The sequence below is a fragment of the Mesoplodon bidens genome (assembly GCF_964165515.1).
Source record: "Mesoplodon bidens genome assembly, chromosome: 1".
Lineage (NCBI taxonomy): Eukaryota > Metazoa > Chordata > Mammalia > Artiodactyla > Ziphiidae > Mesoplodon > Mesoplodon bidens.
The window spans coordinates 78845964-78918052 of NC_138176.1; the positions used below are offsets into that span (position 1 = coordinate 78845964).

The 72089-nt window shown below is 38.3% G+C and overlaps 2 protein-coding genes across 2 annotated transcripts; one reads left to right on the forward strand and one right to left on the reverse strand.

Moving 5' to 3' along the window:
- Positions 1 to 7800: 7800 nt before the first annotated feature.
- On the reverse strand, positions 7801 to 8183 carry LOC308618355 (small integral membrane protein 7-like). The gene has a single exon (XM_081236079.1). It carries the CDS (start codon positions 8166 to 8168, stop codon positions 7944 to 7946), a length of 225 nt encoding a protein of 74 aa, XP_081092205.1. The 5' UTR covers positions 8169 to 8183; the 3' UTR covers positions 7801 to 7943.
- A 9864-nt stretch (positions 8184 to 18047) lies between these two features.
- On the forward strand, positions 18048 to 58513 carry FAM241A (family with sequence similarity 241 member A). The gene is made up of 2 exons (XM_081244355.1): positions 18048 to 18385; positions 53131 to 58513. The coding sequence occupies exons 1-2, from the start codon at positions 18221 to 18223 to the stop codon at positions 53374 to 53376; spliced, it is 411 nt and encodes a 136-aa protein (XP_081100481.1). The 5' UTR covers positions 18048 to 18220; the 3' UTR covers positions 53377 to 58513.
- The last annotated feature ends 13576 nt before the right edge of the window (positions 58514 to 72089 follow it).

Sequence of the window (72089 nt, forward strand, 5' to 3'; positions counted from 1 at the left end):
AGTATGAGCCCCTCACCCCCGCTAGACTGAGGCAAGTAACTTACCCTTTCTAAATGTCATTAATAAAATGTGGAGCCTAGACAAGCTTTAAGAGAACTTCTAATTCTAAAAGTCTATGAATCATTTTACAGCACTGATTATTGCATTATTCAGTGATGTCCTCAAAGCCTCTAAAAGTTGACCTTAACACTAAGTGGCTCCTGGACATTTTAAGTTCACATACCTGCTTTCTAGAATATTGCTAATTTACTTCTTGATGTTAACTTATCAGCTGTAATGGTAGTGGCTGACAGCATGCCTGCATATAGCAGTTCTTCCCTCTTCTAAATTTGCTATTTCAGATGTATACTGTTAAGGAAGTTAGGTAACTAAGTAATCTCCCTCTCTTCTGAAATACAAAGCACTTCGTTTGTAATTCCTTATGACACTTTCCTCATTCTACACTGCTTTATTCTTAGTTGTGTAAATGCTTTATAGGGCTTATTAAGGTTTAACCACCTGAGAATAAGAAGTCTCAATATTCTTTGTGCCCCTTCACATAAATCATTCCATACACAACCACCTTGCATACAGAATTTAAACAATATATAGGTGTCTTTTTGCACCAAGATTGTTAGAATGTGAATAGATTGTGAATAAACAGACTCTGAGTAAGGACCCAAGCAGCATTTTTTTCTGAGTAGAGGAACTATAATGCTCAGGAGTCTTTCAGAAGGTCTTTTGTTTGGTTCTTTATTCTCAACTGTGTTCTCAACAGATAAGGTTATTAAGAGGCAGAAATAGAAAACAACAAGACATGATTAAAGCAAGAAAAACTGAAGACATTCAAGTACAACTTGAGAAAAGAGGTAACTATCAAAGAAAATAAATACAGGCAGCTCGTACTTTTGCATATAATAGATTTCTGAAGAGCTATATGAGAGTAAACTGTGTACATTCTCAGAAAACAAATACCGTATGCTAACACATATATATGGAATCTAAAAAAAAAAATGGTTCTGAAGAACCTAGGGGCAGGACAGGAATAAAGACGCAGATGTAGAGAACGGACTTCAGGACACAGGGAGGGAGAAGGGTAAGCTGGGAAGAAGTGAGAGAGTAGCATGGATTTACATATACTACCAAATGTAAAATAGATAGCCAGTGGGAAGCAGCCGTATAGCACAGGGAGATCAGCTCCGTGCTTTGTGACCACCTAGAGGGGTGGAATAGGGAGGCTGGGAGGGAGACGCAAGAGGGAGGGGATATGGGGATATATGTATATGGATAGCTGAGTCACTTTGTTATACAGCAGAAACTAACACAACATTGTAAAGCAATTATACTCCAATAAAGGTGTTAAAATAAAACAAAACTGTACATTCTCAGAAGGCTAAAGACTATAAAAAATGTAGGTACATCTGATTGGTGCAGTTTGAAAATATATGTCATGCAATTTGAAAATACATGTCTAGCAATTTGTATCAACACTTTATTTTTACCTTCCCTGATAAATGAATCTCACAGATAAACTGAACACGCTAAAGCTAGTGTAATGTTAATGCCAAAATTGTGCCATTAGGGACATGCCAGATGATTTTTACCTTTGCCCAATTGCAACTAAGTTTATGAGGCCTATACCTCTTACGTTTCAACAGAACTTTTATATTTCTAGAACACTGCCTCATATCTATAAAAATGTTATGTCAAGATTCACTGTTGTTCAGAAAAAGGTGACAATGGGGCCAAAACTGAGCTATTGGTCCACTTCCTCTAATGGCTCAGAATAATCATTCTCAGCTGCTGAATATAACAGTACCCATTTTATTTATGAGTGTCAATTAATGATGTGGAAATTACAAGTTGGACAAAGTCTCAGAAATTATGACTAAAGGACTATCTACAATTTTAATATTTAGGAAGACAGAATCATAGAATTTTGATTTTGTTTTTTAGTTTTTAATAGATACTGTGTCTAATGGGTTGCAGAAGTAGAAAGGAGCTGGTTAGTATACACAGAAGGCCTAAAATTTGCATCTCCAGGGTCTTCCATATCTCTATTCCCTACCTGAATTCTGTCCTACATGAACTCTGAAAAAGGGTTTAGTAATCAGGGACTTACTGCTCCCTCTCTATTCTGATTAAAGTTTGGCAAACATCTTTTTGCTCTTAGTTTACTTACTACAAGATGGGAATTTTCCAAAGATATTTTTAATAGGAAACTAAACAGAGCAGGATGCTCCAAAATAAGCACAGAAACAGAATAACCCTTACAGGATAAGGACTTTCAACCCAAACCTAATAAAAATTTAGATACAGCTGAATCAGCTCAAACATTGATTAGGTACCTCCTACATACCTAGCAGTTTGTAAAGCACAAAGGATAACAGTGGATTTTCCTTCTGGAAACTTATATTCCAGTTGGAGAGACAAACATAGGAATTACTATCAATATAATGTGGTAAATGCTAGGATAGACATATGCATATTTTACTGGTTTGCTAACAGCCTTGATGGAATACTTCATTTAAATCTGCTAATTTTTCTCCTCAGTCTTTTTTTTTTTTAGTGAATTACCATTTTATACCCATCATATTGGCAAAACAAATTTTTTTTATACAGCAGGTTCTTATTAGTCATCAATTTTATACACATCAGTGTATACATGTCAATCCCAATTGCCCAATTCATCCCCCCCCACCACCACCACCCCACCGCTTTCCCCCATTGGTGCCCATACGTTTGTTCTCCACATCTGTGTCTCAATTTCTGCCCTGCAAACCGGTTCACCTGTACCATTTTTCTAGGTTCCACATATATGTGTTAATATATAATATTTGTTTTTCTCTTTCTGACTTACTTCACTCTGTATGACAGTCTCTAGATCCATCCACGTCTCAACAAATGATTCAATTTCGTTCCTTTTTATGGCTGAGTAACATTCCATGGTATATATGTATCACATCTTCTTTATCCATTCATCTGTCAATGGACATTTAGGTTGCTTCCATGACCTGGCTATTGTAAATAGTGCTGCAATGAACATTTGGGTGCATGTGTCTTTCTGAATTATGGTTTTCTCTGGGTATATGCCCAGTAGTGGGATTGCTGGATCATATGGCAATTTTATTTTTAGTTTTTTAAGGAACCTCCATACTGTTCTCCATAGTGGCTGTATCATGTACATTCCCACGAACAGTGCAAGAGGGTTCCCTTTTCTCCACACCCTCTCCGGCATTTGTTGTTTGTAGATATTCTGATGATGCCCATTCTAACTGGTGTGAGGTAATACCTCATTGTTTTGATTTGCATTTCTCTAATAATTAGTGATGTTGAGCAGCTTTTCATGTGCTTCTTGGCGATCTGTATGTCTTCTTTGGAGAAATGTCTATTAGGTCTTCTGCCCATTTTTGGTTTGGGTTGTCTGTTTTTTTAATATTGAGCTGCATGAGCTGTTTTTATATTTTGGAGATTAATCTTTGTCTGTTGATTCGTTTCCAAATATTTTCTCCAATTCTGAGAGTTGTCTTTTCATCTTGTTTATGGTTTCCTTTGCTATGCAAAAGCTTTTAAGTTTCATTAGGTCCCATTTTTTATTTCTGTTTTTATTTCCATTACTCTATGAGGTGGATCAAAAAAGATCTTGCTGTGATTTATGTCAAAGAGTGTTCTTCCTATACTTTCCTCTGAGAGTTTTATAGTGTCCGGTCTTACATTTAGGTCTCTAATCTATTTTGAGTTTATTTTTGTGTGTGGTGTTAGGGAGTGTTCTAATTTCATTCTTTTACATGTAGCTGTCCAGTTTCCGCAGCACCACTTACTGAAGAGACTGTCTTTTCTCCATTGTATATCTTTGTCTACTTTGTCATAGATCAGCTGACCATAGGTGCGTGGGTTTATCTCTGGGGTATCTATCTTGTTCCATTGATCTATGTTTCTGTTTTTGTGCCATATTGTCTTGATTACTGTAGCTTTGTAGTATAGTCTGAAGACAGGGAGTCTGATTCCTCCAGATCCGTTTTTCTCCCTCAAGACTGCTTTGGCTATTCGGGGTCTTTTGTGTCTCCATACAAATTTTAAGATTTTCTGTTCTAGTTCCATAAAAAATGCCATTGGTAATTTTATAGGGATTGCACTGAATCTGTAGATTGCTTTGGGTGGTATAGTCATTTTCACAATATTGATTCTTCCAATCCAAGAACATGGTATATCTCTCCATCTGTTGGTATCATCTTTAATTTCTTTCATCAGTGTCTTATAGTTTTCTGCATACAGGTCTTTTGTCTCCCTAGGTAGGTTTATTCCTAGGTATTTTATTCTTTTTGTTGTAATGGTAAATGGGAGTGTTTCCTTAATTTAACTTTCAGATTTTTCATCATTAGTGTATAGGAATGCAAGAGATTTATGTGCATTAATTTTGTATCCTGCAACTTTACCAAATTCATTGATTAGCTCTAGTAGTTTTCTGGTGGCATCTTTAGGATTCTCTATGTATAGTATCATGTCATCTGCAAACAGTGACAGTTTTACGTTTTCTTTTCCAATTTGTATTCCTTTTATTTATTTTTCTTCTCTGATTGCCATGGCTAAGACTTCCAAAACTATGTTGCATAATAGTGCTAAGAGTGGACATCCTTGTCTTTTTCCTGATCTTAGAGGAAATGCTCTCAGTTTTTCACCATTGAGAATGATATTTGCTGTGGGTTTGTCGTATATGACTTTATTATGTTGAGGTAGTTTCCCTCTATGCCCACTTTCTGGAGAGTTTTTATCATAAATGAGTGTTGAATTTTGTCAAAAGCTTTTTCTTAATCTATTGAGATGATCATATGGTTTTTCCTCTTCGACTTGTTTATATGGTGTATCACATTGATTGATTTGCATATACTGAAGAATCCTTGCATCCCTGGGATAAATATCACTGGATTATAGTGTATGATCCTTTTAATGTGTTGTTGGATTCTGTTTGCTAGTGTTTTGTTGAGGATTTTTGCATCTATGTTCATCAGTGATATTGGTCTCTCATTTTCTTTTTTTGTAGTATCTTTCTCTGGTTTTGGTATCAGGGTCGTGGTGGCCTCATAGAATGAGTGTGGGAGTGTTCCTTCCTCTGCAATTTTTGGAAGAGTTTGAGAAGGATGGGTGTTAACTCTTCTCTAAATGTCTTATAGAATTAACCTGTGAAGCCATCTAATCCTGGGCTTTTGTTTGTTGGAAGATTTTTAATCATAGTCTCAATTTCAGTGCTTGTGATTGGTGTGTTTATATTTTCTATTTCTTCCTGGTTCAGTCTTGGAAGGTTGTGCTTTTCTAAGAATTTGTCCATTTCTTTGAGGTTGTCCATTTTATTGGCATAGAGTTGCTTGTAGTAGTCTCTTAGGATGCTTTGTATTTCTGCAGTGTCTGTTGTAACTTCTCCTTTTTCATTTCTAATTTTATTGATTTGAGTCCTCTCCCTCTTTTTCTTGATGAGTCTGGCTAATGGTTTATCAATTTTGTTTATCTTCTCAAAGAACCAGCTTTTAGTTTTACTGATCTTTGCTACTGTTTTCTTTGTTTCTATTTCATTTATTTCTGCTCTGATCTTTATGATTTCTTTCCTTCTGCTAACTTTGTGTTTTGTTTATTCTTCTTTGTCTAGTTCTTTTAGGTGTAAGGTTAGATTTTTTATTTGAGATTTTTCTTGTTTCTTGAGGTAGGCTTGTAGAGCTATAAACTTCCCTCTCAGAACTGCTTTTCCTGCATCCCATAGGTTTTGGATTGTCGTGTTTTCACTGGCATTTGTCTCTAGGTATTTTTTGATTTCTTCAGTGATCTCTTGGTTATTTAGTAACGTATTGTTTAGCCTCCATGTGTTTCTGTTTTTTACGTTTTTTTCCCTGTAATTCATTTCTAATCTCATAGCATTGTGGCCAGAAAAGATGCTTGATATGATTTCAATTTTCTTAAATTTACTGAGGCTTGATTTGTAACCCAAGATGTGATCTATCTTGGAGAACGTTCGGTGTGCACTTGAGAAGAAAGTGTAATCTGTTGTTTTTGGATGGAATGTCCCATAAATATCAATTCAATCTATCAGGTCTATTGTGTCATTTAAAGCTTGTGTTTCCTTATTAATTTTCTGTTTGGATGATCTGTCCATTGGCGTAAGTGAGGTGTTAAAGTCCCCCACTATTACTTTGTTACTGTCGATTTCCTCTTTTATAGCTGTTAGCAGTTGCCTTATGTATTGAGGTGCTCCTATGTTGGGTGCATTATATTTATAATTGTTATTTCTTCTTCTTGGATTGCTCCCTTGATCATTATGCAGCGTCCTTCCTTGTCTCTTGTAACATTCTTTATTTTAAAGTCTATTTTATCTGATATGAGTATTGCTACTCCAGCTTTCTTTTGATTTCCATTTGCATGGAATATCTTTTTCCATCCCCTCACTTTCAGTCTGAATGTGTCCCTCGGTCTGAAGTGGGTCTCTTGTAGACGGCATATAGATGGGTCTTGTTTTTGTATCCATTCAGCAAGTCTCTGTCTTTTGGCTGGAGCATTTAATCCATTCACGTTTAAGGTAATTATTGATACGTATGTTCCTATGACCATTTTCTTAATTGTTTTGGGTTTATTTTTGTAGGTCCTTTTCTTCTCTTGTGTTTCCCACTTAGAGAAGTTCCATTAGCATTTGTTGTAGGGCTGGTTTGGTGGTGCTGAATTCTCAGCTTTTGCTTGTCTGTAAAGCTTTTGATTTCTCCATAGAATCTGAATGAGATCCTTGCTGGTAGAGTGATCTTGGTTGTAAGTTCTTCCCCTTCATCACTTTAAGTATATCATACCACTCCCTTCTGGCTTGTAGAGCTTCTGCTGAGAAATCAGCTGTTAACCTTATGGGAGTTCCCTTGTATGTTTTTCTGTTTTGTTTTTTTTCTTTTTTAGAAATGAGCTTTATTTTCAATGCTCTTTAGTTCTAAGAGCCTGCATATTTATTTTTTCCTCCCACCAGGTTACCTGCAAGTTAGGATTTCAAAAACCACAACAAACAAATCAAACACCTGTAGGATCCAGGCACTGACCACCCAAGTGTCATGTTGGCGATTATACCAGGCCTCCCTTTCAAAGAAACTTCTATGCAAAATGCTATATTTCCTCCAGTGAGGCTTGTTTTCCAACCTTGAAATCATCCACTTGAAAAGCAGACCCCCAAAACCAAGCTGTCAGAACTGGGTCCCAATATCACCACATAAATCACTCTCATTCTACAAACTATACAATTAATGGTCCCAAAAGTTACTTTAATAGAGGGCTTCAAGGCAAGGCAAAGTTTCTCATAAAACTCCCATCCATCCTGCCAACTGCTCTGCACCTGTCTTCCACAGGAACCCATGACACGTCACCCTTCAAGTCCAGGGGACAACCTCAGCAGCATGGAGTGGCCAAGCAGAGCCCATTAGGATGGGGAAGGAATTTGGACACAGACCCAACAACAATGAACTTGTTCATTCCTCACAAATGCAGTCCAATAAGAGGCTGCATCAAACTTAAAGCCAACCTTTCTGTTTCAGATCCCTGGATACAAAAGATATTTTAAAATCTGTATAATTTGAACCAAAAAAGGATGGTTATTAAAAGTAAACCAAGAAATACCCAGAAATGGGTTTCCAGTGAAAGTTTGGTAGAAGAGGGATTCTAATCTGATTAAACAATCTAGACACCACAGCCCCTCACATAAAGACTCTTCAAACTCTTTTAAGTAGACAGCATTTCAAGGCAGAGATCAAAGTGAAAATATCTTTGAAAAGAAAACAGTGACGTGGCTGGGAAACTGTGTTCATCTTTGCGAACATTTTTTCCACCCACCACAAGCTTGGACTTTCTGGGAAGGTCACTGGTTTTCTGGTCAGAAACATTCTTGAAGTCATCAGGAATGGAGGAAGAGACACTCTGAGAAGGTGTGTTTCCAGTTCTGTACCTGGAGCTCAGGAGCCAAAGAGCACAATCATGCAGAACATCATGAAGACATTCCACAGGGCGATGAAGATTCGAAAATATCTGAGGCTCAGCAAGAACTCCCGGATGTTGTCACCTGTGCTGGGCTCCCTCGACTCCTCCCCAAAGTCTTGCATGTCCTTTTTCAGCTTAAAGTTGAGCACCGCCCCAGCGTTCATCAACAGCATCCCAAACGGCAGGATGTCCCCTATCATTGTTACTGCTGGAGCATCCGTCAGAACAGGAAGCCCCTTGTATGTTATTTGTCATTTTTCCCTTGCTGCTTTCAATAATTTTTCTTTGTCTTTAATTTTTGGCAGTTTGATTTCTATGTGTCTCAGCGTGTTTCTCCTTGGGTTTATCCTGTATGGGACTCTCTGTGCTTCCTGGACTTGCATAGCTATTTCCTTTCCCATGTTAGGGAATTTTTCGACTATAATCTCTTCAAATATTTTCTCAGGTCCTTTCTCTCTCTCTTCTCCTTCTGCGACCCCTATAATGTGAATGTTGTTGTGTTTAATGTTGTCCTAGATGTCTCTTAGTCTGTCTTCATTTCTTTTCATTCTTTTTTCTTTATTCTGTTCCACAGCAGTGAATTCCACCATTCTGTCTTCCAGGTCACTTATCCGTTCTTCTGCCTCAGATATTCTGCTATTGATTCCTTCTAGTGTAGTTTTCATTTCAGTTATTGTAGTGTTCATCTCTGTTTGTTTGTTCTTTAATTCTTCTAGGTCTTTGTTAAACGTTTCTTGCATCTTCTCGATCTTTGCCTCCATTCTTTGTCCAGGGTCTTGGATCATCTTCACTATCATTATTCTGAATTCTTTTTCTGGAAGGTTGCCTATCTCTACTTCATTTAGTTGTTTTTCTGGGGTTTTATCTTGTTCGTTCATCTGGTACATAGCCCTCTGCTTTTTCATCTTGTCTATCTTCCTGTGAATGTGGTTTTTGTTCCACAGGCTGCAGGATTGTAGTTCTTCTTGCTTCTGCTGTCTGCCCTCTGGTGGATGAGGCTATCTAAGAGGATTGAGCACGTTTCCTGATGGGAGGGACTGGCGGTGGGTGTTGCTCTGGTGGGCAGAGCTCAGTAAAACTTTAATCTGCTTGTCTGCTGATGGGTGGGGCTGGGTTCCCTCCCTGTTGGTTGTTTGGCCTGAGGCAACCCAAAACTGGAGCTTAGTTGGGCTCTTTGGTTGGGCTAATGGCAGACTCGGGGAGGGCTCACGCCAAGGAGTACTTCCTAGAACTTCTGCTGCCAGTGTCCTTGTCCTCACAGTGAGCCACAGCCACCCCCCACCTCTGCAGGAGACCCTCCAACACTAGCAGGTAGGTCTGGTTCAGTCTCCCCTGGGGTCACTGCTCCTTCCCCTGGGTCCCGATGCACACACTACTTTGTGTGTGCGCTCTAAGAGTGGAGTCTCTGTTTCCCCCAGTTCTGTCAGAGTCCTGCAATCTTTTCCCACTAGGCTTCAAAGTCTGATTCTCTAGGAATTCCTCCTCCCATTGCCGGAACCCCAGGTTGGAAAGCCTGACGTGGGGCTCAGAATCTTCACTCCAGTGGGTGGACTTCTGTGGTATAAGTGTTCTCCAGTCTGTGAGTCACCCACCCACCAGTTATGGGATTTGATTTTACTGTGATTGAGCCCCTCTTACCGTCTCATTGTGGCTTCTCCTTTGTCTTTGGATGTGGGGTATCTTTTTTGGTGAGTTCCAGTGTCTTCCTGTCGATGATTGTTCAGCAGTTAGTTGTGATTCTGGTGTTCTCACAAGAGGGAGTGAGAGCACGTCCTTCTACTCCACCATCTTGGTTCTCCTCCAGGCTCAGGGTCTTATAATGTGGGCCCCCAATTACTCAAGTCCTTACTCTGGGTTGACCTCCATCCCTGACAGAACCGACTGCCTTTGGAGACACAGCGCGGGTCCTCGCTTGGTGTCCAAACACTGATGCTGCCCCCACACCCACAGGGAGGACGGGGTGGGAGGGCGGATGCTGCTTCTCAGAATGGGTTTCGTCCTAATAATTAGGGACTGTGGCACCAAGGTGGCACCGCACCAGGAAAGTCAAGGATGCAGTAGGATGTAATCTCTGCAGACGCCCTGCGAGCTCTGGTTAAGAGTGCAAACACTCCTCTGGGTGCGAGAGGAAAAGGGACAGGCTCTGGCTGCCAGCATCCTGGCCAGAGGGAAGCTTCCAGCTCATAGGAAGGGGCAGAAAATCTCCTCAGTCTTAAATGTATTTACTAGCCAGTTGTCGAGTTCACTTCCCATTCCTGAAACTTGCCTCCTTTGTCTTTCAGACCTAGATTGGAGAGGCAAATACATGGCACTTGTGCCAGTGCTCATATCTCCTGCACCATGGCAATTATTCTTTCCCCAAAAGTTCCAAGCTATCTTATACAGTGTACCAGGAAGCCATGAAGAGTAATTGGCACATGAGATAAAACCCATCTGCTACCCTTATCTAGTTTTACTTCCACTAGTACCTTGCTGGCAGATGCTATTTGAAATTTTCATCATGGGTTCTAATTTCTTGCCCAGCCAAAAACACATATTCTTTAATTTCTGTTTCAGCTCTTTGCATTCCCTTTTGAGCCAACCACTAATTTATTTCCCATGTGAGGAAACTCAAGGTCCAGTGTCATTAGCAGAGCACAGATAACTATGGCTTCCCACAAGCAATGAAAAATCACACACATCTCATGTGAGCTCTACTCACATAATAATACTAATTAATGTATTTAATATTAATACTAATTAATTAATTAATACTAATTAATAGGTGCCAATAATACCCATATTTCACAAATATGAGAACTGAAGATTAGAGAAAGCCAGGATCGAAATTCAGGAAAAGTCAAGACTCTGAATTGTTAGTCCCTACCCTGTACCAACTCTACTTTTCCAGATCCTTCTAAATGGTTCCAGGAATCCTCTTAGAAGTCCTTAGTCTTCTTAATACATACTGTTTTAGGGCTTCCCTGGTGGCGCAGTGGTTGAGAGTCCGCCTGCCGATACAGGGGACACGGGTTCGTGCCCCGGTCCAGGAAGATCCCACATGCCGTGGAGCGGCTGGGCCCGTGAGCCATGGCCGCTGAGCCTGCGCGTCCGGAGCCTGTGCTCCGCAACGGGAGAGGCCACAACAGTGAGAGGCCCACGTACCACAAAAAAAAAAAAAAAAATACATACTGTTTTAAAGACACATTAGGAATAATAGATTTATTTAGGAAAACACACACAGGAAAGCAAATACAGAAAAATATCAACAACAGGCCAATCTGGGTAAAAGTTCTGCTGGTGTTCATTGTACTATTCTTGCAATTTTTCTGAAGGTTTGAAATTTTTCAAAATGAAAAGTTAGAGACAAGAGAGTAATAGACCTAATTTTCACTGAGTAAAGGGAGTTATTTCATGACAAAGTCTTAAAATTATTGATGTCTTAGAATCATATTAGGACAATTTATAATTGTTATAAATAAACAATTTATAATTGTTTATAAATGTTCATTAAAACATTTTAAAAGATTGAGGGGTAGGGAATAGGGAAAATAATTTAAATATGAGTGATTTAAAAAAGATGCAGCATAAGAAAATTCCATCTATCCTTTTGCTTTTGAGAGTTAACCTCTCCGAGAAGAACAATTTGACCAACTGGAATAAAAGTAAATGACAGCAGCCAAGACACTCAGGTTAGATCTAGAGGCAAAGTCATACAGAAATCATGGAAGTTTAAAGCAGGAGGAGGTTTTTCAAATTGTCCAGTTAAACTTGTTCATTTTACCGATGATGAAATTCAGTACCAGAGACTTTAAATGAACTGCCCACATTTCTGCAGTCTGATAGTAGCAGAACTACTTCATTTCCTCTGTACCCTAGTTTAGAGCTTGTATCATCCTAACTTCTTTAGTAAGTGATAAAAAGCCAACCCAAGATGACGTATGAGAAAAAAAAGAGGGGGAGTGGCATTATGGTGATATATTTATTGGCTAACATATCAGAAAAAGGCATACAGGGGTAGCTCAACTTTTGGAGTAGTTAAAAAGCTATCTTTAAGAAGCTCATCACGGGCTTCCCTGGTGGCGCAGTGGTTGAGAGTCTGCCTGCCGATGCAGGGGACACGGGTTCATGCCCCGGTCCAGGAAGACCCCACATGCCGCGGAGCGGCTGGGCCCGTGAGCCATGGCCGCTGAGCCTGCACGTCCGGAGCCTGTGCTTTGCAACAGCAGAGGCCACAGCAGTGAAAGGCCCATGTACCGCAAAAAAAAAAAAAAAAAAAAAGCTCCTCTCTCAGCCATGCATTCTGCTGGACAGACTTCATTCTCAGGCCCTTATAAGATGGTTCTCCTGTAGTTCCAAGCTCATATCACCACACACCAATCCTATAGACAAGACTTTGCTTTTTCTACAGTACAAACAAAAATCCCAGAATTGAGTTTCACTGGCCCTGATGGTCCTGATTTGGGCCATGTGCACATCCTCAAATCAGTCACTATAGCCATGGGAGGTAGGAAGGGTGAAATGCATTTGATTTACTTAGTAAAGGTCATATTCTCCACTCCTGGATCCAGGAATAGAGTCATCTTCACTGAAATCACAGACAGAGTGGGAGAGGGTTGAATCAATTAAAAAAAGCTGGGGTACTGTTAACATAGAAGTAGGTACAGATAATAAATGGCAAAATCTACAAATTCTACATCTTATCCATAAATAACAGCTGAAAGAATAAAGGCTAAGAGAAGACAAAAACTGCCTTTTAAAAAACATTCAAAAGACTGTCTTGAGGGAAAAAAAAAAAAAGATTAATCAGTTCTCTTGTACTTCAGGAAAGAATTAGGACCAATAGGCAGAGGAGACAAGGATACAGATTCAACTCAGTAGATGTAAAGAACTTTCTAACAACTAGAGATATCCAGTAATTGAACAGGTGGCATCATGAAGTAATGAGTTTCCCATAGTTGGAAGCCTTCAAACAGAAGGAGGGTGACAGTCTGTCAGGAATGTTATAGAAGGGATCCCTATACTGGTGGGAGGTTGTTCTAAAATACCTCTTAGATTTCTTCCAACTTAAGATTCTAAATTATTGAGAACAGCATGAATAAAAGATCCAAACCCATTCAACAACTAAATTATTCAACAAAAGGTAACAGAACTTTCAGCTATGAAGTTGAGGCAACCAGACTTTGCATGCCAGCCATCCAATTTTACAAAGAAAACAGAAACAGATCTTTAAAAATGATTATTTTTAAATTACAACATTAAAATTAATTTTACTAGGAAATACACAACCCAGAAAACATTTTAAAAATTTCTCTTCCAAATTTGATCTATATGTTCACATAATTTCACTTTTGTCAGACTTATTCCCTAAGTTGAACAGAATTAAGTTCCGTATTACACTTTTTATCTTCCCAGCTCCTGAGATACAGGCTAAGTGGCTCTGCTACTGTCAGCCTGTGTTGGAATTCCATAGTTTACTCAGACATGTCCCTACTGGAGAGCATTTAGGCTTCTTTCAACTTTTCATTATAGTTTTGCCTTGAACACCAAACAGTTTTGTTTTGTTTTTTTAACCTCTTTTGAATTTTTTTCTAGGTCTGCAGTTAGTGGCCAAAGAGTATGAATATTTTTATGGTTCTGAATATATACCGCCAAAAGAATGCCATCAGTTTGCAGTGCTACTAGCAGTAATTGAGTTTAACCATTTCCCTAAGGCTTGTCCACATTAGGTTTTATTCAACGCTTTAAAAATTGCTAACATATTAAGTAGTACTTTATAATTGTTTACTTTTCCATTTTTTCTCTACTAGTGAGTTTGAATAGCCTTCTCAACTCTTTTTTTTTTTTTTTTTTTTTAGTGAAAACACAACTCTTAATCTACATTCCTACTGTAAGGAGAGAACTCAGTAGTACATGTGGATGCAAAGAAGTCACACCAGAAAAAGAGAATAAAACAGTTAAGGTAAACAGATTAGGCCCAAGATGAAGTCACTCATGCTAAACACCACATCGACAAACCAAAACTTAACTAAATTTCGAGCCTCAGAGAAGGAAGGCCTAGGTCAACTGATCAGCCCTTGCCTGCCCAGCACAAGTTACCTCACCAGGCCCCAAGATTTCCTTTGCTCCATATAAGGGGATAACCCAGCATTAACCAATCAGCAAATGCCCAGTATAACTTTCCTGTTCCTGCTCTCTTTGGTCTATAAAACCCTGTTAAGTTGTACACTTCTTTGGAGTTCCTTTCTATCTGCTAGATTGGATGCTGCCTGATTCATGAATGGCTGAATAAAACCAATAAGATCTTTAAAAGTTATTCAGTTGAATTTTGTTCTTTAACAAAAGAGAGAATAGAAATTCATTCCAAGAAGAAGGGTAAATTTTTCCTTCTCCCAATCAGAATGGACGCTCTGGGATGGCTAGAGAACATTGAGAAAGCATTGGTTCACCATGTTTCTGATATAGCTTCCTTAAAATAAAGGAATGATAAAGGAAGTGAGTGTTCTCCAATAAGTTCCTTTTCCTTTAAATTCACATGTTGTCCAGAAACCATAGTTTTTCCTGGGATTTTAGTTAAGATTTCAAACATCTCAAAAATTATTCCCCATACCAAAGGCTCTGCTAAACAGGAAAGAAACAGATTTTTTTTAAAAAAATGAGAGGCAAAAATTAAAGCACAGGAAGCATATAATAACATCATAGTATGTCAAAAATTAAACTGAAAAATGAAGTTTAGCCCATTTTCTAAAATAACTGCATTTGTTTCTAATATTATATTACTAAATGAGTACAGATCACTCTGATTTGTTCATTTTTCTCTCTGGAAAGATGTACACATAAGAGTGGAAGAACATTAAAAATAAGATATTAAAGGTGTGAAAGTGAGAGAGTTCCCACAGCAACTGCACAAGCAAGACACCTTTGCACTACACAGGCCACTCCTGAGAAATGAGTCTGTTTTTTGACACTTATTAATTCCTGGGAAAACACAAGGTAAATACACTAATAAAATCACAACTAAACTGCATACAATTTGAGACCAACATGCTATAGTTGCCTAGGTAATAACAATCTTATATTTCCCATGGGAAACAGGCAGTAATAGCTTTATATATTTATTATTCATAGTATGCAACAGAGGGAAAACAGTCCTCCCCTCTCATAAGACACACTTGAAAGTATGTTATCTGTGATGTAACCTGAATAATGTCTTTTGTATAAAATGCTACTACTGGGTTTTTTAAAAAGAGGTGATTCTCTAAATCTTCAGGAAAGACTAAAGTCTCTATAAACAAATGAATAACAGTTCAAAGAGGAAACCCAAGCACTAAATAAAAGATAGATACTAAGAAAATGAAGAGGTTCTGACATCAGTCCTAGGCAGGAATCAGAGGATTCTGGCCACCTTTTGGTGAAAGTTCTTGGCTTTTGCCAGGAAAAGCAGAATAGAAATCGAAAGAAAATTAAATGGAAGCTACATGAGAGGAGGGACCTAGACCTGGGCCTAACGCCTAGAGGTGTTCAATAAATATCTGCTAAATAACTGAATGAATACACTTCTCAAAGAATCGAGAAGCCTGACTTTCCAAAAGGCCAGACAGTATGTTCTAAAGCACTTAAGTAAGACTTGTCTCCTAAGTTGAACAAAGCTAAATTCTGTATTATTCTTTTTTTCCTGGCCAGATATATATATTCTATGCCTTCTGAGTCCTCAAGTATAGAAGGAGTTTCTGTTCACTCTGTAACCTGATTGAAGAGTGCATAGCCACTCGATTTACCAAGTTAACAGCTACAAGCCAAAAGAGGGTGAACTTCAAAATGTGCCTTAAGCTCCACAGAGTTGGCAGTAAAAAGCTGATATTCTCTGTGCCACATACATAATCCTAAAGTTTTGTTTTAAATATATATATATATATAAGGTCATTTTTTATAAGAAACACTACTAAGAGCCAAAGCAAAATTTCAAGAATGAAAATGTCTTTAGAGGAAAGCAATGAGGTCCAACAGGGAATGCTTTTGGGTTCCCATGGTGACATTTGTTTCTGATTTTATATATATATATGTGTATATATATATATATATATATATATATATATATATATATATATATATATATGTATATATATATATATATATATATATAATATTAAATACTTTCCTCTGGGGTTTTAAAGGCTTTTAAGAAAGGAAATAAACCAAATTCAATTTTCTTTCTAATTTGTGATAGCCAAAGGCATATTTTCTAGCTTCTACAGTCCTGATTACCAAAACCAGGAAACAGGTCTTTAAAATGTCTTTACATTCCCACCTATTTTAATTCCCTCTGGGCCTAGAGACATTTTTAATAGAACATCTCAAATAACTCAGTCTTCTCCATACCTAGGCATATTTACTTTCCATTGAAAGATAGCCTGATATTTTATCTATACAATAGTCTATTACCTTCTCAAAATACAGATAAGAGATATACAAAATTTGATACCTTATTTAAGTGCCCTCAACTTCCCTTTAACAAAATGGGTAGGGTAGTCTGATGTGTGTTTTTCAACACCACTAAGCAGTTAACTCAGTTCTGGCACTACCTATCTGGAGATAAGTTCACATATCCTACAGGCCAAGGACTCAGTTCTGCAAGACTGCCCCTCCCCCCCACCTCCCCCTTGCTCCAACTCCACCCACCACACACACGTCAGCTGCCAATTGCAACTCCGGGCTGTTACCTGTGCTTCTACCAGCCACCTATACATTGAAGGTTCCCACGATCCCCTCTTTGGGTTCCACTAATTTGCTTAGAGCTGCTCACAGAACTCAGAGAAACGTTTACTTACTTTTAGGAGTTTATTATAAAGTATATTACAAAGAATACAGGGGCACAGTCAGATGAAAAGGTACATAGGGCGAAGTATGCGGGAAGGGGTGCAGAGCTTCCATGCCCTTTCTAAGTTGCCACTCTCCCCCCATCTCCACGTGTTCACCAACCCGGAAGTTCTCTAAACCCCTATCCTTTGGGTTTCTATGGAGTCTTCATTACAAAGGCATGATCGACTAAACTACTGACCATTGGTGATCAATTCAACCTCCAGCCCCGCTCCCCTCCCAGGAGATCAGAGGGGGGACTGAAAGTTCCAATCTTCTAATCACAAGGCTGGTTCTTCTGACAACCAGGCCCCACCCTTAGGTTACCTAGGGGCTATCAAAAAGTTGCCTTATTAACATAACAAAAGCATTGTTATCCCTTTCACCACTTAGGAAACTCCAAGGTTTTAGGAGCTCTGCGCCAGGAATGGGGACAAAGGCTATATATATATATATATATATATATATATATATATATATTATAAATTGCGATTATAAATTGCGATACAACAGGTAGCATGAAAAAGAATTATAAACTAGATGTCTCCCTTACCACACTGAGTGACATATTCCTACCCATTTATAGAAATATACGCAAAGGCAGATACACCACCAAGTGCTCCCAAGGCTCCAACAACCAACACACACCAGGGAAGCACTCAACAGAGAGAGACCTTCAGACCTTCAGAGAGACACAGAGAGGAGGCAAAAGGAACAAAATAGACGGAGAATGTGTATTACTTGTAAAGGATGGACAGCTACTCAGGACAGGCAGCCAGCATCACACCCAGGCACACTGCCAGTGCCAGGCAAGCACAGAGGGGCCCCGCTGGAGTGTGGAGCTCTATGTCGGCGTGTGGTTCCCTCTCTCACACACCTACCAACACACGCTCTCCTCTCTCCCTCACAAACGCATACACCGCGTCTTTCACAGTCTCTCTCAACAGTGCCTATCAGGCTCTCACACACACGAGCTCTCACACACAGTCTCGTGCACATACAATCTCTTATACACAATCTCTCACAGTCTTTACGTACGTAGTCTCTCATACACACACACTCTCTCTCTCACAATCTCTCTCACACACAGTCTATAAAGTACAGTCACACACACTCACAGTTTCTCACAAACGCGCGCGCGCGCGCGCGCGCCCCCGTTGGCCCCGCCTCTGTCCTGGCCCCTCCCTTCCCCGGGTGGGCTCCGCCCCGGCGGCCGAGGGCGGGGCGAGCCGGTGACAGGAGGGGCCGGGCCCGGCTGGTACTTGCGGCGCCCAGGCCGCCGGAGCGCGCTCCGTAGGCTCCTGTCAGCAGCGAGCGCGGCCGATCCCGGGGCGGCCCTCGGGCGGCGATCGCTGCCTCCGGTTTCGCGGCTTGGCCCCTCTGGCGGCCGTCCCGGGCGACGGGAGTTGGCGGCGGGATGTGCTCGGCCGGGGAGCTGCTTGGAGGCGGCGGCGGCGGCGGCGCCGGAGAGCGCGACGAGGACGGGGACGCGCTGGCGGAGCGGGCGGCGGCGGGGACCGAGCCGGAGCCCGGGGCGAGCCCGCGGCGGCGCGACCGGCAGCCGCAGGAGGAGCAAGAGCAGGTGAGCCAGGAGGGGCGGCGCGGTCCGGCCGGTTTCCCTAGCCCCACGCGGCGGCGGAGGGAAGTGGCCCGGAGGGCGGGCGGCGCCCGGGCTGTGCTCGGCGTGGGGCGCTGGTCGCCGCGGGGCGCTGGTCGCCGCGGCGTTCTGGGAAGCGGCCCCGGAGGGAGGTTGGACGGAGCCCTCCGGGCCGGGCCACGGGGTCGCGCGTGTGCGCTGCCAAGTGCCGGCCCGGAGTCTCGTGCCTGGCGGGGTCAGCGCCGCCCTTACCCACCCGTCGGGCAGAGGCTTCTCAGGCCGGAGCCCGGGGGTCTGTGGAAGTGCCCTCCATAACGGTCACTTGTCTAAAAGCCTTACATGTAAACATTCTTCAACTTCGAGTTCATACCCCGGTGCTGTGTTTTAGGGGCCAGTGGCTCCCCTCCCGACTTCCATCTTGTCATTTCTGAACTCACACCTAGCGCCTCTTGGAAGGTGTGGGTGTATTTCTCTAGACATGCAATCAGTATCTGAAGACGTGTAGGAGCGAGTATTACAATAGGTGTCTTGACAGGGACTCTCCGAGAGCAAGTTTTTCACATGAACCCAAAGGGGATCTAAACTTCATTTAAAAACTGAAAAAGCTGAGTAATAATTCAGTAAAAAAAATAATGCCTAAGGCAGAAAGAAAAAAAAACTGAAAAAGCAAGAAAATTGCTTTCAGTTGGTACCAAAGGGGAAAAAAGTATGAGTCCAGCCATAATAAGGGAAAAGAGAAGTTGGGTAGTTTTTGAAACTCTCAGAATTTGCTTTCACTAAGTTAAGTATGTGATAATAGGCATTATAATACATCATTTATCTTCAAGATTAGGCAAGAAGTTTAATAAAAGAAATTGAATTATATGTGGGATGAATTTTCACCAGCAAATACAGTAATTAGACCTTCAAAAATACCCAAGATAAACTAGCCTTCAGAATCACATTAAAGACCAAGAATTAAAATGATTATTTGCCTTTATTACAGTGTATACTGTTGAGATCAGTTGATACCTGTCCCCTCTCTGCATTCTTTTTGTCACATTTCACAAACTCCAACATCATCAGTAAATGCATTAATAGATAAAGTATATGTTCTAGTGTCTCAGCATTGTTTAGAAAATAGAAATAATTGTGTGGCACGCACAAAATATGCCTTAGCATTAGGTTTGCTCACCATGTGGAAGTGTAATTTTTCATTCTTTTGACAATGTAAGAGATGGTGACTGAAGCAAATAATTGGTAGCTAGGAGATCTTCCTGACTGCTTTCCTGGTAGTTTTCCCCCATTAACTGTACCGTGACTCAGTAGCTAAAGGACTGTTTCCTCTTACTTTAGTTGTTCAACTGGAAAAGTGAAGAAAACAGCAAGAGGAACTCCCTGGGGGGGGGGGCGGGGGGGCGGATGTATTTGAGCTGAAGGTCCCAAAGTAATTTTCAGGTGGTTTTAAGGGAGCATGTAAAATACTTAATTTAAGCTTCTGTGGATTTTTCATCATTAGTAGCTCTGGTCTTAACAAAATTACTTATGGTACAACGACAAGGGATGAAACGAAAAAAGAATGAAACATATAGCCTAGAAAACAGATATACTTTGCATACCTGCTTCTTTCATTGCATGTCATGTAAATTTATTTTCCTGTACTCCTTTGAAAATGTTATCATTTATTTTTATCACATGATTTATTTATGTACTCTAAGTCCACATACACAATACTTGAAAATTACACCTGAGATATGCATTTCCTCCTATATCAGCACCAAAGAAGAACTTCTTATAAAGAAGTCAAAAATAAACAAAAAATTGATACAACCCAACTCATTGGTGTAAAAAGCAAGCTTTTGTGATAAGTCATTTCTTGGTAATAAGTGTAGCTTTTTTTTCAAGTCCTGAAAATGAAATTTAAAATTTGTATGCACTGCTTTGCAATGATGGTAGAGATATAAAGATATTTGAGGGAGAGGTAAATGAAATTAACAACTATAAAGCATAGTCTAAGGATTTGTTTTATTTTGTTTTTCTTTAGGCAGATGGTGTGTGTTTGTTTTGTTGTTTTAAGGACACGTGGACTCCAAATTACAAACGGAGTATTTTTGAAAACTTCGTTTGTAAACTTGTTGTTTAGAACTTAAAGTGAACTTTTCCATAGAAACAATGATATAAACAGAAACAGAACCAAAACTAATTAGCTGGAAATGAGACAGAGGCCATCTCCCTGCTGTCCTTTCTGCTTAGCACACTCACTTAATGTTCTAGAATCTGAGTAGCGTCGTGGATGTTAAGAGAGAATTGGTAGTAGTGGCAGTGGCAGCAGTAATAGCAGAGGCTCCTTTATATCTGGATCAGGGTTTCAGGCGGTGTGCTCTTGAATGCAACAGCTCCAGAAGGCACCTGACTTTTGCTCCTCCAGCTCTTTCAAAGATTTTTGTCAGCCCCTAATTTGCTGTATTAAATCCCTTTCTATTTCTAGTTCCTTCACAGTTTGCCCTTACCTGATCATTTGATGAAGGAGCTTTCTTCCTTTGGCTATTCCCCAGCCTAAAGGCTCCTCTACATACGTCCTTACGTTCACTGATTTTTCTTTCTATTCCTGTCTGAAAGACTCATGCCCTTCCATCTACCTGGAAGCCTCTTGCATCAGCTTTGACTTTACAAAACATATCTTTGGCTCATTGTTATTATGATACCAGATCAAAATGGTATTTATTTCATGTAATACCAAAATACCGGTATTTATATAGGTGTTTTCTTAATAACTAAGGTATTATAAGCATCATTTTTTTTTTTTTTTTTTTTACTATTTATCCTTAAGTACTACTCCATCTGAGAGAAAACTAAGGTTCCTCTGTCTTTCTGGCCTAAGTCTTTCCAGGTACATGACTGACAAGGCAGCCTCTATCCTAGGAAAGGAAGACTTGAAAGACTGGACCAGGTTCCCTAGATGAAGGAACTGTCAAGTCTGAAGGAGGAGTTTGGCCTCTAAGAAAGATAAGCCAGGGAGAGAGGCAAAACGCCCAAGGAACTGAAGGGACAGGGCACAGCTGTCCTACATGTGTGTTGGTAATTGTGTGCATGAGAGATGATCCAAGTATGTTCATGACTGTGAATGCCAGGTCCCTTTAGGTAAGAGAGCCTCTGCCCTGCTGCATACCTGGAAGGTTAAATATCTCCAGTCCTTTTATTACATTTATGTATGCATGTGGCATTTTACAACCTGAATAACCTAAGATGGCCCTGCCTTAGGTGGGATAGAAGGGTCCCATATTGGATTGACTTTAGAATCATTTTTAGCTTTAAGGCCTTTCTTTATTATTATAAAAGTAATGTGTACTTCAGAAAATGTAGAACTATAAAACAATCTAAAGAAGAAAACAAAAGCATTTGATATCTCACTGAGTAATATTGTGCTATAAAATATGAAACATTTGATGTTACTACATTCATATATCTCTCTGTATGTGTGTATATGCATATATACACACATATTTTTTAACATGTTTTAATGTAATATTTGGATTTGGTATCTTGTTTTTATCTACTTAGCATGTTGTGTCATTTTCCCATGTTATCAAAAATTCTTTGTAAAAATGATTTTTAGGGATGCCTAATAATCATTCCCCTAATACTACATATTTAAGTTGCTTCAAACTTTCTTTTATAGATAATACTGTAATGAAAATCTTTGCTTATAAAGTTCTACCTTTTTCTCACAGTTCTACCTTGGAATAAATTCCTAGAACTGGAAGAACTAGGTCAATAAGTCAAACTCTGAATCCTCTTGAAACATCCTAAAAAATTGCATTCAGAAAAGGTTGCACCATTGTACTCTTCTGGCATTAGTATGTAAGAGTGCCAATTGGAAACCATCCATTCCAGCAACAAACAGTATAATTTATAGATTAATCTTTGCCAACTTAATAGGCAAAAATTATCTTATTGTCGTAAGATACTGCTGGAGAGGTTTACTAAACCATTCATATATTTATTGAGCATTTGTATTTCTTTTTAATTGTGTTCTGTGACCATTTTTTCTTTTGGCATTATTATAAGATATTAAACTCATATTTCACATTGATTATAATTATTTTCCCTGCTTGCTGTTTACTTTATAATTTTGTTTATGATGTTTTTGACCTAGAAATGCTTTAAATTTTTGTTAGCCAAAGGAATTTTTTGTTAATTTCATACACACACATCTCACACCCTCATACATGCACACACACACACCCCATACATACATACATATATCTATTATATTTGTTTAGAACATTCTTTCTAATCCTACACTTAAAGTATCCACCAATATTTTCTTATGTGTGTGTTTATAGTTTTATTTTTTTTTTACTCTGTATATTTAATCTCTTTAGAATGACTTTATGTATTGTGTGAGGTATGGAGCTGATCTTTTTTGTTTTTCCTAATCATTGAATAATCCACTTTCTCCCTGGCTTTGCAATCCTTTATAGCAGTTATAAATACTGAAGTCTATATTAAGCTTTTACATTTCTGTTGGCATTGTGAAAGGGATTTCTTTTTCCACATCATGTTTTTGCTGCTTGTTTCTAGCTATTGGTTTTTATTTAGTTAGTTTTAAACTAGCTACCTTTCTGAATTCTTTTGTTAATTCTAATACTTATATATACTAGTATCTATTAGACTTGATTCTTCTGCATCTTCTAGGTATATAATCGTCCACTCTCTAGATAAGGTTGATTTTGCTTCCTTTCAGATGGTAATGCTTCATTTCTATTTCTTGCCTTTTGCAATGCTGGAACTTTCAGATAAATGTTGGCTTTTAGATATTTAAGTAAATAAATGAAGGAACCTGTATAACGGCATTTATCAAAGAATGTTGCATGAGATCATCTGTAAAAAAAAAAAAAATGGTACCAGAGGGAAGCCTATACCTCCTTTTTGATCTATCATCAAAGATATGATTAGCAGTACATATTCTAGATCCAGAATACCTAGGTTTGAATCCTAACTCTTCCACTTACTAACTGTAACTTTGGGCAAGTTAATTAACCTCTATGGCCTTCAGTTTCTTCATCTGTATAAAGGGAATAATAGTTGTATCAACCCCATAGAACTGTTATATGTATGTTTGTAATATATGTAAAGTGTTAGAGCAGTACTTAGCATATAATAAGCGTGTAAGGGTTAGCTTTTGGACCTAATTTTCAACTAGAACCTAAGTGAAAAGATATCTGAGAAATGTTATTTTTAAGTTTTCCAGACTCTGCAGTTAGAAAGCCACCCTAGGAGGAAGGTGGAATAGAATAGTGCTCCTCAGTTTTAATGTGTAGACAAATTATCTCTTGTTAAATGCAGGTTGTGATTTTGTTGTTCTGGGGTGAGGCCCAAGATTTTGCATCTCTAACAAGCTCCTAAAGTGATGCTGATGCTATGCCCATGGACCACACTTTGAGTGGCAAGGGAATAATAAGAAAACCAATCCACAGTATTCAACAAACTTGCCCTTCGACATAGTATCAGTAACAGATATATATACATAAGGAAGTTATTTTACTATTTCCCTAGAAAGGTGTATTAGAACTCTTGGTAAAGTGTAAGAAGCCAACAAGCCTTGCTTCTCCAGGCCAAGTGATTTGCCCTAGGGCTTACAATTAACTAGTACTAGAGCATACCAGAACCCAGGTCTCCAAACTCCAAAGCCGGCTTTGTTTCTGTTTCAGAAATGCAAAGAGCCCTCACCTATGATGGGAGAACAGTCTGATAAATCTGCTGCTCCCCCTTAGATTGTGTAGTTCAAAAATAGATATCTAATTATACCCACTTCCTTTCACATCTTTTAAAAGCAGTTTGCAAGCAATACTATAGTAAGTGCTTTGAGTTTAGACAAACTCAGCCCTAAACTTAAATCTAATTTTTTTTCCAATGGGCATCTAGTCACTAACTCAGGGAATAATTTTGTGTATGGTAGATATCTTTTGTCTATTTTTTATCATTATTTCAAGAATGGAACTTCTAAATCAGTGGTTCTTAACTGGGGGCAATTTTGCTCACGGGGGACATTTGGCAATGTCTGGAGACATTTTTGAATGTTAAGACTAAGGGAGTACAGTACCATTGGCATCTAATAGGAAGAGTCCAGGGTTACTGCTAAACATCCTGTAATGTGCAGAACAGTCACCTACAGCAAAGCATTGCCTGACCCAAAATGTCACTAGTGCTGACGTTGAGAAACTCTGCTCAAAATGTATTAGGATTGTAGTTGTTTGAGTTGTCAAGAATAATTACTCTGTTGATAGATATTCCAATGGATAGGTAATAATTGTTTATTTTTTTGACACCTACATTCCAAACAGGTAGTCTCCCTACAGATCTTTTCTTGCATCTCTTCTTCCAGCAACTCCTTATATGCAACTTTCTCTATTTTGCTTTCCCTCTTTGTTGGAGAACAGAGGGAACAAAAAGTGCCCACCAAACTGAGAAGTTATCTTGAGACTGAAAAACAAGGCAGGCAGCTCCATATAATCAATGGATCAGTATATTACAGGGTAACTTGCTCACAGGGTGGGATCAGGCAGATGATCTGTAAGCGTTTGCAGCTTCAATCCACACTGCCAAGGGGCCACTGAGACAATTTTATAGTTAACATAGGGTATAGGGGTATGTGCTTGGAAACAGGAAATGCATTCCTAAGTCAATATTTATGAATGGGTAACTAGTCTTGTGGATCAGCAGTCCCCAACCGTTTTGGCACCAGGGACCTTTTTCGAGGAGGATGGTTTTTCCACGGAGGTTGGGGTATGGTTCAGGCGGTAATGCCAGCGATGGGGAGGGATGGGGAGCGATGGGGGGTGATGGAGAGGGATGGGGAGCGATGGGGAGCTATGGGGAGGGATGGGGAGCGAGAGGGAGGGATGGGGAGAGATGGGGAGCGATGGGGAGGGATGCGGAGTGATGGGGAGCGATGGGGAGGGATAGGGAGCGATGGGGAGCGATGGGGAGGGATGGGGTGTGATGGGGAGGAATGGGGAGCGATAGGGAGTGATGGGGAGTGATGGGGAGGGGTGGGGAGCGATGGGGAGGGATGGGGAGCGATGGGGAGGGATGGGGAGCCATGGGGAGCCATGGGGAGCCATGGGGAGCCATGGGGAGTGATGGGGAGGGATGGGGAGCGATGGGGAGCGATGGGGAGCGATAGGGAGCGATGGGGAGGGATGGGGAGCGATGAGGAGGGATGGGGGGCGATGGGGAGGGATGGGGAGCGATGGGGAGGGATGGGGAGGGATAGGGATCAATAGGGAGTGATGGGGAGGGATGGGGAGCAATGGGGAGAGATGGGGAGCCATGGGGAGGGATGGGGAGGGATGGGGAGCGATGGGAGGGATGGGGAGGGATGGGGAGCAATGGGGAGGGATGGGGACAGATGCAGAGCCATGGGGAGCCATGGGGAGTGGCAGATGAAGCTTCACTCGCTCACCCATGGCTCAACTCCTGCTCTGCGGCCTGGTTCCTAACAGGCCTTGGACCGGGAGTTGGGAACCCCTCTTGTGGACACAGGGAATAAGTCAGCAAAAGTTTTCATCACTGTTTGAGGATTACAGAGCAAAGAGGCCAACCTGGTCCCAATGATTATTAAACAATATCTATTAGCTACAAAGCCCTTGAGAACAGAGATGTGATTTACCTCACAGTACTGTCCTGGGTGGGATCAGCGGAAGAAGAGGAACTGTATGGACCCAGGATGGCATCAGTTATGTTAACAGCCATATACTCTCATATTCTTTTTCTGCCCCTCTGTCCTACTACCCATCATTTTTTCATCTCTCCCTACTGTGTCTCATTCTCCCATTGTCTGTTATTCTTCCCCACCTCCCATCTCAGCCACTATCTCTTTTTTTCTATACATCTTCTCCACCCCACTGCCTCCTCCTTCTGTAGAAGCTGAGCATTATGGAGCAATGAAAAAGGTTTTGGGTAATGACAGTTCTAAGTTTGAGCCTTGTCATCCTAATAATCCCTCAGAGACTCAGTTTCCTCATTGTAATGGGTATAATGCTATCCACTTAAAGTTCTTATGAGGATTCAGTAACATTTTGTGTATGAAATACCTAGCATATAGTAGATCCTCAGTGAATATTAGCTCCCTATTTTTTTTTTTTTTTTTTTTTTTGCGGTATGCGGGCCTCTCACTGTTGTGGCCTCTCCCGTTGCAGAGCACAGGCTCCGGACACGCAGGCTCAGCAGCCATGGCTCACGGGCCCAGCCGCTCCGCGGCAGGTGGGATCTTCCTGGACCGGGGCACGAACCCGTGTCCCCTGTATTGGCAGGCAGACTCTCAACCACTGTGCCACCAGGGAAGCCCCTAGCTCCCTATTTTGCCCTGATCTTCTCTCCCATATTTTTTTTCTGGTTCCCTTTTTCTTCTTCTTCTTAACTAACCACATCATAGAACTGTATTTTTAGTACATGTAATTTTCAGATTTATAGAATAAATATTATTTATTGAACAAAATATTAAGATTTCCTAATCTAAAAATCAGATGTTTCATATTTCTTTAAAAAAATTAACCCACCAACCTAAATTATTAATATGTTGCTTTTTGTATAGATCACCAGTTGATTTTTTTTTCTGTTGTGGATCACTGACCCTTGATGAGAAAAATACCCACCCTCCTCTGTACAAGTTATTCTCAATTTACTATTCAAGAGAAGTGGTAAAGCAAGTTTAAAGGGTAAAACTTAAAGTAGTACCATGACATTAACCTTGCCCTAAGAGACCTAAGTAGAAACTGTATCTTTCCCAGGCCTTCTTTAAGCCCCAGCCACACTAGCTTTGGCTCCCATCGTTGTCTTCTCTGGAGTCATAGTCTTGTCTTGCAGTAACAGCCACATATCTTCAAAAAAACCTTAAGAATCTCCACTAGTCATGTTTTGGTTCTTTAAGTGTGTGCTGTGTTCGTGTGCGTGTGCGTGTGTGTAAGGCAATTAATAAGATAATCAAAGAGTAGTTTCATCCGAGCAGAGAAACTGAATTTCTAATTAACTTAATGCAGAAGTTACTTTCTATCTGCTGATCTAATTTTTCCCGTATCCAGGGTTTTGGGTTTTTTTTTTTTTCCATTTAACATCATTGTCAGCTGTGCCTTATCTTGGCTAAGGAAGAGGAAATGGTTGGCTTTATTTGTTGTTGCTGTTTTCTTATAGCAACAACTTGATCTTATCAGATTTCTGATCAAAGAGAAAGCATGGTGCAAATATTTTGAACTTTACAGGAGATGAAGGATAAACTAATTATTAATACTTAATATTTAAACAATATCTATTAATACTTAATATCTAATATCTCTTAATACTTAATACCTAAAATTTTTTTTAAAACAGTGTTAAGAAAATTAAATTTCCCTTTGTGGTTTTTACTATATTCCATTTGATATAATTTTTTCTAACATCTGTGAAATTTTTTTTATTCCCTCTTCCAATTAATCCAATTAATTTGTCTTTTATCCTCTTGATCAAAATTTTACTGGGATGTATGCAGACCATCAGGGAATTTAAGTTTGATTTCCCATGGCTGGCAAATTTTATCAGTTTGATTGAATTCAGAGTTCCTTATTCCATGGTTTTCAGAGGTAATAAAATATAACAGAAGCTATTGTCACTGTCACAAATTGAGAATTGAGAAGGAAAGTCATTTTTAAGGAAAAATGTTTGGTTTTGGCTACTTTAAATAAACAAGTGATTCCACCTGTGGTAGCAGGCAGCATACAAGGTACTCAGTAATGTCACCAGAAACTTCATTTCTTTAAAAAAAAAAAAAAAAAGTAGATTTTAGAGAAAGTACAAAATGTAGAAATTTTTAATTTGCAGCTTGAATTAATCATATTCTTCACTTCATTTATTATAATAATATAATAATAAGATTATTATTCCTATTATTATCTATCATTAGTTCATGCACATCATTAAATTTTAATTATTTTTTCATTGCAGAACCATTCTCTTCTACAATAGGCAACTGTTTTAATATTTTTGGTAGGTATGCCTGAAGGTTGTTTCATTTGTCTACGTTTGTAACTATGATTTAAAATATTGAATTCTATTGGTTAAAATGAAAATGAATACAAATTTTAGTATTTCTCCATTTATAATCATTTCAAAGACTTATTCAAGAACTAGCTGATATTCTCATTGATTTGTATCCATCCCCCCAAAAGTTTTTTTTCCTTTATTGGTTATATGTAGTTTAGTGGAAGATATGTGTAAATAAATGCTATAACTTTGCACTTAATTTAAAAATGACAAACAAGTTATAAATACAATACCTAGTAAAATTTTATATTTAACATATTATTTTTGTACATTTTGTAGGAAATAAAAACTGCAAATACATTTAATATCCAATGAGGAGGAAAACATGTCCAGCCTCACTAGAAATAAAAGAAATTCAAATTATAACTATTAGGAATAATATTTCACCTATCAAGTTGATAAAGATTAAAAAGATGAATGGTGTGGGTTTAAAGAAACAGTGTATGAAATAAGAATACACTAAAGTTAGAAGTAAAATTGATTCAGTCTTTCTGGAGGGAAATCTGGTTTCAAACCTCATGGGTAGAGACTGCTGTTGCCCCTCACTCTAAAGGTGTAAAAACTGCAGCACAGGGATGTTAAGTAACATATTGAAAGTATCACAGCTAGTAAGTTGCTGAGTTAAGATTCAAACCCATGCTTGAAGGCTGAGTTCTTAACAACCAAGCTAGTGTTGGTCCATGAAATCAAATTTAGTGGATTGTGAACAGGATAGGATAGGACAGAAATTGTTAGAATGCATCACACATGGTATGAATGTCATTTCGTGGAAATTTATATGTTCTGGGTCAAGAAACAAAATATCTTCTTGTGGACCACAATCAAGATCACTGCACTAGCCCAGGCAGCTCAATTCTGTCTCAAGGCCTCTGCCTAGACTCTTTTCCCCAGATCTTCCCTTGGCAGATCTTCATATCATCGGCTTAACTATAACCTTTCTGAGATCTCAGCTCAGCTCTAATATATAGAAAGAACCTCCAGTCTACGCCCTCTCCCTCTATTCCATTACTCTTTTATTTTCCTCATAGCTCTCACACTATTTGAAAGTATTTTATTTATTTGTTTGTTAACATGTTTATTCTCTGCCACTTCCCACTCTCTACTTCATAGGCTCACACTAAAACATCATCTCTGAGAGCAGAGATTGCATAAGGCAAATGCTTCAGACATTTATTTTGGCATCTCTGAGGTAGTACAGAGTCTATAAAAATTTCAATCTAAAATGACACTGCTGGTAAAAACTCAATTGATGTTTTTGCTGAAGCAATGTGGTTTCCCAGGGGAAACTTTCATAACAAAATTTAGTTTTGAAGAGAGAGAGGACTTTGTGTGTAACAGGAACATACTCTATTGTCAGAATCAACAGAAAAGAAACAAGTGGTATTAGTTTGTGCATTGAGCTAAAGGTCCCTGTAAAACATTTGTAAGAATTTAGGCAAGGATTGTGTTCCTTGATGTGATGTGTTTAAAAAGCACCACAATATCAAGAAAGTGAAAGGCTGACAAACAGAATCTTGGGATACTAACTGGCATTAATTTATGTAATTGGTAAAAACTTGTAATTTTGTTTTTAATTTTTCTTGAACTAAACATAGGAAAGACAGTGAATGAAACCCAAAGCTAACACAGATTTAAATTCAGATCAGCCATTTCAATAGTGGCAAAATGTTAAAGGATAATTTTCAAAAAGAGGTAAAATTATAGTGCTCATTAAATATAAAATGAACACATGTTAAGGAGTTTTTTAACTCGTCATAAAGAGGGAACCAGGCAAATGTTACAACTGCTTCAAAGGAGAAATCAGTCAGAAATGTATGTGGAGAAAAGGTATGTTGAAATGAATTTACAAATGGCCACGAGACTGGCTTTTTCCATAGGCAGGGAGGAAAGACAATTGAACCTCTACTGGAACAGAATTTGTTTGCTTGTCTATAGATATGAATTATTTTGCATTGCTATTGGTTATCTGTAATTTACAGACTTGTAAAATATCTCAAAAGCCATAAAGACCAAACAGTAGTATTATAAACAATGCAGCTTTCCATGGAGACACCCATAATATTTTTTTGCTTATTCTTAATTTTCTTATAGTAATAAAGAAAAAAAGTAATTTCTAAAATTTACTACGCAGAGTAGATTAATTTGTGGATAGTGAGGGTACTGGATCTCTCCCTTTACAATGTCTCATGCTGCTAGAAAAGATTAATTCTATTCTAGTCTTCTTCCATGGTAGTACTGTATACATACATTCAATGTACATGTGGAAATGTATGATTTGTATGCATGTGAAAAGCAAGGATTGATTTATATTTGAAGTTCTTTCTGTTGAGTTATAACTAAAATTAACCTGATAGTCAGATAACTACTAAAAACAAATTTTGATAAGAACAAGATGGCTGCTCCAAGGAGTCTATATCCATGTCTAGTTTTTATTCAGCACACAAATCCCAGTTGCTTGTTCCTAGCATCCTAGCATACCTTCTCCACATGTTGAATGGTTATTGGTTTCACAGACAACTTTGTCTACTAAGGAGTTTCATGGGAGTGTAGAAGCACATTTGGTTTAAGCTTTTAAATTTAAAGGAGGGCAAGAATGAAGTGATTTCTTCATAGACAATTAACCAGTTAGTTATAACCATTTTTGATATCAATAAAAATACTCAGTGTAAAACACTTGAGAATAAATATATGAAGAAAAAATTAAATACTAAACTTCTTTCTTTATTATTCAGTATGTAAAGTTTATTTAACAGTAATATCATAAAAATGGTATAATGATTGTGCCATTTCTGGATGATAGTATTTTCCCTTTGGAGTTTAAATGACTAAGTAGTTTAAATGACTAAGTATTTGGAAATCAGTCTTTGAGTACCCTATGTTAGGCTACTAATTTAAGACTTCAGTTGTGCTAACAACCCGGCCATATACTAAAGATATTTTCCTTAGCCATTTGTGTCATATGGAACATCAATTGCTTTAACAACTGATAACAGTCATTGTATTATGGATGGTTTCTGTATTTATTATTTGTATTCATTATTTATTATTATTTATCAGTATGATTTGTTATTTGTTCCTTATTTTCTTGGTAGCTTTTAATTCATTCACTCAAAACATTTATTGAGCTCCTACTATTTCCTGGGCAGTGCTGTAGGCACCAGGACACAAAGAAACAAACAGAAACAGGCCAAATCTCTCCTCTCATTAATCTTGCATTGTAGTAGGGAGAGACTATGAATAAATAAACAAGTACATCAGTGGGTTATAAATGCTATGGAAAAAAATAATAAAGTAGAGAAGGTGGATGGGGAGTATGTGTATGGGATAGGGTTGCTATTTTAAATAAGATGATCATGTAAGTGCTCACTAAGGTAAATATGAGCAGAGTCTTAAGGAAGTGAGAATTACTGGTTTGCCCCCTCCTTTTGCTTTGACTCCATGGCGGGTAGAGCCAAATTTGAGGCTCAGTCTTAGAAATCATGGTAACATATCTTTCCCCAGTCTAGACTCTCAATTCTTTCTCATCCATCCCCACTTCCAGTTTTCTATATTTTATTACTATTTTAATTATGGACTTAAGAAAATTAACTAAAGACTTCATCTTTTAAAAAGTATATTTCTTGGGCTTCCCTGGTGGCGCAGTGGTTGAGAGTCCGCCTGCCGATGCAGGGGACACGGGTTTGTGCCCCGGTCTGGGAGGATCCCACATGCCATGGAGCGGCTGGGCCCGTGAGCCATGGCCGCTGAGCCTACGCATCTGGAGCCTGTGCTCCACAATGGGAGAGGCCACAACAGTGAGAGGCCCACATACGGCAAAAAAAAAAAAAAAGTATATTTCTTAAGGAGTATTATATAATCACACCTTATAATGAATTTGTTTAAATATTTTGCTTTCTTCTTAATACCTGGTTTAGTTCCTTTGTACTAAGGGATTTAGATGTTTGCAGTGCAGTTTATTGGAAAGAGCTCAGAATTTATAGTCAGAAGACTCCTGTGCTCAAATTCTGGCTGGTTGTCTGATTCTGGGGAAGTCACTTGACCTCTAGAGTCTAAAAATACCCACCTTACGGTATTTTTGTGAGGAGCAAATGCTTGGAGTATGTGTGTTTAATAAGTTTATTGAACAAATGACTAGTAAGCAAATAAAATGGGGAGAGGATTCCATTTTAAAAATGGTGGGGGGAGGGCTTCCCTGGTGGCACAGTGGTTAAGAATCCGCCTGCCATTGCAGGGGACACAGGTTCGAGCCCTGGCCTGGTAAGATCTCACATGCCGCGGAGTAATGAAGCCCATGCACCACAACTACTGAGCCTGCACTCTAGAGCCCGCAAGCCACAACCACTGAGGCCTGCAAGCCACAACTACTGAAGCCCGCACGCATAGAGCCAGTGTTCCGCAACAAGAGAAGCCACCGCAATGAGAAGCCTGCGCACCACAACGAAGAGTAGCCCCCGCTTGCCGCAACCAGAGAAAGCCCGCGCACAGCAACGAAGACCCAATGCAGCCAAAAATAAAAATAAATAAAATAAATAAATTTATTTTTTTTAATGGTGGGGAGAGAATCAAAACTACAGGAATTTTTTTCCTGAAGAAATTAAAAATATTTCACTAATAATTTTCTCTTGGCCAAGGTGTGATTTAAAAAGTGAGAGTCTTCAGCATATAAACCATCTAAGAATTAATAAAATCACTAAAGTACATGAAAGCTCCATGAAGAGAGACTGTAGAGTAAGAAGAGAAGAAGGCCTATAGGTAAGTCCCTGAGAAGTTCCAAGATAGACTCAGAGGGAGATGAGCCCACAAAAGTCAACCAAGCAAGGCAAAGGAGGTAAAGACATCTAGAATGACTAGCAGGCTTCTTGCTTGTACTTCTGGGTTATGCCATTCACTGAGGTAAGGGACGCGTGGAGGAAGACCAATTTTAAGGCAGATCATTATGAGTTTGATACAGGGCATGTTGAGTTTGAGGTCCTCTAAGACATCTGGGAAATGTTGAACATGCAATCGAGCATACAAGTCTAGAAATCTGAAAAATTGCCTGAGCTGAGAAAGATCAGAAGGAAACTATGAATCTTTTATAAAAGTATGGGTCATTTTAATTGTTAGGGGATTTGAATATGGTGATTTGAGTACATATCTTTCCTTATATACTAAGCAGCTTAATGGCAAGGAGTATAGGTTATTTGCTTTCTGTACCTCACAGCACTTGCCTTGTTCATGGTAGGCATCCTATTATTATTTATTGAATTGAACTAAATTGCCTAAAGGATTTATTTTGCAAGCCAGACTATTCTGTGAGTCAAGGGCTGTGATTATCAGAGTTGGAGTTTAGTAATCAAAGATTAGTGATACTCAGGGAGGACGTGACACACACTAAGAACCAGAGTGTGGTTTCCTGAAAGTAAGCAGCTGTCAGTCTGGCAAATCAGTCAGGTCTGTGCAGGCTTGCCACAAGTAGGGCACAACACATCTTGCATAAAATGCAGGTGTAAAACATGCTGAGAGGAGAGGATCATAACTTCAGAACATGACTACAGACTTCATTACAGTAGGCAGAAAACTTGTCATTTTCACTATATCACTATTCACCCAAAATTTAAATAACTAATATATTCCATTATAAAATAAGGTGGCTTTATATAGATATACTGTTTTTCAAAGAATTTCTTCCATAAGAACTTTTATAAATCCACATACTTTTATTTACAAAACTAGATTCCTACAGATTCTTTAATGTCATAAATAATGAGAAGCAATTAAAATTTTTCCCCACTTAGTCCAAATGATTGATTGATAACTCAACAGGCATTTCATTTCATAAGAATTGTACTGCAGTGGTTATTTCAGAACACAAAGAAAAATATCAGCCAAGTCACTGGATTGGACAAAAAATGCAGTATATAAAACAAGAAGCTATTATTGTACAGAACACAATAAACAACTCCCAAACATTGTTATGTGAGTGGCATTTTCATAGCTTTCTTAAAAATTGTCCCACTCATAAGTACTGTTAAATTTTCTTTGAGACAAAATCCCATTATGGATCTTAGTAAGAAATTAATGATAAAAAGCTAACTTTAAAGGCAACTTAATTCTAACAAGGATGGATCATATTTCTGCCTAGTTGTATTAGACATACCAGCCATATTTATCTTTAACTCTTCAAATATAATATGGAAAAGATATTTAATAGCATAAGCAAGTAGAATTTTCAAACTTTCATAAAGCTAAATACTTCCTTTGCAAACTTAAAATTCCTATGATAAAATTTAATTTTAAAAGAGGGCATTCACAAAGTCACAAATGTTGATGATTCTTTCAATAGATATGGTCAAGCAACTGCAACAGCAGTGACAAACCCAGTGATTTTAAGAATCAGTCCTCACCTACTTAATGCCTCAGATTCTGACCAGTTTCTTTGATTTTGTAATATCTTTGCCTTTCTTGGTTTTGTCTTAAAAGGAAGTGTGACTTGTCTAATGCACAAATGTTCCAGTTTCGATCAGGATCTCTGTTTTGCTTCTTTTGCTTTAGGAATGAAAGTATGTTACAGTATAAAATCCACTTTTGTACTTAAATGTATGGATGCGAGAATTTGGGATTATGAATCTTGGTTAACCTTAAAAACAAACAGCAACACCTCTAAGAAGGGATGATAGAGTGGGAAAGATTTGGAACAATAAATATTTGGAATTGGACGGATAGTTACCGAGAGGTGACTCTCTCCACTTAAGCATATAGAAGTAGTACCAAGAACACTGAGACAACATGATTTTATAACGAGGCATCTGAGCACAATTTTTACCAACAACAACACTTAGCAGCCTAGAAGAAGCAGCAGGGAAATTGGAGGCTCCTGAAAGTCAGAAAGTACGGGAGAATATGTGGCTATGAATTCGTGGTTGAAATGGTAGACTGTGGGTTCTAAACTGCAAGGAGAAAATAAAGGACTAAATCTATAACAAATCCAGAGGCTTTAAACTTTTATAACTACTTCTTTCTTAATATCTATTTTCACATATTTGTTTATCACTATATGATACTGTCTCTTGATGTTTTGCAAATGTGAGACTCCTGCCCTTTTAGAAGAAAGCAACAAGATCTTTTTCAAAACAGGTCTTTCTTTCGAGAGGTCCAGTGGAATGGTGAGGTGGATTGAGAGAAACAAAATTACAGTATTTTGGAGGGGAAGACTTTCAGTCTAAAATCCCTCTGAAACTGACTCCCAGCTTGTTTCTATTGTTGTACTTCATCCTTCATTTTTGTCTCTCCATAATTATATTCAATCAAAAATTACGTTATTTATAAAGGCAGCCTTTCTATGATCATTGGAGCACATTCTACTATGTTAGAAGTTCATTGTTCATACTATGAAGGCAAGAAAATTTCAAAGGGAAAGAAAAGTTTATTTTATGTCCAAATAAAATATATGTTTCTCTCTTAACTGGATGTAGTTAGAAAAATGAAACCAAAAATCTGCTTCAATAGTGTTCTATGTGCTTAGTCTTTATGCCAGTTTATGTTGCTTTTCTTCTGGGGAGAAGTGGTGGAATTAAGAATTCGATGTTGGTTTGGTTTTTAGTTTTAAAGAAAGAAAAATTTTTAATCTGGTCAAACTGTATCGCAATTAAGATCAGTTGCTATATTGTACAGTGAGTCAAATGTAACCATCACAAAACCATTTTTAAATGACATTATTTTTACTGAATATAAATTAATCAAGACAAGTGTAACTGTTTGAACTGCTGTTAGAAACTGATATATTAAAATAAATAGAAGGAGGGACTTCCCTGGTGGCGCAGTGGTTAGGACTCCGTGCTCCCAATGCAGGGGTCCCGGGTTCGATCCCTGGCCAGGGAACTAGATTCCACGCGCATGCCGCAACTAAGGAGCCGGGCTGCTGCAACTAAGACCTGGCACAACCAAATAAATAAATAAATAAATAAATAAATAAATAATTTTAAAAATAAATAAATAAAATAAATAGAATGTGAGTGATTACAGAGTGATCTTATATTTATAAGAAAGCATATAGTATAGGGTTTTAGAACATGGGTTTTAGGGCAGAATGCCTAAATATGTGTCTTCACTCCACCAGTTATTAGGTGATCTTGACTAAATTACATAATCCTTCTTCTTCAGTTTTCTTTATGTTTTGAAGGTCAAAGTACTTAAGACACTATCCAACACATAATAGATACTCAATAAGTATTAGGGCTTTTAAAATTAATAAATATATTGTGAAATTCATTAAAAACTTCATTTTAACATTATTTATTGTATTTAAGGCTTATATATCACAGCATCTCCACAAAGAGCCAGCCTTTGCAATGGAGAGGAATAAAAAGCAAAAAATGAGTCTTTGCAGGTAACTAAACGCTGAAGTAAAGATGGTTTTCGTTTTTGTTTTTGTTTTTGAAGCAAAGATGTTTTAACCACAGAATCAATTTGCAGTACATTAGTGCTATAAACCACTATTCTGTTATATAATAAGACAAAAGCAGTTAAACATGCCATATCATTTTTTAAAACATCATCTAAATATTTGAAAGCATTGCATTAACTTTTTTTGCCAGCTCTCCTGATTTAATTTTTTGACTATACTGACCCTTTTTGAACTAAATGCCAAGCATTTTGCAACTCTTAAACACATCATATTTTTGCCTTAAAACATACTTATTTTTTTATAAATGTTAACCTTTTTATTAAATTGTTAGCTTCTTGAAGTTAAGGATATAGTCTTATTTATCTACCACATTTTAGGTATCAGGAAAATTTTGTAGAATTGAATTGGTTCTATAAAGCAGAAGTGTTTTTACAGTATAATAATCTTAAATGTTTTACTGAATATATATGATAGCTTAAGATAGTTTTATTTGTTCTTATATGTATTAGTATATTTATTTCTTTGTTTATTGTTTTCTTTATGGGCTGCCAGAGATTTAATATGGGGAGTTAGGAAGGAGGAGATGATTTTAATGCTCACAGAGCATTCTTGATTTACTTCTGACATTTCTGCAACTCTTAAGAAACTTTTCCAGAGAGTTATAAATACTGATAAAAAGTATTTTACTATGCTAAAAATTATTTTAAAATACAGACTTGGGTGTAAAATTTAATGTATTAGATGCAACTAAAGGGAAAATCAGGACTATTCTGAGACTAGAATTTCCAGTTAACTTTCCTTAGACTTAATTTTTTAAAAATGAGTTAATTACCAGCCGAAGTTCAACTTTTGAAGTTCCATTTAATCATATGGTTCTTCTACTAACCCTTTTTTTTTAAAAAAGTCTTTAAATATTTACTTATATTTAAAGCTTAAATGAATAAAAAACAATGGGTTTCTTTTCCTCCTTTCTCATTTCCTTTCATACCAACCATTAAAGAGGCAGTTTTCCTTCTTTGCTTAGCAGAGTCTAGCAAATATGTTAGCTGGCCACAACTACTGAAGCCTGCATGCCTAGAGCCTGTGCTCCACAACAAGAGTAGCCCCCGCTCGCCGCAACTAGAGAAAAGCCCACGCACAGCAACGAAGACCCAATGCAGCCAAAAAAACCCTCAAATTTCACCTTGTTTAAAAATAAAATAAAATAAAGACTCTTCAAAGTGCTTAAGGTCCTATGGATGATTCCAGAAAACTAGCTGAGTACTACCCAGGATCCCCTGGTTCATCCTTACAGGAATTATCCTTCAGTTCACCATCAGAAGTAATTAATGTCCAGAAACAACATGGCAGGACTTCCAGAACAATGAAGTAAGGAACTCAGTAGATTTTATCCCAGCAAAACAACAATTTAACTGGTGAAAATTATGTAAAAATAAAATATCATTTAAACTCTTTGGGAATCACCCTAAGAGCATACAGCAAATGAAGGAACATTCATTAAAGAAAATCTACAAAATCTAGGTAAGAACAGTGAGTATTTGTGGCATTTGAGCCACAACCTAACCCATTACCTCCCCATCACAGTGCTGTGTTATAGAAGCTGCAACCCCAGCATGTGTAGCCAAGAAGCTGAAGTTCCCCTCTCCCCCTAACTCCCAGTCTAGGGCTACAGTTTCACCTGCAAGGGCAGGCCTTCTCATCCCTTTCCTCCCTTCCCCCTCAGCTCCATGTTACAGGAAGTCTATTCCAGGCAGGCATGGCTGAAAGGACCAAGTCTCCCTCCCCCCAAGCAACCCCCACCCTAGGCACAGCAAGCTGAGAACACTGAGGCTGAATTACCCATCCCAACTCACTATAGGGTAGAGATTCCACACCAAGAGAGGCAAGCCATGACCAAGAGCTGCTTCCCACCCCCAGGACCTCCTTATAGAGCCAGATTGTCACTCTAGGAAAATAGGGTCCCTGCGCCCAACTCCAGTGCAGTGGTGCAGGTGTTCTGCCCAGGAGAAAAGGCAGACCATAAAAGTAAAGAGCTCTTTGGATCTGCCTGAGAAGACTAACTTCAACTGGAAGAAGGAATGGAGAACTCCATGCCTAAAGGTGTTGTTGAAAACAGTACAGATCTTGATGAAGAGCAATTAAGAGGAGGCTGGTAGCTCCATAATACATCAAAACAACAGAGCAGCCAGAGGTTTTAAAGAAAGAACCAGGGAAAGAGTCGGCCATGAAGAACCTTCTTGGGATCAGTCACCTGTGAGGATCAGGAAGGCAAGTGTGCATGTGTTAGGCTGCACCCACTCAGGAACAATTGTAGCAGGATGTGGGGCAGACTTGAAAGCATTCCCTAAGCTGCACACAGACCCATCAACACAGGGAAGAAGCCTTACAAAGAACAAGGGGCTTAAATACAACCTGTGACCAAACACTGATTGGACAATACACTACTCTGGCCCAGGGATAACTCCTAGGAAGCAAGGCTCCAAAATATCACAATCACCTGTGACAGTCGGAAAATTGTATACATGCCCAAGGCTATATCCTCTCAGGGGTAGTAAGAGTAGGACCCTCCAAGCTACTAGTCCCTTGCTGAATGTGGGGCAAAGAAGTAAAATCTCTGAACTATGATAGCAGTTTCCAAGCTACAGATACAGCCAATGGTAAAGAATGAAAATAACTGTCTAAGGGACCGTAAGCACAACCTCTAACCAAGAAATGGCTATACTAGCCCAGGGACAACCCCTAGGTAATGAGACTAAAGATGAAAATAAGGGGAAAAAATGTGAGTAGAAACATCAGAGGATGCACACTGCAAAGGAATAGACTTTGCAGAATTAGTTCAGCCAAGTCACTAAACAAATAATCATGCGAATAACAACCACCACCACCTCCAGAGAGGTGGTAGGGGATCAGTATATAGTGTTGCAAAAATATATCTAAATTGTCCAGTTATTGACAAAAAAATTATGAAACATGGAAAGAAACAGGAAAGTATGATCCATAAGTAGGGAAAAAAATCAGACAATAGAAAATGTCTTTGATGGGGCCCAGTGATATACTTAGCAGACAAAGACTTCAAAACAGCTATTATAAATATATTCAAAAAACTAAAGGAAACACGCTTAAAGAGTTAAAGTATGATGACAGTGTCTCATCAAATAGAGAATATTAATTAAGAGAAATTGTTTTTCTTTTGAATTAAATGGAAATTCTGGAGTTGAAAGTACAGTAACCCAAATGAAAATTGAGTGGACAGAAGATAAAAATCAGTGAACTTGTAGATAGAGCAATATAAACTATGCAATCTGAAGAACAGAGAGAAAAAAGAATGGAAGAAAATGAACAGAGCCTCAGAGAACTGTAGGACATGATTAGACACATCAGCACACAAATAATGGGACTATGAGGAGAGGAGAGAAAGGGACAGAAGAAATATTCTGAGATATATATGGCTGAAAATGTTTCAAACTTAATGAAAAGCATTAAGCTACACATACAAGAAATTCGATGAAATCCACGGAGGATAAACAGAGTGATCCACATCTAGACACATTATGGTCAAAATGTTGAAAGAGAAAGAGAAAATCTTGAAAGCAGCAAAGGAAAAACAACTCATCACATAAAAGAAAACCCCAGTAAGATCAATAGTTGATTTCTCATCAGAGACTTGGAGGACAGAAGCAATTGGACAACACATTTAAAGTGCTGAAAGTAAAAACCTGTCCACAGTCTTATATTCAGCAAAATTATCTTTCAAAAATAAAGGTAAAACACATTCCCAGATAAAAACAGAATTTTTTGCCAGCACACCTGTCTTACAAGAATGATCAAAGGAAATTATAAGGACGAAAGCATCTGATATCAGACAGTACTTTGAATCCACACAAAAAAACAAAGAGCACTGGTAAAGGCAATGATGTAGATAATTACAAAAGATAGTATAATCGCACCATCTTCTCTTGACTGATTTAAAAGCAGTGGCATAAAACAATATGTATATATAATTGTATTGTTGAGCCTATAACATACTGAAATATAATATATTTGACAATATCAGCACAAAATACAAAGGTGGAAACAAAGTTGTATTGGAGTAAGGAAATGACACCAAATAGTGACTCACATCCACAGGAAGGAATAAAAAGAACCAGAAAGGAAGGTGTTGAGAAGACAGATTGTATACCAGCCAACAAACAAGAAAGATTAGAAAACTATAAATGCCTGAGATTTTAGGATTTAAAATCAACAGAACCCACTGATAATTTGGATATAGGAAATTAGGGAAAAGAAGGTTTTGCAGATCATTCCTGAGTTTCTTACTTGCAGAAATTAAGGATGGATTTTATTCCTGAGAATCTGTTCATTGAATGAAGACCAGTTTTGAGGAGGAAAATCATGGGTTTGGCCTTGGGTATGTTGAATATTGAAGTATATTCAAGATATCCAAGTGTAAATGTCAAGAAGGCAGTTGAATATATGGGTCTAGAGTGCAGAAGAAAGGTCTGAGCTGTCTATAATACTTAAATAACTGATTTACTGGTGGTAATTGAAACTGTAAAGTTTGGATGAGCTTATTTGGGAAGAGAATATGGAAAGAAAAGAGATAAGGGCTGGGGACTTCCCTGGTGGCACAGTGGTTAGGAATCCGCCTGCCAATGCAGGGGACATGGGTTCGAGCCCTGGTCTGGGAAGATCCCACATGCCACAGAGCAACTAAGCCTGTGCACAACTACTGCTCCTGCGCTCTGGAGCCCGCAAGCCACAGCTACGGAAGCCCCTGCTCCTTCCTAGAGCCCATGCTCTGCAGCAAGAGAAGCCTCTGCAATGAGAAGCCCATGCACCACAAGGAAGAGTAGCCCCCGCTTGACGCAACTAGAGAAAGCCCATGTGCAGCAACGAAGACCCAACACAGCCAAAAAGCAATAAGTAAATAAACAAATAAATTTATTTTTAAAAAAAGAGAGAGAGATAAGGGCTTAAGACCAGAGGTTGAGGATCAATATTTAATAGCTAGGTTGAGGATGGTGAACCCACAAAGCAGACTGAGAAAGGCATAGCCAGAGGGATGAAAATAGAATGAGTAGAACCAGGAGAATGTAATACCATATAATTCAAAAGAAAAGAAAAAAATGGTTATTAATTCTGCTTAGGGTTTGAATAAAATTAGAACTGAAAAACTCTATTTTTTTTTCTTTTTTCTTGGCCCCGCTGCGTGGCCTGTGGGATCCTAGTTCCCCGACCAGGGATTGAATGTGGGCCCTTGGCAGTGAGAGCGCAGAGTCCTAACCACTGGACCGCCAGGGAGTGCTCCTCCCCACCGCCACCAAAAGAAACCCTCTAATTTACTGATATGGTAGTTTACTGGTAACCTTTTCAAGAACTGTTTTGGTGGTGTAATAGGAACAGAGGCCACACTGGAGTAAGTTGAGGTCTGACTGGAAGATTGTGGGGAGCAATTCTCCATGGATCTCTTGCATTGAGCACTTTTGTTCAGGACTGTTTTTCAAGGATGTTTGTTAAATGAACAGACTTGTAAGATAGGAATATTGTCTCCTTTTGGAGCAGAGGGCAGATTTCCTGATACCCAGTGTAATAAAAATGATGTCTCCCTCTGGGACAAACATCAGGCAGATTTGCTTACAGCCCATTGTAAAAGATGAGAGTTCCCTAAGCTCAGAGTTCTTCAGCTGAGACATAAGCCCATTGTATGCAGCATCAACTTGTGCCACTCTGTCACCCTGTGGGACTTAGGAGGTAAAGGGAACCAACATCAACATGAAACTCAGGCTGCTTCCTGTGGCATGAGGAATAAAGTCCTTTGTCTCTGACCGAGGAGGCTTGTGTCTCCTGCCAGTATCCATGAAACCAAGACAGGCTAACTTGTTAACTTGCAACTAGGATAAAACATCAGTCCCTTCACAGTTCCTGACAAAGATGAAAATATGGAAACGAGCAGAGTGAATTGTTTCAAACAGTTTGGTTATGAAGGAGAAGAAAAGGCAAGGCAGAGCTAGTGGCATTAAGGGGGAAAAATCTAAGCATGTATAAATACTGATGAGAAGCAGCCAACTGAAAGGGGAAGACTGAATATATATGAGACAGAGGGATAATGGAAAAGGGATAGTATAAGGTAGGAAAGGATGCGAGCCTAAGCATAGGTAAGAGAAATTGGACATAGAAAGAGGAATACTTCCTTATTTCTTTATTTGTAACAAAAGAGAATGAAGAGAAGTTGGATGTAAACTTTGGTAGTTGATACATTTAGTATCACAAAGTTAAGGAAACTCTTCTGACTTCTTCCCTTTTTCCTGAGAAATAGGAGGTCAGGTAATTTGCTGGAGGAGAGGGATAAAGAGAGGAGTAGGAGGCAGTTCAAGATTTTTAAAAGAAGAGATTTGAAACAGCCCTGTGTAGAGAGCAAAAAAAAACCCCAAAACAAAAAGAGTAGAGCAGAGAAATGAAGTAGGAATGTACTTGAAGATCTGTTTGGGGTGGTCATAAATTCTTGGCACCCTATGGTGTGACTTTTCTCTAGCACCACAGGTACTCAGGTGCAGACATAGAAAATAGTTGTTACTCTAAGATTAGGGTTTCCCCTATGAGACAAAGGAGTTTTATTAAAGTTTTTTAAACTTTGCATCATAGAAATCAAGCTGAATGTGAAAAGTGAAGAAGAGGGCTAGTGGATTGAGAGAAATTAGAGACGGGACTACAATCCCAGTGAAGTTGAAAAACAGTGGGAGTACAGGTATTCCCTGCTTTCGAAAATTTGCTTTCTGCCACTTCACTTTTATGAAAGACCTACATTAGTTTGTACCTGTTTTCGATAAGCAAAAGAAATCCAAAGAGGATTTTTGCTTTTAAGAAAAAAAGATGTAAAGCGAAAATAGCATTCAGCATTTGTTTTGTATCAAGTTAGAGAGGAAGCACACATCCCAAGTAGCTAGACTGACAACATCAAGCTCCTTCCCCAGGAACTACACTCAGCATCTCAGCATCAGGCCACCATAGTTTTGAACTGTGTCTGTGAGCATCTGTGCTTTTTCTCAGTTTATTTTGTGTATCCATTAGCAAGACGTGCCCTAAGATAATCGCTTCTTTGCTTTACACCATTTTGGTTTACGAAAGCTTTTATAGGAACACTTTACTTTTGGATAGCAGGGGAAACCTACAGTTGAGTAAACAAGTTGAAAGGAGAAGAGGTTGCAGCAAGAAGATTTAGGAGTTGTTCATTCATTCATTTCTTCATTCATTTAATAAACCTCAGTTCACAGGCTACTATGTGCTATCCAAAAATACTTTTGCTCAGTATGCATCTTGATATGTATACCAAAATAAATTTACCTTCCCAGTTATGATTTCCATGGGCTTGGGTTATTGAGGCTGGCTCCTCTTGGTAGCTAGGGAAGGTTAACCTAAAGTGGCAAGGAGAAATCAGCATCTTAGTCTCTACTCTGTATTCATGTTATCTGAATACAATAACCATTTATCCATGTATTCTTATGTAGTTTTTAAACACTTTTAGAAAGTTATATCTAAAAATTTCTACTTGCATAACCCCCATTATTATTTTTTAATATTATTAATACATTCTTCATGTTAATTATTGCTAATCATGTTAATTAAGACCAAATTAATGAGGAAGTTCTTGAGCACTACAGTTAAAAACACAAGCTTCGAAATTAACTAATAATACTTATTATAATAAATAATAATTAGATGGCATAATGAATGTAAAGTGCTTAACACAATATCTAGCAGTAGAAAACATTCAGTTAATGGTAGCTATTACTACTTTTTTTTTTTTTTTTTTTTTGGCTGCATGGCATGTGGGAACTTAGTTCCCCAACCCCAACCAGGGATCGAACCCATGCCCTCTGCACTGGGAGCATGGAGTCATACCCACTGGACCACCAGGGAAGTCCCAAACCCTACTTCCGCCTCCAAGTTTCAGGCCCTTTTTTTTCGTCTGCGCTACACAGCATGTGGGACCTTAGTTCCCTGATCAGGGATTGACCCCGCATGCCCTGCATTGCAAGTGTGGAGTCTTAACCACTGGCCCGCCAGGGAAGTCCCTAATGGTAGCTATTACTACTTTTTAGCATCATCATCATCATCATCATCATCATCTGTAGTCCGAACTCTTAGTTCCAAGCAACAAAAATTCAACTTTTACTATGTTTTGCAAAATAGGAATTTACTGGCTCATGTTATTAAAAAAAAAAAACCCAAAAAACAGGTAGATGCCCTAACTGGATTCATGTATTCAAACAACATCAACTATGTAATTTCTTGGCTTTACTTTATATTAACTTCATTCATAGCAAGCTTTCTCCTCATTGTAATATTGGGTTGGCCGAAAAGTTTGGTTAATGAATATGTTGTTCAATAAAGTTCTTGGTGAAAATGAAAAATGTGTCTTTTATTTTTACTTAAAACCCAATGAACTTGTTGGCCAACCCAATAAGATGCCCCCCATTTTGCCAGCTAACCAATATCGGTGGGGGGAAAAATGTCACTTTTTCAATAGTTGCAGCAAAAGTCTCAGGAAGAGCTTTCACCGGCCTGTCTTGGGTCACATGCTCATTCCTTAACTAATCATATGCCCAAGGAAATGAAATGTTCTGATTGTTCAGACCTGGAACTGGGGAATGGGCACACATTCAACCAAAACACATGGACCACGAGTGGGCGGGGGAGGGTTTTCCCAAAGTTAAATCAAGGTGATACCTGCAGAAGAAAGTAGCATAAAAATCAGACAGGCAAAAACAGCAGACTTCCAATACTGCACTCAGGAAAACAGCTGAAAGTGAATCTTAAACTGTCACCCACTCGGTGAAAGCCTGTTTATAGAATGTAGCTTGTACTCTTCTTAAAGTAAATAAGCAGGCTTTGCCATACTAATGTGCACAGATTGTTCCATAGGTAAGGATGTGCCATAGAAAACATCCCACCTCAACTTCTATATAATGAAATTGTCCTAACACTTGAAGAAAAATACAACTGAATTTAATTATCACAAGAAAGGTGATCATAAGGTATTAATTATCTCAGGCAGCATGTTACAATAGAAAGAGAATAGAAGTAAAAATCACAAGACATAAATTCTACCAAAACTGTAGTAATAATATTAGTTACCATATATTGAATGATTGTTGTATCTATTCTAAAAGCTTTTTATCTGCTTCCTCATTTTATTATCACAACTCTATGAAGTAGATATTAATACGCTCCTTTTATACCTGGGGAAACTGAGGGTCAGCGGTTAAGTAATTTGCCCCGTATAAGTGACAGAGAAAGATTTGAATCTGTCCACCTTGCTTCCAAAGCCTGTGTTTTTTGTTAATAAGCTGTGTGACAACCTCTTATTTCTTGTTTCTGAAGTAAGAGGCTTTGTTTAAATTATCTTTAAGGATCCTTTGCTCTTAATAATCCTATGATTATTTAAGGGTTCACCTTTAATTTCTTTTTTTAAAATAAATTTATTTATTTTTGGCTGTGTTGAGTCTTCGTTGCTGCATGCGGGCTTTCTCTAGTGGCAGTGAGCGGGGGCTACTCTTCATTTCGGTGCGCTGGCTTCTCATTGCGGTGGCTTCTCTTGTTGCAGAGCACAGGCTCTAGGCACGCAGGCTTCAGTGGTTGTGGCACAAGGGCTCAGTAGTTGTGGCTCGCGGGCCCTAGAGCTCAGGCTCAGTAGTTGTGGCACATGGGCTTAGTTGCTCTGCAGCCTGTGGGATCTTCCTGGACTAGGGATGGAACCCATGTCCCCTGTCTTGGCAGGCGGATTCTTAACCACAGCGCCACCAGGGAAGTACCCACCTTTAATTTCTCATCACTAATTTTGCATATTTTTAAAGAAGGATTTTCAGTCAATTATAACACCCCTATGTCATTAATCATGGACAAAAATAATATCACTATTTTGGTGAGAACACTTTTTAATGTGCATGTCATAGTCAGTACTATCATATGATCATGAAGGAAACTACATTTGACAAATATTCTTCCATTGGGACCTCACATACAAAGAAAAAAATTTGGCAAAGACACAAAGTGACTAATGTTAGAACAGGGGGGAAATGCCATCTGCATTTTTGCATTGGTGTATTTTATGTGTGAAGTGTTTGTGTGTGTGTGTTTGGTTGGTTGGTTGGATTTTTGCCTAATTTCAGCTCGGCCAAGCCTATCTCCTCATTCTTGCTTGGAGTCTTTCTTTTTTTTTTTTCTCACATTTGAATCTGAATTCTAGTCAATACTGAAAGGGCTATGAAAAATTTGCTAAACTGCTGCAAATAGCTTTACCTTGTTTAAATTTTTATATAAGATGAAAATTAAAATTTGAGCAAGTTTTGTGCTTGATAAACTCACCTTCAAGTGTAAACTGAAAAAAGATGTAATGCAAAAAAGATACTGATGTTGATTTCACTATGTTAAGTGTACTTTTTCTATGAAAAATGAAAATGTGCTTACATAGCTTGTCTTTTTTCAGAGATCAATATTTCTCTCTGCAGCATTAGACAGCTGTTAGCTATTAATAATATAATAATAACTGGAGGGAGTATAACATAGGGATTAATGGTGTTGTCTCTGGAGTAAGAATGTCTGAGTTCATATCATAGCTCCTTCAGTTACTAAGTATAAGTCAATGGCCAGACATTTAACTCCCCTGAAAGTTAGTTTCCTTATCTGCAGATGGGGAAAATAAGAGTGCCTCCCTCACAGCCCGTTGGAAAGACTAAACAAGAGAATGCATGCACAACACAGAGCCTGCCATATAGTAAGCACTGAATGTTAGCTGTTCTACTATACCATTAACAATAGTACCACCACTACTATTACTCTGAAAATTACACACATCTGAGAGTGAGTCAAGGACTCAAGAACTCATCCGTTCATATTAGCCTCTGCTCTTAAAATACAGTGGTTTAGGAATTGAACTGAGCATGTGAATTTTAGCTAACAGCTCCCATATCTTATAATCTAAATCTAGAACTTATTTATAAATATTTGAACAAATTCACAACTGTACTCATGGGAAAATAAAATAATTTATGTTACATGTAAAGTTTGTTTTTATTTTTCGAGTTTTTTTTACCTGATATGTTATTCTAGAATATTTCTATTGTTTACTCAACAAATATTTATTGTGAGCCTACAATGGGCCAGGCACAAGGCACTATATACTAAGTACTCATGTTAGTACTATAAGATATGGTTCTTTCCTTTAATGACTTGATCTTTCCTATCAAAGATAGTGAGAAATAGATATATAAAGAAATAATTTTAAAATTAAATATTGTGGTGCACAGAATAATGGTTTCTCCCCATCCCCCCCAAAGATGTCCACATCTTAATCCTTAATACCTATGAATATGATACCTTACATGGCAAAAGAGATTTTTGTAGATGTGATCAAATTTAAGGACTTTGAGATGGGGAAATGATCCTGGATTATCTAACTGGACTAGACCTAATCACATGGGTTCTTAAAAGCAGAGAACCTTCCCCTGCTGTGGTCAGAGGGAAAAGTTAACTACAGAAGGATGGTCTGAGAGCTGCAACATTGCTGGCTTTGAAGACAGAGGAAGGGGACCAGGAGCCAAGCAATATGGACATCCTCTAGCAGCTAGAAAAGGTAGAGGAATAGATTCTCTCCTAGAGCCTTCAGAAAGAAACACAATCCTGCTGACATAACTTCTAACCTGCAGAACTATAAAGCGATACATTTGTGTTGTTTTAAGCCACTAAATTTGTAGTAATTTTGTATGGCACCAATAGAAAATTAATACAAATACAGTAAATTCTCTCTACTTAAGGTCTATATGTGGAGAAATAGAAGAAGGATCACTTTCCAAAGTTGTATCAGAAGAGCTAGGAAGAATTTTCCCAGAAAAGCCACAAAAGTCATCATTCCAAAGTAGATCACATGGCCTTTCCAAAAGCCAGCTTCTAGTAAAGGGAAGGGGATTACTCTTAGACCCATCACCTCGGAAGCTGTAGATGGGATTTTCCTCACATAAAGAATGCAGACTGGGGCTTCCCTGGTGGCACAGTGGTTGAGAGTCCGCCTGCCGATGCAGGGGACACGGGTTCGTGCCCCGGTCCGGGAGGATCCCACATGCCGCAGAGCGGCTGGGCCCGTAAGCCATGGCCGCTGGGCCTGCACATCTGGAGCCTGTGCTCCGCAACGGGAGAGGCCACAACAGTGAGAGGCCCGCGTAACGCCAAAAAAAAAAAAAAAAAAAAAACTGGATTAAGATTCTAATAGGAAAGAGGAAAGAGTGGTTGGATGCTTATTAATATCCACAACAAAAAAAGACTGCTAATTCCATAAAATTGATACATTGCTTTGAGATTACTATAATAAATAATACTTTGGAAAAATAAGACCACCTTTTGTTTGGCAAAAAGTGGAGCAGGTAGAAAACCTATCAAGATATTGCTTTAATGCTTGCCAGACACATGATAAATTCTCTCCATCTATTCAACAAATATTTACTGATACAGAAAATACTGTAATGAGATTAACTGTAATGCCAGTGATTTAAGAATGCTGCCTATTTTCTTTTCCATGTTTTTAAGTGTCTTTCCTCTAGGATTATTCAAACCCCCATCCAGTTCATTGCTGGATATCTTTGATGTTTCCACAGAACTTCATTTGTGAACATATGCCGCTTTTAGGCATTCTTCTAGTGACTTTACTTTTTTCCTCTCCTTTAGATTGCCCAGATTAAGAAGTGCTTTGGTAAAGTGGCAAATTTTTAGTAATTATTTAATCTGGTTGATAGGTATTTAAGGATTGTACTATTTTCTCTAATTTTGTGTGTTTGAAATTTTTCATATTAAAAAAAGAAGCGGCAGGCTGCCACAGCACGCCTAGGCCAGTCCTTACTGGGCCTTCTACTTCCCTTCTCAGTCCCCCCAGCTACTCCCAGGATCTGAGATGATATGATTAACTGCTGCCTCCCCACCTGACCTCTAGGAGTTAACTAAGCATTGCAACACCTACTTCTTCCCCTGAAAAACCCACAAGCAGTTTGTAAAAGAATTCAAAGAAATCTTCAGAAAGAACCATTTCAGATTAGGGTACTTGCTTTGTACTAAAACCACAAAAATACTGAAAAAGTCTTAAAAAGCTTCAGTAACAACAGAAAACCCCAAAGTACAATAAGTGCATAGATTAAAAGAAATTCGAGGTGGTAAAAAAGAAAAAAAAACTTTAATAAAAAAATGAAAAAAAGAGGCCAAAAATGATACCAGCAATGCTAGACACTGGAGTAGAAGAGAGAGTTGAGGGACCAGAAGAATTACAAACTAAATCAAGAACTGTTCAAGTTCTATCCTAATGAAAAGAAAGCCTTAATCTCAGGAAAGAACAAGATTTTTGTTTTTCTTTTTTAATATAGTATATTATCATGGAACACATAGAAAAGTAAGAGAAGCTGAGAAACATAAAATTGATTACAGCACATCAGTGAAGGAAAAGATAATTTAGAAGTTAAAATACAAAAAATAAGGAAGGGTTTACAAATAAATTATAATTCAAGAGGGTATTATCAGTATCAAAAGGGGTTCATATAAATCCCATTTTATGGATTAGAAAACTGAAGCTCAGGAAAATGAAGTAACTTGGTCAAGGTGATTCAGTTGAAGTGTAGGGAGGCTAGATGTGAACTCTCCAGATATCTCTACAACATTTGGTTTTTCTCTTTTTTTGGTAGAAATGGAAATCCAAAAGTAATTTATTAAATTATATGTACTTGTTAACTCAAAAATAATTCTGGCTTAAACTTAAAATATAGACTTAACAGTGATGCCCCTTTGAGTCTCATTTTTCCACAACACCAATGACACTCTGTGTGCTACACGAATTACTGTTATATGGGAAAACACCACCTTAAAATCATATTGAAAATCATTTTTTCTGACTATTGCAAATAAAATTAGATTTTTTCACTCTCTTTCCTTAAACTGTATATGTAGAACAGAAAATAAGGCATTTTTTAAATGAAAAAATATTTTTAGGGCTTCCCTGGTGGCGCAGTGGTTGAGAGTCCGCCTGCCGATGCAGGGGACACGGGTTCGTGCCCCGGTACGGGAAGATCCCACATGCGGCGGAGCGGCTGGGCCTGTAAGCCATGGCCGCTGGACCTGCGCGTCTGGAGCCTGTGCTCCGCAACAGGAGAGGCCTCAACAGTGAGAGGCCTGCATAACGCAAAAAAAAAAAAAAAAATTTTAGTTATTTACGTATTGATTACTGAAATGATTAAGCTTTGGTTTCTACTAAAGGAATCTAAGTTTGATTCATGTGTTTGAAGAGTGCCTCAAGTTAAGCTAATTAACTTCTTTTGGCATAGACAGCAAAATTAATGGCATTTAATACTTACCTGTTATTATGTGAAACCCTATACCCAAAGTCTTCTTTTTACACATGAGTAATTTTCTACCTCGCACCTACTATGAGCAAGTATATGTTCAACAAATAATTACTGATTTGAATCATCACTCCTATAAGAAATTAGTTTTAATAAATTATAATTACAACTATGTCATCTACATGACAGTTTTTCTTTTGTGACTGCATTAAGGGCTAGTGAAGAGAGGGAAACTATACCAATTATTTTAACAAAGATAATCTAATATAAAGAATTGTTAAGTAGGCATTGAAGAATAGAAAAGGCAAAAACATTAAGGCAGTGATATTCAAAAGATGGTAAAAAGACAGCATCATAAGCATCCCCTGGAAACTTGCTAGAAGTACAAATTCTCAGACTCCAAGCCCCACTCATGGCTTACTAAATCAGAAACCCTGGCAGTGGGCCAGCAATCCATGCTTTAAAAGCCCTCCAAGGGATCGTAACTTATGCTAAATTTTAAAAACCACTGCACTAAAGTAGGCTAGAGGGCCACAGATAGTAACAGCAGGAAGCAGCGACCACTCCTGGGCCTGAGAGAGTAAAGAAGAGAGGTAGAATACTAAAACTGAGAAGACTGGGGAGGGCCCCATCCCACACAGCTGAAACTCAGACCTCCAAGAACCGATCACTGCTCACCTGGTGCTGGTGTTTCTGAGCTCAAAGGAGAGACACCATAGGCCTTGGGAACCAGATATCTGAGGAAAAGGAACCCACGAGTTTGATCTGGTGTCTCAAGAAGGCACATTGAGATTGATTCTGCAAGTGTTGGGAAGCCACTAAATTTAGATCAGTGGCTGCTACTGTAAGGACCTACTACTGCCAGAGTGAACTATCACTAGAGACTGACAGGATCAAGAAACCCATGAGAAGCAAACAAGGAAAGAGCAAATCCCTTCCTCCTCCAGCTGTGCAATGTCTCTCAAGTTCCTCTATTGGCATAGCCTAACAGGGAGACAGATTGTTTCCAGAATTCCAAAGGGTGGGGTTGAAGCTGAGAGATAGTAGCTTAATTAACTGACATAAAGACCATAATTGTAATTAAGACTGAGAGGTAATAGAAATAGTACTTAATTTTTGGTATCTATAATTGGGTACAGATGGACATTTTCTAGGCGACTGATATCTACGTAGACTTTTGGGCTTATTTTACAAAATGATTCCTATTTGGAGACTATATGTTTCTCCTGATGAGATTAATAAGAAACATTTAGGTCATCTATAGAATTTGGACAGGAAACTATGCAAGGACCTACACTGAAGTGTTCTTAGCTCCCCAGCTAAAACTGAAAGATCACAGCCGTAATAGCTGAGGATGGCTCAATAGTAGCAGCAAGCCCTGCTCCAGTCAGCTGAGGCTGGGTTCCTTAAAGTCTTAGTGTCAAAGGAATGGACTGAAAAAGAGGCCTATTTACTAGGACAGAGCAATCAGAGCCTGCCTCGAAACAGGAGATTGGTAGAAAAAGGTTGTTCTGAAATCACGGTCATTGATAAGAGAAATACAAACATGATTTTTCATTTAAGAAGTTGTCTTTGTGCAATTCCAGGCAACTAGAAAATGAATGGAAATGAATCAGCTACTTCCTTCATCTTGTAAATCAGTGTTCTAGCAGTTGAGTGTCCAGTCAATGCTGAGTCCACACAAATCAATAAATCAGTGCTTTTCATATTCTTGAAAGGTGGGCACAGACACAGTTGTTTTTTATGACAATCAAAAGGAACATTCCCAAGTGTTATTGAATGATTGTCAGAAGTATGCCCAGTACATACTTTGGAAGATAAAGAAGAACTATGAGATAGTCATTATTCTTAAAGACCTTCACCTATTTCTCATTTTATGTTTATGTTTTGTTTTGTCTTTTCTGTTTTTTAAGGATATTGAAGAATCACAAAACCCCACTGGCGAGCCTGTTGGCGATGACTACAAAAAGATGGGAACACTTTTTGGTGAACTGAACAAAAGCCTCATTGACATGGGCTTCACAAGGATGTACTTTGGAGAACAAACTGTAGAACCAGTAATAGTCATTTTCTTTTGGCTTATGCTGTGGTTCCTTGGCCTACCAGCCCTTGGACTAGTTGCTATTCTTTGCCTTGTCATTATTTATGTGCAACAGTAAAATATGGCCGAATGAACTACTGACATTTGGCAGCCATATATGTAATAAGTGAAGTTACGTATTTCACCACATAAAGGCTGAAAATTTTGCCTTGTTTCAAATTGTGTGCTGTTTTGTAATTAAATTTATAAGTTGATGTTGTTATAAAATTAAACTCAACTCGATTATAACAGGGCTGAATATATATTTTGTAGCTTATTCATAACTCTTGTTTAACTACTGTGATCTGTGCCCACTTTTAAACACTCCTATTCCAATGCCAAATCTTGAATAACACCAAAAAGTGAGCAGGGAATGTTCCCCTGTTCACTCTTCTAAATGTTCTAAAACATTTTAGAAGAAAAAGGATGAAACAAGGAGCTAAAAATAAGTTGTAATTGGAGAACTGCTCCCCACCTACCCCCACCAAATAAACCCATATTATCTGGGAAATAATTTGAATTTCCATTGTCCCTGCTTAGCCCAATCCAATGTAAATGATAACTTCTATATACTACCTTAAAATTTTGATGAAAATCAGTAAAGCTAGCACATTTTCTAAAGATTGAAAAGAAATATATTTATTATTGACGGGGAAACTTCCCAAGTTAAATGTAACTTTTTTATAATGTAATACTTGGGCTTAGAATCACTTCAGTATGTCATTTGAAGTTTTAGACAGTTTTGGTGCTAATTACTTTTTGTGAATTTTTGAAGTCTCATAAGCCAGGTTCATAGTTGGCTGTACCCCATGGTAATGAATATTTTCTTGTATCTAACCAGTTGTGTATTTTTTTCCTAGAGAGACATTTTCAGTGTACTTTTTTCAGAAATTTATATTTTATAGTTCTTTTATAGCAATTATTCTAAGATTTAAAAAATCTATTTCCTATCTTGACATGGATATTTTTCCCCCAAAATTGATTTGTATTATGGCTGAAATTCTTTACTATTTCTTTTTAAAAAAAAAATCATCTCATTTTCTTTGATATCTGTATTAGAAAGTACAGTATTACAGTATAAAACCAAATGCTTAAATTTGGAACTCAGCAGCCAATTGTATAATATTCCTCTAAGACTAAAGCCAAGACAGTAATTGGCCAGGCATGTTATTAATGTGTCTTAATTCAGCACTTTGGGGTTTTATATTGAAATAAGCATTTCTTTCAATATACTTAGAAAATGAAAATGGCTTACTGATATTTTGGATTTTGTTAGAGAATCTAAAATCTTTACACTTTCATCTGAAAGACTTTCTATGTAGACAAAGGATAGGTAGTTAAGATAATTATCTAGAAATTTAAGTTAAATAGAGGAAAAATGGAACAATGGAGCATTTTTATCTTTGGCAGGGCAATAACTAAAGTGTGTAATGTGTTTACTATTCTACTTTATAAAGTTTTTATCCAATCCTAGTTTTAAAATTTATTCTGTAAGTTCTCAGTGTCTTCCATTCCGAAGCAGAAAAATGATGAAAATGTTCAATTTAGATTTCTAAAATTAGACCATCCTGAACCAACAATACCAGCCAGAGGGCACTAAAAAGTATTGTGCATTTGTATAAATACAGAACTTTTAAAGTTTGACTTAAAAAAATGACTTTGTACTATATTATTGTGTTTTTATTGGATTTGTAATATTTTTATAGAATATTTTATAGAACCTGGCATAAGTGCAAGTTATTTGAAAAGGTGTCTTTATTTGTGTCCAGTAGAATTGAGAGGTTTTTAATAGAAGTCATGAGATTTTGTATATCTGCATTCAATATTAAAAAGTGTATTCTTTTCTAATACTACTAAGAATTTTAATTTCCTTTTGGAATATAAAAAGATATGTATGCATAATAAAAGCTCTGGTGCCACCAGTGCCTAATATTGAAAATATTTTAAAAGTAAGTTTTAATTGTAATTATTTAGTATACTGTCAAATACTATGCATCTGCACACTGCTGTTAATAGAGTATATATTAAATTCTATAAAGAAATGAGATAGTTTGCTGCTATTCTTTTTGCATATATTATTAGAGCAGTATACCATCAAATTATTTGCTTTTATAAGGAAAAAACAAACTTTGCTCATTTGATGGAAATAAAATATTTTCTCTTATGAAATATAATAGAATGCAAATTATACTGATATCTTGAAATGAAAAGAAACTGGTCATTTCTTTGCTTCATGATATAAGGCAGGGGTCCCCAACCCATGGGCCACAGACCGGTACAGTCGGGGGCCTGTTAGGAACAGCAGGAGGCGAGCAGCGGGCGAGTGAGCAAAGCTTCGTCTGCCGACGCACTACTGCCTGAACCATCGCTCACATTACCGCCTGAACCATTGCCGCCCGCCTCACCCTGTCCATGGAAGAAACGGCTTCCACAAAACCGGTCTCTGGTGCCAAAAAGAGACCACTGGTATAAGGAATTTGTTCCAGAATGGTTCTCAGGGACTTCCCTGGTGGTCCAGTGGTTAAGACTCCGTGCTTCCACTGCAGGGGGCCCAGTTTCGATCCCACATGCCGCGCAGTGCGGCCAAAAAAACGTGGGGGGGAGGAGAAAAAATGATTCTCAATCATTTCAGTCTCAGATACGAGCCAGTTTAGAAACTAGTACTGCTATGAATAAAGAGATAGAAGTTACAAGGCTGCATTACTAGATTATTAGTGTATATATCACTCATACCACCAGCCCTCAATTCAAAGGGAAACAGTCAAGACCTACAAGTAAACTGACTATAGTTGAATAAATCAATTTCATTAAGGGAAAAACTCAGTTTTGTAGAATTCAGTTGTCTCATATGTTAAGCTGTCATATACAAGGCATTCTTCCATTCCTAGGCACCAGTCAGATCATTCTTGGTCCAGTAGGGTGCTGGAGCCAGCTTTCACTGGCTTGCAAGAGCCAACTGCATACATTTTATCCCTACTCTCCCTTTAGTGACATCAAGTTGGTAGCATGTTATTGAGTATGGGGGCAGTATTTACACTATAAAAACTGGCAAACACAACAAATCAGGGCTCTTTTTTCCTGGCAAGCCAGTTGTTAAACATATACCAGCGCATCACTGATTAGCCATTCTAGAGGCCACATTTCCATTTCTACTCCTTACAAATATAAAGGAAGCATATTAAGGGAAATCCCCATGGACCCATCCAAAACTGTATTTGAATATTTTTCATGTGGGAACTATGGACCATGGTTGTCTTCTGACCAACATATATCTCTGTTTAATCACGTTTTGATCAGAGAAAATCTCTCCAGGCTATCACTAATCTGCAAATCCATTAAAGACTATCCAGATGATCAGGAAATAAGAAACAGTTACAGAACTGATAGAGGGCAAATTACAGCATAAGTAAAGGTCTGTTGTAAAGTATTAACCTCAAAATAATCTAAGCTAGGTACTAAACAATAAAGGACTGTTTGTTTGGTTTGTGATTATTTTGAGTTATTTTACAAAAGTTTATTGATTTCACTTTATTTTAAATGTTTTCATTGCAAATTAATGGCTTTACAAGGTCAAAGAAGAGAAAAAAATCAAATAAGACTTTCATACCTATTAGGACTTCTAGTACTGGACTTGACCAAGGAGAATATAAACTAATGTACAAATTATGGCTTCAGGATTATTGCTGGACTTAGCGTATTTTGTAAGTCCTACTTCTCTGCCCAACCCTTAATTTTTGGTGTTTTGACTGTTCTCTCATCACTCTACACCTTGCCCTGGGCAATATCACCACTCCCATGGCTTCAGTTACCATTTCATACTAACAGCTCTCCCGTCTACATCTCCAGTTCAGAGAGTTCCACACAGAATATAAGATTCATACATTCAGTTGCTTGCCCAACATTTGTACTTGCTTATCCCTTAGTACCCCAAATTTAATATGTCCAAAAAGGAACTCAACATCCTTCTCCCAAACTTTTTCTTCTTCCTATGTTTCCAGTCTCAGCAAATGACAAAATCCCCTCCTACACTGCCCACATTGTAACCAGTCACCAAGCTCTGCTCTTTTACTTCCTAAAAATGTCTTTAACCTTTTTCCACTTCTCTCCATTCCCAGTATCACTTAGTCCATACCACCATCCATAGATTGCTATCTCAGAATCCTCATTGGTCTCCTGCCTTCATTTTTCCACTTTATAATCAGAATAATCTTTCTAAAATGTGACTCTAATCTCCTTGGCCTAAATCTCTTCAATGGCTTCCTGTTACCATTATGATAAAATCCTTACTCCTTAATATGTTTTACAAGGTCCTTCATGAACTGGTTCTTACAGACCTCACCTCTCTATACTTCCACTTTCTCTTTCCAAGATTCACTATACTAATTTTGTTTTCAGTTGAGTGATGTGTTTCTCCCTTCCATGACTCTGTGCATACTTTATCTTCTTTCTTTAACTCCTCCCTACCAAACTGACCAAAATATCCACAACTGTAAGGCCACAATTTAGACATTGTGTCCCCAGGGAAAACTTCTCTGACTCTTTTAAATCCAGTTTTGGTACTTCACATGCTTTCAGAGAACACTGTATTTCCCCTATCAGCATTTATCATGTTATTGATATATTGTAAAAGCTTATGGTCAGCTTCTTCCATTAAACAATAGGCTTCACACCACAGAAAACATCTCTCGTGTTCATAACTGCACTGCCTAACAATGCCTGGCATACAGTATGTGCTCAAAATCTTTGTCAAATGAATAAATCAGCTTCATTTATTCATGCTCTCCCCAGAGTGCATTAACAGAAGATCTAGAGTTGGTTGTACATTAGAGTTTTTTGACTACAAAAATGTACTTATTGTGCATAGAGTGATTGATGTATATGTTATCATTTAAAAAGTTCATTCGCTTCTGATGGAAGAATATTGCTGTTATTTGCATTCATATACAGTATTGCTACTATATGCTTGCCTCTTTTAGGAGAAAATGTATTTTCAGTGCTGTGCTTGGTGGAATCACTGTTTCTCCATAATGCATAGGGTCACTCATGTTATCTGAATTTCATATTTTTCCAGTATTTTTCAATAGACCTTTATTTACTAAACTTTAATTTTCTAAAAATCTCAGAATTGTGGGCAGGAATTCTCAAGTATGTAAGCTTGGTATTTTGGGCTCCAGAATAAATACTTTGTTATTCTTTCTAATAAAGAATACTCTTTCACAACCCTGCATTCTGAGTCTCCCTTCTGACTCCTTATATTGTGTTCTACTTGTCAGTTAATTGCTGCCACATCAAGTTTGGAAATTGTCATCTGAGAGTGAAAACAGCTTGTTTATTTTCCTCATCCATATTGCTGGAGCAGAAAGCCAAGGCCTGATATATGTATGGCTTCCCAGGCAATAGAGTAGTGGGAAAATCTAGATCAATAACAACCAAATTGTATTTCTTCTTTCTGTTGACTACTGTGTAAATTAGAATTATTGAATGAGCTTAGCAGGAGCCTGCTAAGATTCAGGACTTGGTCATTCGTATGCTTATTAAATTTGAATTGTTACCTTTTCAGCAGCTAAAGTTTTTTTTTGTTTGTTTGTTTTTTTGAGGAGGGGAGCCGAGTTCAAAGGTGGGACCATAGCATAGTTTTAACAGGTACCATCTTGGACTTTTTTTTTGGTGGAATTTTTGAATTTTATATATATATTTTTTATACAGCAGGTTCTTATTAGTCATCCATTTTATAAACATTAGCAGCTAAAGTTGTATCATTTAACCTTTGATCAAGTTAATCAGTTGGAAATTTCTTTGCTAGTTTTCCAAAGCACCATAGAATATAGTGACTTTTACCACAAGACCACGGACCTTTTTTGTTATGGGTTTAACCCCTGTATTACGAGAGGCTAGCTGATGGTATATTTTTTAATGTGAGATTTTTTTTAAAGGGAAGAATGAAAATTCTATATACAATATACTTATTTATACCATAGTTGCTTTAAGACAAAAATCTTAAGAATTATTTTTGTGGGGCTAGGGGAGTGGGATATGTAAAAACTCAATATTTGAGAATATGTGCCATCTACTGAATGCCCTTCTCAGGTCTCTCATGATAGCTTGTTATATATTTTCCTGGTTTTACATATGTAATATAAAAAATATTCCTGTCTATTATTTAATGTATTTTCAGCTTTTTAAAAGGCACAAGAGTATATGTGTAAATGTAACATACAAATAAAGATCAAGAAGAAACAATTACACTCCTTAGATGTTGGTTTGGAAAGGTTAACCTACATAAATTAATCTTGCACAAAACCATAATGATGATTTTTCATATAAGGTGAAACATTGTTTAATTGTTGGATCAGTGGCCTTCAAAGGTTTTAGTTTGTTTTGCTTTAAGTGAAATCTTACATAAATATCCAATATATATAAATGATAAAAGCAGAGCTGCTATAATTGATTTTGCTGTAGGTCCCAGTTCCCTGGGAGGCAGATTCCGGGAAGATATTAGCATGAGAGAAATTTATTAGGGAGTGCTCTGGGATCAACACCTGTGAAGGAAGTAAAAGAAGAAGAATTGGGCAATTCAATACAGTCACAGCAAGGCCTCGGTGACTCTACCGGGTGCTCCCAAACAGGGATGGCCCTTAGGGATGGACCTATAGTTGGGACAAGGGAGCCCTCTTCAGCCAAAAGTAACCACCAGAGAGGACTGACAGCTGGGGACTGTCATCTAGCAGCATTCCAGCAGCCATCAGAGAACCTTTGGTTCTGAAGGAAGGGTCTGAGCAGCACAACACAGCATCCACGTAGACTCTATTCTTTTCTCACCTCGTCTTCCATGATCCCTGAGCGGCTTCGAAAAACCTCACTCTTCAGAGTACAGTATGAAGATGACTAATTTAAGTAATAAACTCATTGGTCAAGGTAGGTTAAAAAATTTAAAAATGGGTACAGCCTTTATTCTGTCATGTTGCCTGCTTCTATTATGAGATTCAGGTCTCCAATTATGATAAAGTTTTAGTTGACTAAACACTATGCCCAGAGTTCAAAAAAGGCTTGAAGTTATTACAAACAGATGGGCAAATGATTGACAGAAAGGCCCATTACTTAAAATCAGGAGTAGGAAATCTATGAAATTTTGTATATGTAAACTGCTTATGCCAAAATTTATGCTAATAAGTCCCTCAGATAGTGCCTACAAGACATCAGGACAAAACATCAGGGTGTGTCTTGGCAGCTGGGTAGGTTCAAGCCTAGATGTAGGTAAGTGTTTTGTGCTTTCTGGCCCCTTTCCCAAGTTCCAAAGCAGTTTTAATCCTCAAACTTTTGGAGCATGTTTAAAATAAAATTTTCAATGGCAGAGCAGAACTCATTTGTAAAGAAACGATATTCCCCTTGCCCCCAACACACTACTGCAACTGATTTATGACTTGGAGATTTGGCCCTAATCATGGCTTTTCTATTTATTTTTAGCACAAAAGTCTCAGCAGCTGAATTTGGTAATTCAGTAGGCACTTGAACTTTCTCCAGTCTTGGCCCAGAATATTTTGGGGGCCACTAAGAGTAATTTTACTTACTATTTTTATCCCTGGAATTTTAGGAGTGAGTAAGATCAAGCAAGACAGTGGCCCCAAGCCAGTTATATACTAAAACTATAGCATTGTTTAGGCATGATTTCCCCCTTTGGTTGTAGAAAAATTTTAGAAAAACGTACAGACTTTCGGATAAAAAGATCTCTTTATGTTAGACATGAATTTAAGACTTGGTTCTGCATTTACTAACTGTATAATTTGTATAAGTCACACCCACATCTCTTTAAACTCTAAGATTCTCACCCATAAAATGGGGTAATTTTATATAAGGCTGAATAAATTATCGCATATCTTATCATAGTGCCTTACACATAGCCAGCTTTCAATAAACGATAGTCATTAAATATAAACATTCACACCTAAAAGAGGACATTCTTCATTATCCATGGATACATTCAGAGCCATAAAAGATGAGTATTTTATTGTTGCCAACAGATAGATAAATACAAGGGAATTCTATTACAATGCTATGGTTCACAATTCTTCATGATTGAAACTTCTGTGAATTGTCTTATTAATTTCAACTATTAGTGCTTCATGAATCAAAATGGTCACAAAAATAAGGAATCAAAAAAAAGAAATAAGGACTCAAGAGCCTAAAGACTTGAATAGAAATGAAATATGCTCTGTGCAACCACACCTTCCTTAACGAGATGTTGTTTTCTTTAAACACCTGCTCACCACAATACCATGCACTTTCTACTGCTCCTTTGCCTTAGTAAACTTAGGTGCAGAATCACACTCACCAATGCATACACAATTCTGCTGTGGATTTGCACAGTTTACAAAATGAAATCAATTCTGAAAATACTTTTCTAAGTTTTACTCCATTGCATAGGCCAAGAACACTATGTTATGTTTATAGAAGCGCAAATGGTATCTTGCTTTGATTCCAAAGTGAAATTTCAGACTAATCTGTTGGTTTATATGTTATATTACCTTTTCAATGTGCACTAGAAATGTTATCACCAAGATATATATAATTGAACACTAGTACTCTCACATAAAAAATCCGGTACATACATGGATACATTCTGTACACAGGTAGATAGAATAAGCCAGTAAAGATTATTAATATATAGTGTTTAAAAGAGTTTTATTAATTTGTTCATGAAGTCTTATCTTTTTAGTCTGTAAAAACATGCTAAAAGCATATTATGATGTTAATTTCTATTGTACTAAATCTTCAATTACATTGTTCCACCCTGGGTTTCTCTTTCATACTTCCTTTTCTTTTACGTATTCTCCCTACCTGAAAAGTGAAAGTTCCTCAATTCAGATGTTTATGGATATGAATGTTTTATAATAAACTATGGCATATCTTTAGTGCCATCTCCTAGTGCATTTCAAAACTGGTTCTCCCACATTTTCCTTAACTGTCAGTTTATGCTTTCAGATATTTTTATAAGATGCTCAGATAGAGCTAATGTTGGCAAAATAGAGCTCTCCTCAGGCATTTCTTCCTTTTTCAACTTGTAAGAAACATTTCTTAAGAGCTCCATGCCTAGCTATCTAATCACCACAATCTCCTTCTTCTGTAATGGAAAGATACTGTGCTTTTCCTTCCCCTGCCATATCACTGACACTCAAGTCGACGACACAGGCTTTTTTCCACCAGCCTGACTTGCAAAAGACCTAGGCTAACAAAGAAGACATTATTTTTGTAATGCAGAAAGGTTTAGACACAAAAAGGCCTGAACTTCCATGCCTGTTTTAAATTGCAGGTGCTTTACTGATATCATTTACTAGTGCTAGGTGCTGCTGCTTCATCTCTGCCAAAGCAAGTAAGACAAACTCCTGTGAAAACTACCTCTTTACTAGGTGAGTCACTTCTCTCCATCAATGCCTAGCAGAAGTGGTCACATCAGGAAAAAATGATCCTAGTGAATCCTCAAAGTATTTCTAAACTCCGTACTTCATCTCTTCATTGCCATCTAGTCAAAGAGCAAGGTTGTTGCCCCACATTCCCAACTCTTCTATTTCCTCTAATGTTGACCGAGCTTCCAGTTCTATGCAGGGCTTTGTGCCTCATAGAACCATGTTTTTCAATAGAATCTAATCTTCAGAGGAGGCCTAGAGAATGGACAATAATTTTTTTTCATAGATTTGGCACATATAGTCATAGCAAGCCTGAAAGGAAACTTGCTGTGAGACACCATCTGTTGCCAACTTTTTTCTTTACGGAACAAGGAACATCAGTATGAACTCATGTTTAGCCTAATATAGATACAGATAAATAAAGATAGAAATAAGTATAGATATGAGCATATACAATGGCTTAGTATTGAAAGAGTTCAGGACATGCCACCCCAAAATATACCACTTTGGTACATTGATTATTTTGAGCCAAAAACACTTGAAAAGCAGCAAATGCAGAGGAGGCTTTCTCTGAACTCCCCTTATCTGCCTAAAGACAGATCCTCTAAAAGGAACTCAGTCATAAATCCTCTTGACATGAGTTTCATCAACCAGGGAACGTTGACACCTATCACAGGGGAGGAGATTACTGGACACCACAGCCAGATACACTTTGTCACAAACCATCATACCTCCCATCTCCCATTCTTCTAAGAGCCCATTCAACTTTCCTAAAAATCATTTTCTAAATTGCCTACATCCCCACTCCCCTTCCCCTATTAAGATGGTACATAAGTTCTCAAACCTCACTGATTGGCAGGGTGAGGGTTAATTCGTTCTTTTTCCTGTGATGCTCCCATGCATGAAATATTAAAAATTTAATGAATCTGTATATCTTGTCTCCTATTAATCTGCCTGTTGTCAGTTTATTTCAAAGACACAGCTATCCAATCCAGGAGGATAGAGGGGAAGTCTTTGCTCCCCTGCAGCATACACTCATATATTTCCAAACTGAGAGCACCTAGAATTAAAAACACCCCAGTGGTAATCAGTACACAAGCACCCAGACCTTTGTTTCTAATACCATTCTCTAATAAAAGGAACCCAGGATTCCTGAAGAAATGGCCAATTCTAGACTGGGCAGGGAATATACAAGATGAGCCTGGGATATCTTACAGTGCCAGAAAGTAAGGGCTAAAATCAGTCAGTCTCTCTCTTTCTCTCTCTGTCTGTCTCTCTGTCTCTGTCTCTGTGTGTGTCTCTCTCTATGTTTCTCTCTGTCTCTTTCTGTCTCTGTCTCTCTCTCTCAAACACACACACACACACACACACACACACAGAACGGGTATAAGAGACAACTGAAAGAGTTCCCAGTGACCAAAGCTGGAACAATTTGAACAAGAAAATATATGAAATAGTATTGTATTGTAACACAAAGTACAATATAAATACCCATGAGTTCATCCTGATATAAATAAATTAATGTGGGAGAACAGACAAATCTCCTGTACAGAAGAATTCAGAATAATTAATATAGATACTGCCCCCTCAAGAAGGTGGAGCATAACTCCTCACCCCTTAAGTATGGGCTTTTACTTTCCAAAGATTACTGTATGAAAGGGAGAAGGGGAAGTAACTTTATAGTCGAGAAGCCTGACTGACTACCTCAGCCATGTTATCAAGCTCAGTATCATCAGTGGTAAGTCATGTTAACAGCACGTACCCTTGATGGGATATGATAAGAATGTTACTTTACATCTGTGATCTTCCTCTCAAGAAACCATATCTCCATGCTAACCATGGGGAAAACATCTGACAAATCCAGATTGAGTATCATTCTGCAAAATATCTGACTGGTACTCCTCAAAACTGTCAAGGTCATCAAGAACAAGGAAATTCTGAGTTACTGTTCCAGACAAGTGGAGGCTAAGGAGACATGACTGTTGAATGTAATGTGGTATCCTGGAAAGGATTCTGGAACAGAAAAAGGACATTAAGTAAAACTAAGGAATTCTGAATAATATATGGACTTCAGTTAATAATAATGTATCAATATTGGTTCATCAGTTGTGACAAATGTACAATACTATAAGTATAAATGTAAATGTAAGATGTTAATAGGAGAAACTGTATGCTTGGATAGATAGGAATCCTATGTACAATCTTTGCAACTTTTCCACAAACCTAAAACTATTCTAGAATTAAAAGTTTATTTTTAAAAAAGTAATTTAATGAATTCCACCTAAACCCTTAGTCATGTCAGTAACTGTGTATTATCCCCTTTACTGTAAATGTAATTTGTGTTATCAGACAACATGAGTTTCTGATTATTTCTTTTCATCCTCTTTATAGATTATTTTATAACAACAATATGAAATTCACGTTAATTCACTCTTCTTTGAAAAATCATTGACCTGGGGCTTCCCTGGTGGCGCAGTGGTTGAGAGTCCGCCTGCCAATGCAGGGGACACGGGTTCGTGCCCCGGTCCGGGAAGATCCCACATACCATGCAGCGGCTGGGCCCGTGAGCCATGGCCGCTGAGCCTGCGTGTCCAGAGCCTGTGCTCCGCAACGGGGGAGGCCACAACAGTGAGAGGCCCGCGTACCACAAAAAAAAAAAAAAAGAAAGAAAAAAAAAAAGAAAAATCATTGACCTGTAACTTTCATGTGAGCATTTGATTAATGCTTAATAAATTTCCAGGGGAAGGGAAAAGAATAGGAATCTAAATGTCCTGATACAAAGCAATTAGCTCATACCCAAGAGAGCCTTTGGGTTTGACGTATACTCCTATACTTGTAGATGTTCCTTCTGGGTGTGGGGTGTGCCTCCAGAATGCCCTGGAAGTGGATACACTGTGAATGCAACAGAGAGTCTGCTGGCTCAGAGGTCCTGACGAGCCTCACCACTGTTGAGTGTTCTGACCTGCTCAGGACACACCAAACTGGAACGCCGTCTCCTTCCCCCACCAACACCAAAAGAAAAGTCTTAATCTCAGAGCCTACCCAGAAGAGAGTTCCTAGGCTGTAAATATCTTAAAAAGTCTTTCCAGGGCAGCCTCCAAGGTTCATATCGATATGCCCCTGTGGCCTTAAGGACCCTGGAGAGGAAGCATGCAAGGATGGGTCCTGCAGCCTGGCAACTTCCTTTTGCACTCATATCTGCATGTCACTAAGAGGCCTTCTCAAGGGAGAATAACAGGTGCTGGGTACTCTCTATAGGGTAAGGCTTTACAAGGTTTGATAACTGCTTCTGACAGCAACACCTGTTTTCTTCTCATTAAGCAATCTTGTGCTTTCTGAGCGTTTGAAACTATTTCTGCCTGAGTATCTTCAGTATATTTCCTATCATTTTTTGAAGGTCAGCGATTCTAACTATCCAATGGTGATTATGGAGACTATCTGTACATTGAACAGGTGACATAACAGAGAAGAAGGAATTTCACTTGCAATCTATTCTTCACTGCTGCCCTCGAGGAAGCAGGCTGTGCTTTGGTTTTCCTGTTTGTAAATGTCAATTTAATCTAACACTCAAAGGGGTAAAACATTATCAGATAAGGTTTAAAAAGCATCTTGACTTTGGTTAAATATTAATTTTAAATTATTGGGTTACAGTTATATATATATTTATTATGAATATTTATTATACTTATTTAATTTTTATATACATTTTCCAGAAGACATGGTAAGGTGTTAACAGTGGTAGACATGTTTTTATTTAATCATTTTTGCTTAATTTATTTTCTACAATGCAGTCCATGTACACTAGTAGCAAAAGGCTATTGTTTTTTTTTTGTTTTTTTTTTTTTTTTTTTTTTTTACGGTATGCGGGCCTCTCACTGCTGTGGCCTCTCCCACTGTGGAGCACAGGCTCCGGACGCGCAGGCTCAGCGGCCATGTCTCACGGGCCCAGCCGCTCCGCGGCATGTGGGATCTTCCCCGACCGGGGCACGAACCCGTGTCCCCTGCATCGGCAGGCAGACTCCCAACCACTGCGCCACCAGGGAAGCCCAAGGCTATTGTTTTTAATCTATGCTAATTTATGCCTTCAGTACATTAAATTTCTCTACCTTCTATCTGCTCCCTGCCTGGCAGAAAAGTGATTTTTTTAAAGGATACTCTATTTAATGAAATAGAAAAGCTGCAAAAATACATACTAAGAATGTTAATAAACTGAGTTTTTATTCATAAATAAAATGCTTCTCGAAGTTTTCCATGAGGTATTGGCCTTCAAGATGGAAATTTCCAAACTCTTTTCACTTGCTACTATAAAAATTGCATGAGTGGCCAGGCCTGAACACAGATGGGGAAACTTGGTGGTGCCTAGATGACAAAAAGGATAATAAGGCCCATATGCTGAGCTGTTTTCTTTATACTGCACCTGGTCTATGGGAGCCCAAAGTGCTCCAAGGCTGATGTCGTAATTGGTTGTTGGGAAAATGAGCTTAATGTCACAGAAAGGTCAATCGTAACACTGAAAACCATTTGAACTAACTTCTTATCACTGTACTTTGAACATAAATTTTTTTTTTTCTTTTTTTTTTGTGGTACGCGGGACTCTCACTGTTGCGGCCTTTCCCGCTGCGGAGGAGCGGGGCACGAACCCGTGTCCCCTGCATCGGCAGGCAGACTCTCAAGCACTGCGCCACAAGGGAAGCCCTGAACATAATTTTTATACAGTTATTTTGTTCAACTGTTTGCATACCCAGGACAAATAATGAAAGTTTAAATTCTGGAATCCCTGAAAACATGCTGCTCTTCCACTCCCATCATAACAGAATGCTAGGAAAGAGGGGAATAATTCCAAACAAGGCCAAGACAAGTTCCTTTTGAAGCCCACTTGGACCATCTGCTGAAGCAGTCCTGTTCTCTCCCTCAAGTCGGCAAAAATGCCTATTTTAATCTATCTAATCAAATAAACAGCAAGTCGAAAATTCTTATTTCTTAAATCTTAATTCTTCCCTTATACATAATCAAAGTGCCTTGCAGACCTGCTCAACCAGGCTTTGCCACATTCTGGATAGTCTGGGAGTTAGGTAGTAGCTGAAACTAAATAACACGGCCCAGCTCTCAAGTGATTTGCTCAAGTCTAAGGATAAGTGTCTATCTCCCAAACATTATGACTGCTTTCCTCATTTCCTTTCATGTAAAATTGTACAGAACTTATTTAAATATTGCAAAAGTAAAAAAAAAAAAAAAGCTCAGTCTTTTGGAAAAATTTTGGAGGTCTGCTTTTTCTGTTGAATCACTCAATCTGCAAACACTAAACACCTACAATCTGCAAAACAATGCAGGCATGACATGCTATAAGAAATTCAAATTATAAAGCCTGGTATTAGCTGTTACAGAGTTTATAATCTAGCTGGAAGAAATCAGAAATAAATGTGAAAATTTTAATAGCAACAAGAGGTAAAAATAGGTTATAGATCCAATTCTGTGGTTGAATATGATAAAGTTAGAATACGATTATATGGGGGAGTGACATCAGCAAAATCGTGGCAGAGGAATTTCTGGTGCTTGCCCCCTGCAAACCATCAAATTGAACAATTATCCATGCATGAAAATATTTACCTTCACAGAGCCAAGGATTCCAGGCGAGGGATTGCAGCACCTGGGTAAAGCATAGAAATAAGATGCAGTGAGGAAGATAGGAAAGACATTCACATTATCCCCATCACTCCTCCCCGAAGCCCAGGCCCCCGAACATGGAGAGAGGACCCTCCCTGTGGAAGGAGAGTGAAGGGAGCAGCCGCCTTCACCTCGGACCCTAGCACCAGGATGACTCCCACGGCCCTAGCTGGCTCCCTGTGGGCTTCTGCGAAACCAGGCCCCGGGCTCACCCCAGTGCCTACTGGCTCCAGCAGGCCCAGGTGACTCCTGAGGTCCCAGTCAGCTCTTGCAGCACCGGGCTCCCAGCTCACCCCTGTGCAGGACAGCTCCCAAGCCCCAGGCTCCAAGTCAGCCCCCCTCCTCCCCTGCAAACCCAGGTTCCCAGCCGGGCCCATGGCCAGGCCAATTACCACAGACGCAGGCTTTCAACCTACCCCAGCACCAGGCTGCTCTCGCGGCCCCAGGCCCCCAGCCCTCTCCAGCACCAAGCTACACTCTGCAGACCTAGACTCCAGATTAGCTCTCTCCAATAGGAATTGCTCCTTTCCCTCCTTGGAGACACTAACCTTAGTTCCTTCCCCTAATGTTAGAAATTATATTTTTTTGGGTTTTTTTGTTGTTGTTGTTGTTTTGCGGTACGCGGGCCTCTCACCGCGGGCCTCTCCCGTTGCGGAGCACAGGCTCCGGACGCGCAGGCTCAGCGGCCCTGGCTCACGGGCCTAGCCGCTCCGCGGCATGTGGGATCTTCCCGGACCGGGGCACGAACCCGTGTCCCCTGCATCGGCAGGTGGACTCTCAACCACTGCGCCACCAGGGAAGCCCAGAAATTATAGTTTTAGCTGCTCTCCTATGCACTTCTAGAAACAAGAACCACTGCTTTCCTTGCTTGGACTGGAGATGCTTAACTCCTACATCTGGGTTTAGGTGAGCCTGGAATCACTCATATACAGAGAGCTGCATAAATCAGAATAGAGCATGGACTCTAGAACAAAACAGACCTGGGTCTAATCTCAGCTTCCCTACCTCCTAATTTCTGATCTCTCAATTTTCTCATCTGTACCTTGTTGAGATGTTCTGATAGCTAGGGATAATGAGTCTGGCTTCTTATAAGTACCCAACAGCACAGTTATTATTTTCTCAGTCCTTGACTTACTTGCTTAGGTCTCTATTAACAGAATTTGACTAGATGTGATGTTTGCTAGCTTCTTACAGCTCAGTAGGACCCAGTCTTGATTCCCTATCTACCAGTCCTGAACTGAGTCTGTCAGGGAGAGAGATTAAGGGCAAATCCTTCCACTTCAGAGTCACAGGCAGACAGAAACCCACTGGGCAGTATTATTGAGCTACATGCTACTGAAGTAACAAAGGTAGGCAAAGAAATTATGATGAACTGGAATTTGTCTTCAGTGTTTGTCTGCCAGCCCCTTTCTTTAATTTCGTCATTTGTTTCGCTTTGCCATTAGTCAGCCTGTCTCTCCCCTGGGATCTTTCTTTTTCATTCTATCAATTTTTTGGAACTAAAATCATGGCCTTACAAGTTGAGAGGGACACTGAATACTAAGTCCATCTGTGTCATTTTAGAAGTGAGAAAACTATGGCTCAGATTAGTAATTTGCCCAAGTGAAGCCAGCTTCTTTGTTCCAGACCTGGGATAACCACCCAGGTCTCAAGGCTTCTGGTCACATGCTCATTCCATGCCTTCCTGCTGTCTTCATATTACAACTGAAGTAAAATCACCAAAGAAAAAAGTCTACAATTCAACGGTATGCTTTGGGAGTTCATTTAATTTTTTTATTTCTTAATATACATAATAAAGATCAAGGATACATTAAGTATGTGTCTTTATGCATTTTAATTAAGAGGATATTTTGTTAATAAGACAGACAACCAATATGAAAGTTTTTAAATTGCAGTGGGTATGTAAATAATGTGGGAGTTTCTTAAGTCCAGAAAGTGAATATCTAGTAATTCACTCAAAAAATTACATTTTCTCCGACACCATCACAGATGATCAGATATTACAGAACTAAACTACAGGTAAGGGAAATGGTACCATAAGAAAATTAATTTTATGTCTAAAATCCCTCCTCTTATGAAAGGAAGGATGAAATAGTCAATGGTGGAAGGAAGGAAGAAAAACAGAGTAGTAGAAAATGCTTGTTTCAGAAAAGGTTTAACTCTGCTTCAGGAAGATTTCACAGCAAAGTATCAGCAACAAATTCCAGAAAGCCAAATTTATTATCAATTCAAAACCAGAAACATTCCCAGCTTCTCTGTATATCTGTAAGATACATGATACTGAGAGTGAAATAGTTAAACCTTATGCTCCTAGGAAGTATTAATAGTATTTCATAGTCAGGATAAAGATGCCCACGCTTCTGCCCAATGGAGAAATCCACTACTGGCTAAGGCTCAATCAAGAAATTACTTTTTCTGCCAAAAGGAACAGAATTTAAAATGCCTTCTCCAGTCCCTATAGAGGTATAAATTAGAGCACTCAGAGCAAGTTTAAGGGAACTATGAAAGGTAAAACTTTTTTTTGTGTAACTACTAGAGATATTTTACAGAGCATATTGTAGAAGTATACTTTCTTGGGAATACCATTTATAAAAACTCAGTACTTCAAGTGAATATGGAACATACACAAAGAGACTGGTAATTCTGCAAAATAATAGGCAAAGAATAAGATCAACAGAAGTGGAACAAACAAAAAGAAAAAGAAGCCACATTAGACCAGAAAAGGGACCCATTGTCTTAAACCATCCATGATTTATAATTCTCACCGATAAATACTATAAAGAGGACTTTAAAACACGTGTGTGTGTGTGTGTGTGTGTGTGTGTGTGTGTGTGTCTGTATGTGTAACATCTCTGGAAGATTATACCAGACACTGGTAATAGACGTTGCTTCTGAGTAGGGAAACTGGGGCACAGGGGAGAGAGAGACTTAACATTTCACTGTGTTCCATGTGAATGTATTAACTAGTTTTTTAAAAAGTAAATAATCTTAAATGCATATATATAATATCCAAAAGGATTCATACCAGCATGTTAATAGTGGTTATCTCTGAAAAATAGAGACTGATTGTTTTTCTCTTTTGTATTTTATAGTTGTCAAATTTTCTACAATGAGTGTGTATTAATCTTACAATCACAAAAATATGTACCACTAAATGTCTTTAAAAATATAGAACAGTGAGTAAGCAATGAATCAAAATAAATAAAATTAATAATATCAACATTCTTACTGTATAGTATTAGCAGTTGTTGCATATAATTTCACTTAAGTCAACAGTATAGAAAACTAAATACAGTTGTCATTAAACAGTATTCACTTTCAACGAACTTCTTTTTTCTTCATTAATTTCACATCTTAAGGAACTCAACAGGTACAGATACCTGAACCAAGTGGTGCCTACCCTGGTACATTTGGGTACCTACCCTGGACATTTGGGTACCTAGGAAGTACAAAACTGGATAAGCAACACTCCTAACATGCTCTACCATGGCTAACTTCCACATACCACGTGCTCAAGGCTGGCCCTAGAGAAGCAGATGCAGCTGATATAAGAGTAATATAAAAATTATAATTTCATACATAAAATATCTTTAAAACTTTTATACCTATATTTATTAATGTCTTGGATAAATAGGTGACATGAGAAAGTTTTTTAAATTTTTCATTATATTTCACCAAAGAAAATATACAAATGGCCAATAAGTACCTGAAATGATACTCAACATCA

What these genes read in the sequence shown, in the direction of transcription:
- LOC308618355 (XM_081236079.1), bottom strand. Translation starts at nt 8,168, where the DNA reads ATGATAGGGGACATCCTGCCGTTTGGGATGCTGTTGATGAACGCTGGG.
- FAM241A (XM_081244355.1), top strand. Translation starts at nt 18,221, where the DNA reads ATGTGCTCGGCCGGGGAGCTGCTTGGAGGCGGCGGCGGCGGCGGCGCC. An exon ending in CGCAGGAGGAGCAAGAGCAG is followed by an intron (nt 18,386 to 53,130) that starts GTGAGCCAGGAG and finishes CTGTTTTTTAAG; the next exon opens with GATATTGAAGAATCACAAAA.